Source organism: Scomber scombrus, chromosome 13, assembly GCF_963691925.1.
Source record: "Scomber scombrus chromosome 13, fScoSco1.1, whole genome shotgun sequence".
Classification (NCBI taxonomy): Eukaryota; Metazoa; Chordata; class Actinopteri; order Scombriformes; family Scombridae; genus Scomber; species Scomber scombrus.
In genome coordinates this window covers 4,548,410-4,620,498 of record NC_084982.1, presented here as the reverse complement: position 1 = coordinate 4,620,498, position 72,089 = coordinate 4,548,410, and the positions used below count along the sequence as shown (strand labels likewise).

Here is a 72,089-nt window from a genome sequence, read left to right as displayed (position 1 = left end):
ATGTCCTGACAAAAAGATTAGCATGTCTTCTTCTTTTCTTTTTTTCACCTTCTCTGACCTCATACAGTTTGTTCCACAATGTTTGCCGGTACGTGCGCAGAATGCTCTACTGTTCAGAACTGCCAAATGAAAGAGCAAAGAGCAAATGTTTGTGGCGCTATGACAACCAGACAGTCAGTATCATACACACTAGTTTGGATGCCATTGTTTGTGTACATTCTTTGGTCGGTCACTAGCGCCTCCTTCCGATGACATCGCGCAGATCGAGAAAGGCGGGCGCACCATGATTGGTCGGGTACCAAAGTGTAGACTGTCACGCTTCTCAACCAAGTCTAATAAAAACAATGTAATATAAGATAGAATACACAAATAGAAATAACAATACAAATAGTACATAGTAAAAGTAGCTGACAAAATAGAATAAAAACAATCAAATTAAGTAAAAATACAACTTTTAAAAGCAGTGCAGTAGCGACAGATAGAAAAGCTAGTTAGAAGCTAAAGTGAATAGATTTGTTTTTAGCTTTCTCTTCATCATATTTAGTGAACTGGCTTCCCTGATATCTATCAGTAGTTTGTTCCATAGTCTTGGGGTGCAATTGACAAAGGCTGCATCCCTGATTTTCTTTCTGCTGTTGCTGTGAACCTCCAATAAACCAGCACAAGATGATCGCAGTGTTCTTGAATGCAACATAGAAGTTAGCCATGTAGCTTGGTCCTAGTCCATTAAGGGCTTTGTATGTAAGGAGGAGGTCAGTTTCTGGTAGTTTGTTGCCAGGACAAACTTCAGTAGTTGTAAGAGTTGTATTAGTTTCTGCTGAGCTTCACAGCCAGTATTGAGAGGCTTGATGATGACAGCGACCCACGACTTGTCTGTAGCATGATGAATAATGACTGCTTATAAATGTATCATAGGGAAAAACAACAATTTCTTTTAAACCTCATCTAGATTATTATTTTATCACCAGTTAGAAAATATTTCTTTACACTCACTGGTTCATATTACTGTTTTTTTCAACACATTAAACTGGGATAAGCAGGGTAAAGGAACTCGTGCCATTGTATGTTTTGTCTGTTTTTATAGTAATTAGACCATCACTGTGTTCTTGTCCAGTTAATGATGCAGAGAACTTGGCCGCTGGCAGCCTGATGGGATGAGAAAAGGCCAAGTCTGAGTGACTCCATCCCATCTCCTCCCCATCTCTCATCTTCTCTGATCACTGAGCCTCGTCGCTGCCTTATTAGTAACGTCCATCTAACTTTCCCCTGACCTGTCATTTCAATCTCTGGCCACACACAGTCACTCTCTCCCTTATTTACACTCACACTAGGACGCACTCCCTCACACGCACACACTCTCACACACGCGGACCGACACACTCCCCTACTCACCAGCAATTTGTTGCCTGTGACATCACATTGTGTGTTAAAGCCGTACTGGCACCGGGCTGCAGCTTCGTTAACTTTCCTCTTTAATGAGCAGTTTAATTGAGCTGTCTAGCAGGCCACCTGTCGGCCCGCGGCCTCATTACCATACTAATGGACTGGGATTGTTGCTGCGCTGACAGCTCGGGCTGCACAGCATAACAGGCACTGAGGAGAGAGACAGAGAGCGAGAGGGAGGCCAAGAGGGAAAACGGGGACAGAGGGCCAGTCTGGAAGAGAGAGGGATTTCCAGAGAGCAGGAGGGCAGGAAGAGCAAGAGGATAATGAATTTGTTTTAAAGGATCAAGCTGGCAATATTTGATATTACTCTTATTGTCAGCAAATGCCATAAGAAGACCAAAACCAGCAATAAATGAATCCTGTGTAGCAAAGGGCTCATTTACCTTTCTACCTCATAGACCCCCATTGTTGTCCACATGGTTACACCGCGATATATGTTCATTACTACACACACACACACACACACACACACACACACACACACACACACACACACACACAAACTGTAGTCATCAGACGCACAGTACTAAAGAAGACAGAAGTCAGTGCCAATGTGCCGTGAAGTGAATGTTTCAGTGGTCAGTTGGAAGGACTTAACCCTTTAAAGAGCACTCATTGAAATACTTGGAAATTCCAAATTTCAACCCTATAGAGTTATTGGGGAATTTTGCATTTTTATGTTGTAAATCAAGATCAATGAAGTAACCATATATGGTTCCTCGCCAGTCTAGGGTAAAATATCTTCCATAAGGTCTATATATAAAAACTCCACATGGTTCTATAACCTCAGAGAGGCATAGGGAGGCTATTTTGGATGTTTTCTGAAATACCAAACTGTATTAGGCAAAAGCATTTTAGTTTAGTTTAGTTTAGTTTAGTTTAGTTTAGTTTAGTTTAGTTTAGTTTAGTTTAGTTTAGTTTAGTTTAGTCACCAAACTCAAGCACACATGTACAAACAAAGCAAACAATCAAATGTCCCCGTTCCTTGTCCTTCATCTCCACCAGAACTAGTGACAAACCAAAAGAGAAAGACAAAGGTTAAAAAAAATAAATAAAGCAGTTTCCGACTGAAAGATGTAGGCCGAAGAATTTTTTTTTTTATGATGGAAATAAAATTGTCTGCAAATTTCATTCCAAAAGTTCTCACAAATGTGATGCATTTGTATGTTGCTTTTCTTTGACTCTTAATGTCCAGTTTATAGAATAGAATAGAATAGAATAGTCTTTATTGTCATTGTACATGTAAAACAAAATTGAAAGCCATGCTCATGGTGCCATAAGTAAAAAAGAAAGATGGTGCTTATAAAAGAATGAAATAAATAAGTCATTAGTACTAAAACTTGATCACTATTACAGTGATGGATTATGGCTCATATTTGACTGTTGCTGGGCTACTACATTGACCTCCAGGCTGTAAAAAACTATCTGGAGGTTTGTTTTAGGTCATTATTTTGCTGTAGGATGAACACCTGACCAGTTAGATAGAGCTTTTTACTCTGGAGACCACTTGAACTTCTTAAATTTGAATACAAAACTGGAAAAATTGGTGTGTTGTCTAGTATTTATGTACACAAAATGGCTGAGTCAGCATTACTTTAATAAGTTACACATTCTAAAATGCTGTGGTTAATTACTACCACCACCAGCTGCTTATATTCAGCCCTGAATCGATTAATCATGATCCTTCATTTCTGCAAAATGTCCTTTTCTGTCACAAGAAAAACACAAAACTCCTGACTGAATTTCTACTGAGCAGAAAGAGTGAAACCCCAGAGAAGAAGAAACCTCCTTTCTGTGCCGGTTGCGTGTTGCTCAGTGTGTTGATGTGCACTAATGTGACAGGAGAAAGCTGCCGCGAGGAGATCTCCGCACAATGGAGGAAAAGGCACCACACTGAGCCTGCTACTTTGCTCTTTTCCAGGCTCATATAGCAGAGACAACAAGCTGAGGCAAAGTCAGCTCAAACAGAGGCTGCGTCAAAGCCTTCTGCGACGTCAAAGACGAGTGAATCGAGTCAAAATGAGTTTTTAATGTCTTTAAAGTCTTGGAAAAAAATGGAGTAACATCCATAGTTTTGCTCAGTCACTCTATAAACGTGGTATCGCATTTATATTTGGTTCTAATACAGGAAAGATTGGCTCACGCTGTTATTGGTGTTGAGCCTACCGACTATGTCTGACGTTTCGATTGTTCCAACATCTAATTATCCGGCTTAATTTGTTTTGATTCAGGGATTCCCGAGAATCTGTTCCAGTCAGCATGATGGAATAAAAAGATTGAAGGTGACAGAAAAGCTGCGGAGAGCGAATGAAAAAGGAGGCCAAATAGGGTGATTACAAGTGAAAGGTGGCCATTGGAATGATGGACAGACTGAGAAAGAAAAGAGAGGTGGGGGTATGGCCGCTGTAGTGAAGCAATATGCATTCAAGGATCCAGTGAATACGCCCCGACTCAGCCACATGCTAATGACGACCACCATTTAAAGTGTCAAATTCACAATTCCCTTCGTTCACATCTTTCTTCCCTCTTTCTTTCTCTTTCCTCTGCGGGGCTAATTGCTCCGTCCCCTCCTTTTTTTTGACAGAGAGGCTGTTGGTCTGAATTAAAGCCCATATTGTGCCGTGCGTGCCCAACCTGCGACTCCTAAAGCGGGCGCACATGCATTAGCAAACAGGAACACACAGTGCTAAACAATCGCTCCCATCAGCTTCCACTTGTCTTTGGTCATCTCAGCCTTAATGGGAGAACTTGAAGGTGGCTCAGATTTAAGAAAATGGTTTGGTCTGCTCTTCTTTCACATGTTTGGGTCCACGAAACAAAAACGGTTAGGGTTTGGCAGACAGATCATTTTGAAAAGGGTGGATTAATGTCTTTCTGTTTTAATTATCAGACGACTACTGAGGTATATAACAGTGATGGATCATGGCTCATAATTTACTGTTCCTGGGCTACTACTCTGATATCCTCCATCAAGTCACAGTTTTAGTTTTTCCACTGCAGGAACTTTATAAAACATAAAACCCCCTTCTAGCTGGTCAGTAACATCAGGGGTGATACTAGATACAGGTTCCAGGTACCATGACGGCAGCATGGCCAGATCTACTACAAGTACCTATAGGTTCCCTTGAGCAGAAAGGGGCCCTCAGTGAATTAATTTTTTTTGGCAGGCTCTACAGAAATACAACACAAATCTTGAGTTTGTGTTAGAATGTCTCCACCCAACAGCAGCGTTATCCAATCAGAATTTAAAAGTTGTTTGTGGGGACATGAGCTTCAGTGCCCAGGGGCCCCTGGGGGTACTAATGCAGCCTTGGCCAGCAGTGCTGACAATCCTGATTGGTCAAATTGATGACTAGATATCCAAAACGTTTTACAATGGGGAACACTTGTTGGACATACGACTATGACAAGGTTCTCATCAGGGTTCGGGGGGAGATGTAGCCATTCAGAGGATGCCGGAGTAAGATGTTTGAAACAAAAAGGTGGAACAGAAGAAGAAACCATTAAAAAGATGGAACACAATTGTAGAAAGAACAAAAGGATTGCAATCCATGGAGTGGAAAAAACTGAAAAACAACTAGGAGGTGGTTTGATGCTCAGGTACTGACCCAAGCAGATGTATTTGAGTCTCATGTTCAAGTAAATATACAAGAACATCTTAATAGTTGTCTGCCCCACAATTGCTTACCTAACCTACCAAAAAGCAACAAACAGTGACATAGTTACAGTAGGTCTCCTGTAATGAAGCCATTGTGATGAAGAACCTGGCACCAATGGCTCAGAGGGGTTTTAAAAGTTCAGGTATTGGGTTAGGGTTACAGAGGTTAGGAGGTTACATCTGAAGTCACACCTTTAAGATTTTACTCAGGAGGGGTTTTACCTCATTTTTAAATATTGAACATGTTACTGTTTTTAATTCTTTGAAATCAATATATTTTTTATATTTAGTAAATAAATCATGATGCGGGCTTATTTGGAACACACATGGGCTTCATGAACTACTGAATACATTTTCAAATGAGAGATAAATCTTGCTTTATAAGAAATGATCTCTCTTATAAATCATGTCAGTATCCATGAAAAACAGCTGAACTTAGATTTACACTAACAGCTGGAAACATTGGTTAGAAAATTAGAAAAGTCATCAAATGTAATAAGTTACATTACTTTGATGAAGTCATTGAAATAGTTACATTACTTATTACATTTTAAATAGAGTAACTAGTCATCTGTAACCTATTACATTTCCAAAGTAACCTTCCCAACTGTAGTCATATGACACCATAAACATGTCAGTGAGAATATACTGAGTTGTGAAATACAGTGAAATAAAGTTCAGGAAGTCCACTTGGAGTTACACATTAATTCATTTAAAAGCTTATCAGCATTCTGTAACAGTTGACTATGACGACCCTGCGTTGGTGTTCTATGCGTTGGTGCTCCCGCTATGTCAACACACTGCCCCCATTCAGATGAACGCAGAGCTAATGTCGGTCTGAACACCGCTTTATATCTGACAGACAAAATGAGTGAGGACAGGAGGGATGAAGTGTGGAGCACAGAGTGATAAAGCTTTTAATACAGCGCAACAATACTCCACACTGTTCAAATTCACTGTGGAAGAAAATAGTAATTACACATACAGTATCCACATTGGCTTACACTTGCGCTCCAAACCAGGAATATGCACATGGTTGACAACACAGACTCTGTTTTATGTGCTTTTTGTCCTGCTGCTTCCCTTTTAACTCACATAGAAGCCCCCCCATGACTGGCACTAGAAGAGCCAGCAGCCCCTTGCTGAGTTTAACAAGGTGTCCAATGAGAGAGAGAGAGAGAGAGAGAGAGAGAGAGAGAGAGAGAGAGAGAGAGAGAGAGAGAGAGAGAGAGAGAGAGAGAGAGAGAGAGAGTGTGTGTGTGTTTCAGGGGTGAGGAGGATCACAGAAAGGGTCACTGCTGGGGTACACTCAGGAAGAGGCCACGCTTTCTTGGCTTCACTTTAAAAGCAGAACTGTGTGAGCTGCTCTGCTGACCACCTGCCTCCTGATCGGTGGGCAGAACCAAACACACAAAAAACACAAGAAGCATGAATGGAGTGCAATTTGTGGGAGGGAGCATTTCTAATGACCCTGTTAAAAATTTGTAGAAACTCAGTGTGTGTGTGTGTGTGTGTGTGTGTGTGTGTGTGTGTGTGTGTGTGTGTGTGTGTGTGTGTGTGTGTGTGTGTGTGTGTGTGTGTGTGTGTGTGTGTGTGTGTGTGTGTGTGTGTGTGTTAGTTAGTTAGCGCTTCAGACAGAGGACATTTTGAAAAGTGAGAACATATTAGAAAAAGTCTACCCACACTCTGTCCCATAATTCAGAAACCAATGTTTTCTGTTAATAGTAATAATTATTAGTGTCCCCACAGTAAAAAGACAGAATATTTGTTGCTTTTCAATGGTCTATCTACAGTATATAACAAGGCAGGACATAAAACAGGACATTTTCTATTATTTAATGGTTTACCAACAGTTTAAAAAAAACAAAAGACAATTCATAAAATAATAGAAAACGTACTGGCAGCTCATTACTTGGATTTTTTGCTGTGTTAAAAATAATTAATATTTCTGTTTATTTAGTTTATATATGTGTTTACCTACAGTGAACAAAGAAAAAGACCATTTTTGTCAATATTTTGTCAATTAATAAACTTTTTGGTTAGTTGACAGTATACCTACAGCCATAATAACACTTGAAATTGAAACAAATCTTCTTTGATATTTTTTATTATTATATATATTACATATATATATAGACCTTTCATAATTCTGTAAAAATACCTAACTAAAATACAAAAGAAAAAACAAGTCTGCCAATTCACGATGCTCTCTCTTACCATCACAAACAGACAAAACATAGACATGGCAACAATTACACTCATTGATTAATGACTGGATTAATCTGCAAGGGAATGTATCATTTATCATTTTATATACTTTATTATTACTATATTTATATACTTAATTATTATAAAGTAGTTTGAGGTGTATTGATTGATGATAGATTGATTTTATTGATTTTATTTATGGATTATCAGACACAGAGACAACATGGTCTCAAAATGCAGGCAGGGTTCGTATAAGGTGCTATTTTAAAAAATATTGTTTGATCACGCACCCCAACAGTCAAAACTATGAGTGTGTCAAGTTGAATCTCAGGACACCTTGGTAAAAACTTACCCCATGCAAATGCAAATATGGAAATCACAGAGGTCAGGGGTTGTATAGCCTAGTTATACGAGACCTGCCTGCAGTGAAACTTCCCAAATTTAGACATATACATTAAATACATGCATTTAGGCAGAGAGGCTATCCCATTGTTTTATTTATTCTCATTAATAAAACAATACATGCATTTTTATGCTTTATTAATGAGACTAAATAAGTGTATTTAGGCAGATAGAGAGAGAGAGAGAGAGAGAGAGAGAGAGAGAGAGAGAGAGAGAGAGAGAGAGAGAGAGAGATTCAAAAGAGAGTACTCACTTTTTTTTAATCACCTAAAATCCAACCCCCTAGACACCCTCCATTTCAAAGCCCTCAAAACGCAAGACCTGAGCCTAGAAAAGACTCCCCTATGTAAGATGGTGCTAAGACTAACTGCCCCCTCTCACACTCACACCAACCCTGCTTTCCAAACACTAATCACACTAAACCAAATTGTAACCCAATGTATAGAAACCTAGGACAGAAGGCAGTAAATCAAATTGCAAAGGCAGTTCATTGCTGGGCTGGTATAGCGTTGAGACTGGGGTGGTAGGTGGAAACCTGGAGCAGAGGTTTAGGCATGAAGCAAAGAGCCGAGCTGAACTTGGAGAGAGATAGATGAAGCAGGAGAACTGAAGACAGGGGAGGGAGTTTTCTACAGGTACAGAGAAACAGGAATGCTGAATACTGACAGAAACGTAGCAAGAACAAGTTAGGCTGGAAGCGTGACTGACTGTATGAACAGAATCTATGATCTAAGAGGTGGGGGCTGAATAGGGGGGTTTATGCTAATCATGATGATTGACAGCTGCCTGACTCCCACACACCAGTCTTCACTCCCATAATTAAGCACACAAACACACAGAGGGGGGGAAATGGAGAGAGAGTATAGGAAGGGACAGAAGTGGAAGGCGTGACAGTAATCTTAACCTCAGTGTCTTTTGTTATAACTCCTCACTGTAGCATTCTGGAGGACATGGATCCATGATGGCTTAAGACCTTACTGAGTCCTGGACTGTTGGTTCACAGCAACTTGCTAATGAGTTCTGAACCAGTTAGAGCTGGGCTAACAACCTTAAAGAGGACATTTTCTGCACATTTCAAGGTCTATATTCATGGGACTTTAGTGGAATATCTTTGCATGGTGGACGATACAGTTCTATTCTATTCTATTCTACTGACCCTGTATGCAGCCCCTCTCTGAAACATGCCATATCACCTTAAGGTCCAATGAGCCCACTCTGTTCTGATTGGTTAGCTTTTGGAAGCTGCATCACAGCTGACTTCTGGTTGCTCGGTAGGCTACGTCAACCAACTATATCGTACGATTTCACAACGTCTATTCTTCTGTTCTTCTGTTCTTATCCTATCATTTTTCACTGATGCCAACAACACATGGAAAAACCTAAGCTATTATATTGGCAACCAAGACTTTGGATTGAACACTCGTTAGGCATGTGAGACAATCCGTCAATAGCTCAATGGCAAGGTGAAAAAAAATGTTGGAAATGGCTGAAGCCCTGGATTTTGATATGGGAGCATTTCTACATACATCAACCTCAAGTTTTGTGACTTTGGTTAGGTTTTAGCATAAATATCCAACATCAACAGTATATACATAACAGAAAATCATGGTGGTGCCCCCCAGTTTTGCATTATTTCGATTAAATACTGTTCTATGATGGTTGGAGTCCTTATTTTGATCAAGTCTTGAATGAAGCAATAACATGGCATCATATAGTTGACTATAGATGTCAACTAGGTGACTAGATGTACAAGGAGAAAAACATATTGGAATCCAGCCTCACGGACAGTGCCAACAGTGTTTTCTCTTTAAGCAGAAAGGCAGGGGACAAGACAGAAAAAGGCCACAAAGGTTGCTGGCCATTATGAGATGGTGGAAGTTGGATATTACGTTAATTCAAATATTGTAACTGAGTGTCTCAAATTTGTAGTTAAATCAGTAATTTTACTTTTACTTGAAAGATCCCCTCCAGACATGTTTTAATCAATACCTGATGTGTGATAATATGAAGATTTAAGGGATAGTGAATTTGACAAATTTAAATCAAGTTGTTACATTTACTGTTTTAAGAAATTATAATACTTCTGAATATTATTTATCATTTCTTATATTGTTTATTATTTTTTTCTAGTGCAAATGTTGTGTGGCGTCACTGTGGTGTCCTCTGCTGGCAAATTGATGCTGTTGCAGGCATGTGTGTGGATCTCATTATACATGTCTGCTTGCATTCATGTGTGGGTGTGGGTGCCTGTGAGACAGGTCGTGCATCTAATTTTCCCCTGCATGCCTTTCCCTTTCTCCAGTGTGCTCTTGACTTGACGCTGCATTTGGGGGCCACCTAATCCTCTGATCAGCATGCCAGGAGAGCACAGAGGGGCCTGGTTGGACCTGTGGAGGACAGGGGCCTGAGGTGACGCCTGGCTCCAGCCACTTTCTCAGATTGTCTCAGCCACTTGTACTGATGCAGTGTGGCCTCAGCTTATTGTTGACCAGGAGGTAGAGGTATAAGTAGGTATACAAATTCCACACACCCATCTGCTCCCTGTCCATCCTCTTATGTTGTCCCCAAATCCACTGAGCCGAGAGTATGGAAGAGATAATTGGGAGATGAAGTTGATGAAAAATCACATTTTATGCATGAACAACGAACTGGTTCGTCAAGTCAGAATGAAATTGTTAATTAGGGGTGGTGGTGGTGGGGGGGGGGGGCGGGGTACATTAATTCCACTTTCCCTGGTCCGATGTGTCAGGTTCAAGTTACTTACCAGACAAAGACTGGGGTGAATAGAGTGACTTGAGAGACCAGGGGATTGAGGGGAGTTGCTTGGCACACAAACAATTAGCACTCGTCCCTGCATAGCTTGCTGTGGCCCCAAATCCCCACATTTGTCCAGACAAATTGACTGGACCCCAGGTCTTGTTTGTCTAGCTCTGCTGGCCTGTTGGAGAGGGCTTGAGGGCAGCAGGGAATGCCCCCTCCAAATAGCACAACTCATGGGAACAGAGCAAATAACATGTTCTGGACAGACAATGAGCCTACCAAGATTTAAGACACCTTGTATTTATGCCTTCTGTGCCTGATAAAGTATCTAACCACTAGTTATTCTGTAGAACACTAAGCGTGACAGTGTGGTGTTTTTCTTTCCAGGTAAGTTATTTAAAAGTAGATTCAGCACAACAGTCCATCCACACGCTATGCCTCTATATGGTGTGTTAGTCAATACGTTGAAAACACATTACAGTGTATCATTTAAACAGCTGCCTGCTCAGACTATGCCTCATTAAATGTAACAGAAACAGACTTGGAGTTGGGGTTTTTTTTAAAGCAGGAGGCCTCTCGGATTCAGTGTGGATTGATACATTAAAAATAAAATGGAAGCATATCTGTACTGTAAGGAAACATTTTCTATGTGATTTGACCAAGGCCTTACTCTCTCTCTCTCTCTCTCTCTTTCACCATTCAACAGAGGTAGACAGCTGCTCTGATGACTGCCCCGTCCTGTGAATGAGAACAAACGCCCCCTGCTGACGGTCCAGAGTAGTATAGTGTAGGTTGCTCTGAGCCTCTGTGTATACATGCCCAATTACAGAGCAGTGTTGTGTATGGACACCAGTTTTTGTCCCCCCAACACACATAAAATGGACAGTTGACACATGAGGGGAAATTTGCTGAATTTGACAAAAAGTTTATAGAATTGGGAAAACCTTTAAACCCTAAGACTGGTGAACTCATACATAAAAGAAAAGGGGGGCTGTGTGGAGAGGGTCACAGGGTGTTCACATAGAGGATGACCTGACCTGGAGCATCAACACCACTGCTATCATCAAGAAGGCACAGCAGAGATTGCACTTCCTGATAGTACTCAGGAATAACCACCTCACACAAAAACTGCTTGTGTCCTTGTATCGTTGCTCCATAGAGAGCATTTTGACCTTCTGCATCTGTGTGTGGTTCTCCAGCTACACAGCTGCAGACCAGACAGGATAGCGCTCCAGAGGTTCATCACCACAGCCCAGAAGATTATCGGCTGCCGTCACCCCTCGCTGTTTCAGGAAAGCTCTCCATATCCTCAGGGACCCATCTCACTCGCTCTTTGAGCTGCTGCCCTAAGGCAAACGCTACAGGACATTGACAGTACGCACTAATAGGTTACAAAACAGCTTTTATGCTAAAGCCATGAATGCACTAAACTGCATTAAATAATGGCTTTCTTTTAGAAGTAATTATGTATTTATTATTGTTTCTGCACTTTTAAGGACGGCATCTCAATTCCATTGTGCTTTGTACAATGACAATAAAAACGTTCTATTCTATTGTAGTAACTTTATTGAGGCTAGAACTGCCTTGCTGTACTTTGCAAGATCATGAAGTGCTCAGTAACATATCACACAGGTAGCAGATCTGGTAGCACTGAGACCGAGTCGATTCGCCTATTAATGTGGTTTACAATGTTTATTTTGCAGGGGGTGATGCAGTTATTGATGTTATATTTATTTATTCAAAAACGAGATTTGAAGTCCAAGTTTTGATATTGAAATTTGAAAAATAAAAGAATGTATTTTAAAAAACTTAATTAATTATTTTATTTCAGACTAATTTTGAAGCCACATATCATGCTGGCAGGCCCCGCCCTTAAAACTGTATTTCAATGAGCACAGAAACACTTTTTTGTTTCACCTGCATTTTATATATAGATTAATATAACACTTGGACACCTGAGAATACTGAACATACAATACTGACTATATACTGTTGAACCATACTAGTGATTCTACATGTTGTATTTATACACCATTATTCATAATTGTATTACAGTGAAAACTCTTATTGCGGAAGAGTACATAGTTCAGTGCTGAAGTTCAATTCTATTTTATTCTATGATGGTGTGAGGCCTTTAAAACTCAAGTTAACATGATGTCATGTTGCTGTGACAACGTGATGTCATGTTGCTGTGACAACGTGATGTCACAAAATAACGTGATGTCATACTCGTGATGTCATACACAAACATGGTATGATGTCACAAAATAACATGATGTCACAATGGAAAAATGTGATGTCATACACACTGAAAACGTGGTATGATGTCACAAAATAACATGATGTCACAATGGAAAAATGTGATGTCATACACACTGAAAACGTGGTGTGATGCCTTGTCACTTTGTGACATCATAATGTATTTCTTCATATAGCCTTCATATAAGAAGACATCTGTGTGAAGCAGTTTAACAAACAACACTCAAATTAACAAGTAAGTGACCTAAAGAAGCAGATTGTAAATCAACTTCTGTGATACAGGTAAGTTATCGGTCTTTGTCTTTAATGTAGAAACATGTAGCAACATTTCTGAACTCCAGTTACACTTTAATTTACAACCAGAGGTGGACAGAAGACAGAAATGTACAATGTTAAGATCTGTTCAGTCATTTAAAGGAGCTGCCTAGTATGTATTTTACCTTTGACAGCAGCAATAGCTCAGACAGACAATCTATGTGTTCATGTGAAGTGAACCAAAGTGTAGCTCACATTTAATAATTTAATACTGAGCTTTAAGTTCTAACACCTGGTGGAAATGCCCACACAGACAGGTGAACACTGAGATGTGTAATGTTAGTTAGGAACATGTTAGTCTATGTAAAGGCCTAATGCAGTTTTTACATGTTCTTTAATTGATGGAAGCCAAGAGATGGTTGAAAACATACAAAGTATACACAAGCTGTAGTTGAATAAATTAAAATGTTGTCCTTTAAAGTGAATGAAATTAACATTTCCAATTTCTTTTTAGTTATCTGAGAGGTAAAAAAAAATGGCAGAAGGAGAAATTGGAATGAAACTCCCCCAAAATTATCAGTTCCTGAAGGTTCTGGGAGAGGGTTCGTTTGGTAAGGTGCTGCAGTGTTTACAAAAGGATACACAGGACATTGTGGCTGTCAAGATGCCCACAATCACCAACCCTGTCGATATCTACTGGGAGGTAAGAAATATGATTTTTATTATTTTAAAATACTTTTTTACTTTCTACAATAAGACACTGAGTACCCAGAATTAAGTTATATTTGGTAATAACAAGTAAAGGAAACTATTAGGCAATAATTGAATATGTAAAGACTTAGTGAATAATTATCTGTGGTGAGATTGAAGCACTACTGCTCTGCTTTTCTGTACAACTGTTTCTTCTGACTTTTAACATATTAACCACCTGTAAACTAATCCTGTTAAATTTGTCTACAGGCTAAAGTGCTCAAATTCCTGATGGCCAACGACTTAGATCAACACAACATCGTTAAGTTTTTTGATGCGTTTCACACGCATCGTGGAATAGCGCTGGTGTTGGAGAACCTGGACATGGACTTGCTTGATTATATACACCAAAGCCATCCACTAACTCTAAGTGAAATCAGAATTATCGTCCAACAGGTATGAGTACAGTTCCACAAGACAGCAAACAAAGCACTGAACACTTTGAAACTTTGCTACATGCTCATATGTTATATTATTGTCCTTTTTACTGACCTTGTAATTGACATTATTTCTACTTGCAGGTGGCCACAGCAATGACCGCACTGAAGGAGGTTGACTTCATCCATGCAGATATAAAACCGGACAACATAATGCTGGTGGATCATCGGATAAGACCACTTCGAGTCAAACTTATAGACTTTGGCTTGGCCATGCCCAAACACAAGATCAGGAAGGGCATGATAGTGCAGGCCCTTCATTATAGGTAAGATCTCTAGATATATTGAGAATTATTATATATTATACTGGAGTCAGTTTATGTATTTAGTGCTAGATTGTATTTTTAATCTTTAAAATATGACAGTGTTCCTCATTCTGTGTACTGCTTTTCTTCCACATTCAGGTCTCCAGAAATCCTTTTAGGCCTTCCATTTTCGGAGGCCATTGATGTGTGGGCATTGGGATGCGTAATGGCCCACATGATCCTGGGATTTTCACCGTTTCCAGGGCGTGATGAATATGAAACAGTAAGTCACTTCTATCCTATACTGTACTCTCTGCTTTCTGTCTACTCTGTTTTTAATAGATCAAGTATTGTTAAATGTACTCATCCTGAAAGTATAACCTTAGTTTGCTATTTAAAGAATGGTTAAAAGTAAAATTCTCTTTAGTTTTGTAAAACTGAGTGGTGTTTTTACCATCAGTACCACAGTAGTAAAGTGCTGTGATCAAGGTTATACATTACTCTGTACATTAGTAAAGTGAGTAGTTTTAGTAATACCATCTAAACAAAAATCTTACTGTGATGTTGTGCTTTATCTCCAGATGCAATACATGGTTGAACTCCTGGGTCAACCGTCAGACCGTCTTCTAAACAAGGGTCAAAAAGAAAATTCAACAATTTTCTTCGACAGGCTGGAAGACGGAAAGTGGATGTTCAAGGTACCATGATAACTAATTTTTACCTATCTCTTCTTTAATTAAGATGTCATGTTTCATATTTCCAACATTTAACAGTTAAGCAGTTAAACTTGATGTGATATATTGAACTCTCTTTTAGACACCTTTGGACTACTACGGCCCAGAACTTCTACCTGATCGTAAAAGGAAATACTCGGTTTTGTCATTGGATCACCTGAAATTGGTGCATGTGGCCAAGGGACACTTTAAGCAAAGAGAAAAAGACCACATGATAGAGCTGTTAAAGGCCATGCTCCAAATGGATGAGGCTGACAGGATCACCACCTGTCAAGTCCTCAGTCACCCCTTCATCTCCAGGGACGGCCTCAACTGTTGGTAAGTGTGTTTTTTTCGGTGTACTGATATATAAGTCATATAAGTCTTTCATAACACAAACAGGGATAATGTTCTAACTGTGTGTGTGTGTGTGTGTGTGTGTATGTGTGTGTGTGTGTTTGTGTGTGTGTGTGTGTGTGTGTGTGTGTGTGTGTGTGTGTGTGTGTGTGTGTGTGTGTGTGTGTTTAGCATAATAACTCAGGTGACATCGGTGGATGAGGCTTGCCCCAGTGAGGACTGCAAAGCTGAAGCTGAGGACGCCGCCAGTGACCCTCCTGCCTCTGTGAAGGAAGATGGAACCACCAACAGCCAGGAGCCAGACCGGCACACTCCAACACCAAAAATCCAGTCCAAGGCTGAGGACTCACCCAATGTGAAGGAAGACAACACCATGGACGTTGAAGGAGACCACCACAGTCCACTTACACCTCAACCAAGAAGATGTGTGATCATGGTTCGTCCTGCTGCGCCCGAAGACACAGCGACGTTGGAGTCTGAATCCAAGGCTGAGGACTCACCTGATGTGAAGGAGGACAACACCATGGACGTTGAAGGAGACCACCACAGTCCACTTACACCTCAACCAAGAAGACGTGTGATCATGGTTCGTCCTGCTGCGCCCGAAGACACAGCGACGTTGGAGTCTGAATCCAAGGCTGAGGACTCACCCGATGTGAAGGAGGACAACACCATGGACGTTGAAGGAGACCACCACAGTGCACTTACACCACAACCAAGAAGACTTGTGATCATGGTTCATCCTGCTGCACCCGAAGACACAGCGACGTTGGAGTCTGAATCCAAGGCTGAGGACTTACCCGATGTGAAGGAGGACAACACCATGGACATCGAAGGAGACCACCACAGGCCATCTACACCACCAGTCATCATGGTTCATCCTGCTGCGCCAGAAAACACTGTGGGACTAGGGAGTCAGGAGAATGAAGAGTCTTTACTACACAAAGTCTCTGAGAGTGACGCAACGGCTGGGACGCATGAGGATTCCACCAGGACAGGTAAGTCTGTTTATGATTTGTTCACTGCGACCTCAAGTAAGGACCAACAGCAGCAGTGGAAGGAGAAAAAGAAGAAGAAGAACTGCTTCCGGCGCTTCTGCTCTTGGATGAGGAGGAACATGTGCTCCTGCTGGACCGGTGTCGACGAGGAGGAGGAAAGTCAGAGATGAAGATCTTCACACACACACACACACACATGCACACACACACATATATACATACACACATATACACAGGGGTAGGACGGAGGCCCAGTGGTTAGCACTGTGTCCTCACAGCAGAAAGTCCTGGTTCTCAATCTAGGCTCTCTCTGTGTGGAGTTTGCATGTTCTCTCCGTGTTTGCGTGGGTTTCCTCCGGGTGCTCCGGTTCCCCCCACACACTCCAAAGATATGCAGGTTAGGTCAATTGGACATTCTAAATTGTCACCAAATTGTATCTAGGAAATATTTAATTAGTCAATATTATTTTAGTATTATTAAAGTATTATAGAGTATATAGAGTATTATAAAAAATAAAATAAACGTTTCAAAAATACTCAGCTGTGTTTGAACCTTATGTTATAATGGAAGTTTATTAGAAAGAACAGTCAAACCACTCATCTTCAGCATCTTCCAAATCATTCATTTGAACCTTAAATGGTACTTTCTCACATTCATTCAACATTTCATATCATTCAGACTTTTTAAACAATCACAGTTTCATGACATTTTCAGCTCTTCTCACATTTTCACAGTATTGTGTATTGTTTTAATTCTTCAGAACCTCAGAGAGTGATGGCACTCGTGAAATGAGGTCTTAATATTTTATTAAAAATCTTTAACACATTATCACCTCTGTCACCATCTTCTCTTCTTACCATAGCAACCTTTGACTCAGTCTCTGTTCTGACTGGTGGATTAATGCCTAAAAATTCAAAAAATTTGAATATCAAAATGCTGATTGTTAATATTTTGGTAGAATAGGCAGAGTCTCATGTGATATAACATTATGTTATATTTACAGTTGATTCATAGATCTATGAGCAGCTCTATCTAACACTTAAAAAGATGCAGTTTAGACATTAGTCTGAGTTAGCCAACTAAGTTAGCAATTAGCACCCATCCAATAATATTTATAGACAGCTTGAAATACAGTCTTGGTTTGGTTTAAGAGCACACCACTCTACAAAGTCTGCAAATTGCTATTTAGTTGAACAAATTAAATGTTTGTCAGATAAAGTAGATGTGGTTGAAACCATATTTAGAGATTTGAATAAAGCATTTGACACAATAAACCATTAGGTGCTATGATATCAATAATATAACACAATAAATAAAATAAAACAATAAAAATCTGTTCACAGCTGTTGTTCCTCTGCAGCACAAGTGACATTGAGACTGAAGATATACTGACTCTCAACAGTGATTGGTCAAGGCTGAACCACATGCACACATTACCTGATGTGCTGTGATGTATAAATAGAAAACAAAGTGCATACATACGGAAGAGTATTAGGGCCACTGGGAAAAAAATAGAATTCTGACATTTTCTCAGAATTCTGGCTTTTTTTCAAAACTTTTTTTTCTGAAAAAAAGTCAGAATTCTGACTTTAATCTCGGAATTCTGACTTGTTTCTCAGAATTCTGACTTCAATCTCAGAATTCTGAGAAAACCTTTTTTTTTTTAGGTTTTGGAAAAAAGAAAAGACTTTTTTCTCAGAATTCTATTTTTTATTTTTTTCAGTGGCCCTAATACTCTTCTGTATATACATAAAGTTTTATAAATCCAATTTTCTTTTTGACCCACACAATTTTTGGCTTTTGTACACATGTATATCTTTAGTATGGATCCTACCCACTGTTTTATGGATCCTACACACTGGTACAGGCACTAACAGTGGCTGGCATGGACCCACGTGGCTCTCTCCCTGCCCTTTACCACTGATGCTGTTGTCAGCCATACCTGGAATGGTCATTTTCATCAAGGAGCCCATTTTGGGAGTCAATTCAACCTTTTTCTGTGAGGGTGCTCTGATCAGGATTTCTGGGACCAATCACCAATTCCTTGTAACAGTATTGGCCGGTATAGATCACGCGGTCTATTTGAAGCCTTCTGTGTGGCATTATTTATTTATTTAGCTATTTAAACAACACAGTATATTACGCATTAACAGTAAGAGATGAGAATGTATCATTCATTAACAAGCATTTATTTATTGGCAGGCAAAACTATGAGTGGATTGTAGAATTTAAAATCCACAAGTCACTGTGGCCTGTGGACAAAAAATAATTTACAACACTGTATCCAAATCATCAACTAATGCATAATATGCATCATAATCCATCATATTTCAACAATAGATAACACTGCAGAAGAGTTAAAGGACAAACATCACCATTTTTTTAGTTTTCTATCTGTGTCACTCAAGGTTCCGTTATAGGACCTCTTTACCTTAGTATTTATATTAAAGATCCTCCATCTATCTGTTCAGAAGTTCGTCTAAATGTAAGCAGAGATCACAGCCATGTATGTACATGCTAATTCTAAACATCAGACTGCACTCTTACTTACAGTGCATAAGGAGAAGATAAAAGGTTGGTTGACCTCTTCATGCTTGACACTGAATGTATCCAGGTAGATTAGAATGTATTGTTTTCTATTAAAATAAGTGATACCTCTCCTCCTGAGATGATACTGTAAGAACAGGTGATGAAGATATTTAACATGTGGAATATTTCGTGTGATTGTTGAATCTCAAATACAATTAAGTGTAATACTACTTATTTTAAATTTGTAAAAAATCAAGTACAAATGCTGTGAAACTGTACATGCAAGCTTTTCCTTTTGTTTTATAACTTGGTGTCAGCCAGTGCAACAATATGATCAATATCAGAGGGACTAAAGTTAGTATAAGAGATCTCTGTTCTATTAAGTCTAGGCTTACGTTGTATTTTTTCATACCTTCATACTTCATGTCTTGATCAAGCCACTTTATTTTAAGGTGCAGGTTATTTTATTTCTAAATGAACCTTTAAATAGGCTTTCTGCAGCCTGTGGAATGGCTTACGGCCATACCACCCTGAACACGCCCGATCTCGTCTGATCTAGGAAGCTAAGCAGGGTCGGGACTGGTTAGTACTTGAAAAACAATAATGATAATAATACATTTTATTTAGATGGCGCCTTTCAAGTCACCCAAGGTCACATTACAAAGAATAAAACAAGAAATATAAAAAATAAAAAACATCAAACATTAATTAAAACCAGACACCGACCTTATAACAAGTGTAGTGCACAGTGTCAGAGTGAGTATGCCTGTTTGAACAGGTGTGTTTTGAGTTTGGATTTGAATGTTGTGATGGAGTCTGACTGTCTTATGTGTGGAGGGAGGGAGTTCCATAGTTTGGGTGCCGAGCAGCTGAAGGCTCGGGCACCCATGGTGCTGAGGCATGATGTGGGGATGGTAAGTAGACCAGCAGAGGTTGAGCGGAGGGGGCGGGAGGGGCTGTAGTCCTGGAGGAGGTCGCAGAGGTGGATGGGAGACCACCTGGAAATACCAGGTGCTGTAAGCTTTTTCTTCTCAGCTGTCACCAACAGAGGGCGCTGCTGCTCCATAAGAGAAATAAATCCTGCATGTATAAGATAAGATAAGATGTATCTTTATTGATCCCCCCCGAACAGATAATAGTCTCTCTCCTCTCCTACAAACACAACACCTATGTAAAACATCAATAGGTGTCTTAAAGTTTCTTTTATATTTATGTGTCACTACAATACGATTGAGAAGACAAAGGCTAGATTGCCAAAGAAAGAACATGTGACAAGGTGTTTGCTGAGCAGGATGATAAATAGGCTATAGGCCTATATATACAGACATACACATCTGTATATAAGTATCGGTTATTAACCACGGCGTATCCCAGGATCATTTCTTCCTTTCTATACACCTTATTACTTTTCATGTTTTTCTGCATCTCTGGAGCTGCAGCGCCCTCTGCCAACGTAAAATGAGAAGAAAAAGTTTACAGCACTGGCATTGTGTCCCATCCAAACACTAGCAGGTCCGACCCTAGTGTGTAGTTCAGACTTCTTAAACACAAGCAACAGCTACTTTTGTGTAGGATACCTGGACAGGTGATGTATATTTAATGTGTTAACCAAAAGGTCGCGCTGGGTTACAATTCCTTGATTAGGATGAACATTGGCGCTGTAATTTACATAATAATAATAATAACGACAGTAATAATAATACTTAGAATAATGCATTTATTTAGTGCAGCACCTTTTACAGTAAGAAGATTCACAAAATACTTCACAGAATACAACTTGAAAAGACCAAAATATGCAAAAACAATAAAAACATAATAGACCATAAAAATAGAAAAGCAAAAAAACAAAGGCAAACGGAGGACATAAAAAAGAGTCTTCAGTTGCTTTTTAAAAACACATCCACCTGAAGCACACCTGTGCTGCTAATTAAGTAGATGATGGTCCAGCTGGGCCGCTTCCAGTTTCCCAGTCTGCACACTTGCCCTTGAGGCACAGAGAAGCCGAGCGGATGGCGCACGCACAGATAGCTTGGGTTTGGATCATTTTAACACTAGCCCAGCTTAACAACGCAGAAAGCCACCGGGATGCACTCAGACGTTCGGCTGGACAGAACGAAGTTTATGAAGGCAACCCTCAAGCGACTGAGGCCGCACTGTTAAACTCGACCTACCGAATTTTCTCTGTGCCGGTGTGGAGCTTCCTCCAAGGTGAACCCTGCTGCTCATTTGCTTTCTTTGTCCAACCGGTTGATAACATCCAGCTGTGAAACAATTTTAAAGTACACACTAATGATTTAAGGGAAGAAAAAAAAACACGCTTCTCAGCTGCATACACCTGTTAATGTTCTGTGAGCAATATCTTTCAATATTAACATTTTTCAAGTGCCATTTTCCACCATCAATATGTCATTCAATATTTAATATTATTACTTTTATTTTAACATTTTACTTTGGCCTGATGATGATAATTGGACTAAGATCACTGTTTTTTAATCTGTGGGTTGAATTATCCTGCTCGTAGCAACTAATTATTTGTGTAATGAACAGGTATGCAGGTGGATCATTTGAGTCAAGAATTAAGCACAAAAACCCACAGGATGAAACTAAAAATGCCAGGGAACAACTATGGTAGCCATAGTACCACACAGCCAATGCAGCCTTATAAGAGTACCTACCTGACCCCTCTTTCTCTCACTAAATGCAACAGCTCCACCTGCTGCCTGATCTCATGAATTTCATGTCTTTTTAAACTACCTCCTTCGTGGTACTAGAAATAACGATAAAGCTTTCTCATCAATGCAAAAACTTTATCACATTGACATTGGTCTCAGAATGTCTTACTTATCCCCAGGCATTGCTTCCCATTTTTAATGTTTTTTTCTCCCCCTTATTCTAGAGAGCGGGAAAAATGCTGACAAATCAGATTACAACAGGCCACAGTATCGCTGCAGTAATGGAATACTTTCACTGCAATTTTCCCTCGTTCGATACACACATCTGCGTCTGGAAGGTGTGTTTGAGTCAGCCACTTACAGAATTTGTTCTAGACTTTATAAAATTGATTTACATTGTCAGAAGGCTAATGTTGCTCTAAAACTTTTTTCCACAGATGGGACACGATTGTTGTCGCTGCCTGACAGTTGTCAAAGTTCGAGTTATATTTATAGGTGGTGGTTGCTGGTGAAGCTCCCTTATACCAGCTGCCGCACAGCCATAAAGGTAAAATTATATTTTTCTGTAAAAACTAATGGGTGTTAATTCACAGGGTCCATCCGTAAATATGTGAAGTTGTTAAAATGTTTAGTTTTATTTGAAAATGTGTCATATTTTTGTCACAGGAAGATTCAGACTAACCTCAGGCAATGCATCACCGCTAAGCTTGTTTGGGGTCTGATTTTCAGTGTAGGTATTGAGAAGGATACGGGATACTCAGATGGCTCAGTAGTCAACTGACTTGAAATGGAGAGGTTAAAAAATGTTGGACTTTGTTTTTTTAATTTGTCACCATTGTAGGCATTATCCTCGAGGACTGTTTATTGAATGCCACTGTTCAGATTATCGTTTCTGCAAGCCATAATTGACTTTGATCATAATGTGAGGCTATCTCATTCATTGTCATTTTAGCTCCTAGTCTGCTGGCTAGTCCACTATTACTTGGTAACCATTTACAGGCATGATATCGTTGTTGGCTTCATTTGTCTGTTAAAAGTAATGACTTTAGAGACTAGCAAGACTAACGTTAAAAGATATCTACTTGATTTGACAAATTTGAACTTTAAAATAAACTTTTGCACAGGAGGAGGACTGTGGGTTTTGTCCTCAATCACTTACATTGTAAGTGTATCATGAAGGGATCTTCTGATGACGAGTATTAACAAGAGAAATGATTACAGCAAGAAAAACACATTTCAGTGTTCATTTGTGCTGTATGCTTGTCAACAAATCTCATAAACACCAAAACTAACAATGAACTGATCATACCATCACGTTTTGTTTTCCGTATTGATTATGCATGCATTACTTTAAGTGTTACAGTAAGGTGATTACTACAGTAACTAGTAGTGTAGGGATTACAATTTGAAATGGAGCCGTTATTAATCCTGGTAATGGTCCATTGGTGGGGTGTTTCAGTTTCAGTCTGTGTTCAGTGGACAGACTAGTCTGGTATGCAATAGCTTGGCGTGGCGCAATTAGCTGCCTGAACAAGGGCAGAAATGTGACTCCAGGTAACGTTGTCCTACCTGTAGTCAAGAAGTTGTTATGTAGCACAACAAACTAGCAAAGCTCTGTAAACCACATTCACACCACATAGACACCACATCCACATTCCCCACATTTGCAGTGGCAGGTTACTATCTTTTTTTTTATTTTATTTTTTGGAGTGATTTCTAAGCAAGCCGTTGGAACCAAACTAGTCTTGTACAAAGGAACATGTCACACATTGCAGCAGTGTGTATCACTGATATGTTTCAATGGGTCTAGAGCACACAGGAATAAGATTTGGATACATGTATAATGCATTGTTGGTTTGGCTCTGTACATGAGATTTGTTGACAATAGGAAAATGAGAATAATGCCAGACTTATCCTTTTTAATGACATTTGTTAATGTGAATCACTGACCCTCCTAATAAATGGTCTCATCAATGCTTGTGGTACTGTGGCCTCCCTGTTAAGGTTACAACTTGCAATCAAGACTTGTGCTGTGCTGTGCTGTGATAAGGAACTGTTAAATGTCCCTTTTACATAAAGGTCAGGAAGACAATCTCACTAAGAAACAACACATTTTGACAATTTTTTTTTTATCCCCAGGTTGAAAATCGAATCAAATTGCGCCCTCTGAAACTGCATTATTTTGACCGTCTGCTACAAAAGAACATGACAGGCATGGCTGTGTGCAACAATCCAGTAAGGTCACCACGAGTCGCATCCCCATTAGTGTCTTGTAAGACTCGCATCACTGTGAAGCTGCCTGGTGGGGCAAAACTAAAGAAGGTGAAAGAGATAGGTAAGCACTGGGTAATTTAAAGCAATGATCATCCTGCCACAACAGATTCACACTGACATTATCTGTAGTTATTAAAGAAAATACTGTAGGACATTAAAGAAAATTATTGGGGGAAACATGCATGTTATTTTTTTCCAATACATAGGTATTCAGCTCTAAATCTAAATTGCTTTACCCATTTTTATGGAAGACTATAGTGAACCTTGCACAATGAAGGCACAATCTTAACTGAATATGATTAAATATCAGATCATAAATGTGGTCAGGAGAGCCATACTTAGGGCACCTAGCCTGGGTATACCCATGCTCTCAGTCGATCGAGATTCTACTTCGCTCTGAAAGTTAGCATGGCCACCAAGACAAAATCTTCGCCTGAGATAGGGAACCAATCACAGAACGGGGAGGCGGGCTCAAGACAATGACGACCGTAGAGCAACTCTGTTTACATCCAGCATGGCGGCGACGGAGGTGCAGCAACCGTTCGAAGCAGCAGTAGATTGTGTGCTAAATAAATTGGAAGGCAAGTTTACTTTGAAATGGAGCAAAAACTTGCACTACATGATTTCCTTCATAAAAAGGATGTATTCGCGCTGCTCCCTACAGGCTCTGAATACGTCATTGTTTATCGTTGATATGATTGGCTGTAAGTTTGTCCAGTAGCGTACAGAAGCATTTGATCGACATTTGTTGATCCCACCTCAAATACGAGGAAATGAACGGCTCCTCGCCAGACCCTACCTCAATCTCACATGAGACTCTACCTCAATCTCACATGAGATTGAGGTAGAGTCTGGTGTTAGCCAGGCTAGAGGGCACCCGGAGTCAATGACTCTTTTGCACAGGTGACCATAGCCTGAATATTAATAACCAGGTTACATTCTGTATCATTCGAAATTTGAATGCTTGTAAAATACTACCTGAAAGATGTTGATATTGCACAGTATGTCAAGAATTGCTGTGACATTAGAATTTTAATGTATTAGAGGATGCTCTTTATTGCTTGAATAGTCATCAAAAGCTAATTTTCCGAGCTTTTGATTCAAGTCCTCGCTTTTTCTGCAGATTTTATCACCAATGAAGCTTTCTCTGTGAGACAACAGAGGACTCCTAGTGCATTATATGTGGAGATATCAAAGTTACCAGACATGGTAAGTCAAGTGCAAGACATTGTTCATATTGTTAAATAATTTGGTGTCAAAGCTAACCATTGAAATGTTCACAGGAATCTGGCTTTCAACTGGTTTATGTTGACTCTACTGGGAAATTTCGCACGATACTAGCAGCTTGTTCCCCTAAGTTGCAAAAAAAAGTTGTGAGGCATCATGTAAGGAGACAAGTGGAGGATCCAGATTTATTCAACCTGTGGGGCTTTGATGATGATGATCCTCCTACTGAACCCTTTGATCCGGATACCACACAGACAACGGCCAGCTCAACAACTGATCCAGACACAGACTCACTGTTGGAAAACAACAATGATGAGGACATTTATGATATGTGGACATTTGATGAAATTCCTGTAGAGCCATACGTTGGAATAGACACAGAGATTCCATCATCTACAACTTCCACAACAGTTTCCACCACAATTTCTTCAACTACTACTTCAGCCACAACAACAGCTGCCACAACAACAGCTGACACAGCAGCATCTGTCACAACCACCACCACCACCTCTGCTTCTCCTGCTACGACAAGCGCCGACACAGCGGCTCCGGTCACAACAACTACCACCACCACCGCTGCTCCTGCCACAACAGCTACAACTACCACCACCTCTGCTCCTGTCTTAACAACCACCACCACTGCTCCTTCTACCACCACGACCACCACCACTCCAACAACGACCACCACCACTACTACCACTACCACCACTCCTACAACAACAACAACAACAACAACAACGACCATTGCTGCTCCTGTCACAACTACCACATCATCAGTTGCTCCTGTCACAACGGCAACTACCACCACCACAACTACCACAACCACCACTGCTGCTCCTACCATGACCACAACCACAGCTGCTCCTGACACAGCCACCACTGCATCTGCTGCCACGACAGCCACTACTGAAACTTCTGCCACAACGTCCTCTACAACAACAGCCACCACCGTCTCTGCTGCCACAACGCCCTCCACAACAATGGCCACCACCATGTCTTCTGCCACAACGCCCTCCACAACAGCCACCACTGCGTCTTCTGCCTCTACATCCTCCACAACAACCGCCTCCACCATGGCTTCTCCCACTTCCACAATCCCCACAACAGCGGCCACTACTGTGCCTTCTACCACAACAACGCCCGCCTCCACAACTGCCACCACCGCATCTCCTGCCACAACAACACCCAGCACAACAGTGGCCACAGATGTGCCCTCCACAACAATGGCCACCACTGCATCTACTGCCACAGTGACGCCTGCCACCACTGTGTCTGCTGCCACGACGACGCCTTCGACCACAACGACAACATCCACCACCGTGTCTTCTTCCACAACGACAACCTCCACAACCCCAAGCAGCACCGTGTCTTCTTCCACAACGACAACCTCCACAACCCCAAGCAGCACCGTGTCTTCTTCCACAACGACAACCTCCACAACCCCAAGCAGCACCGTGTCTTCTTCCACAACGACAACCTCCACAACCCCAAGCAGCACCGTGTCTTCTTCCACAACGACAACCTCCACAACCCCAAGCAGCACTGTGTCTTCTTCCACAACGACCACCTCCACAACCCCAAGCCCCACCGTGTCTTCCTCATCAGTGCCGCCCTCCACAACCCCAAGCCCCAGCGTGTCTTCCTCATCAGTGCCGCCCTCCACAACACCTCCCAGCAGTTCCACATCAATCTCGACAACAACCAGCAGCCCTTCCCCACCATGACAAGCTCCGGCTCAACTATGACCAGCGGCGCCTCTTCCTCTTCCTAAAACAATGGGTAATAGCAGTGTTACTGTCACTACAGCAAGTCACCCCAACTCACCCTCAACCCAAAATAGACCAAAGCATTAGTATGAGTTATTTCATTTATTTTGCTTAGTAAGTGATTTTTAAAAAAAAGATTGTGTATTTAGAAGACAAAATGAGTTAATTGAAATTATTAAATAAATACATTTGACAAAGAAAGGTCTACTTCTACATTTCTCATTGTTCGAGTTACAGGAGAGTTCCCAATCTCTCAGCCCAAGGCATAAGCGAACTAAGCAGCTGCTTAGGGCACCATGACCACTAAGGGGCCCCCAAGAGCAATTAACTTAAAAAAGTAATTAATTAAAAAAATGTTCCATGTTTGAGTGATGATGATTCATATATTATCAAATGTACACTTGATAATATATCTTTTTGCATATTTTTGGGGAATTTTAGCAGTCAATAGCGTTAATATTATACACTGTATACTCACCAAAATCATGCTATACAACAAGGGTCACCAGATAATCGTACTACAACAGTTATTTCAGAAAAATGTGTTTTTGCATATTTTTGGGGAATTGTATTGTGAAAAATTGTCAATAGCGTTAATATTATACAGTGTAGGATGACCAAAATCATGCTACACAACAAGGGTCACCTGATAATCGTACTACAACAGTTATTTCGGAAAATTTTGTTTTTGCATATTTTTGGGGAATTTTATTGTGAAAAATCGTCAATAGCGTTAATATTATACAGTGTAGGATGACCAAAATCATGATACACAACAAGGGTCACCTGATAATCATACTACAACAGTCATTTCAGAAAAAAAACTTTTTGCATATTTTTGGGGAATTTTATTGTGAAAAATCGTCAATAGCGTTAATATTATACACTGTATACTCACCAAAATCATGCTACACAACAAGGGTCACCTGATAATCATACTACAACAGTTATTTCAGGGGAAAAAAATTGCATGTTTTTGGGGAATTTTATTTTGAAATATCGTCAATAGTGTTATTATTATACAGTGTAGGATGACCAAAATCATGCTACACAACAAGAGTCACCTGATAATTATACTACAACATATATTTTGGGGAAATTAGTTTTGATATAATTTTGGAGATTTTTTATATTCAAAAATCTTCAATATCGTCAATATTATACAGTGTAGGATGACCAAAATCATGCTACACAAGGGTCAGCTGTTCACCCTCTGTTCCATAGGAAAGGAGGCTCACACATCTTTCAAATTCATACTGCTGACTTCTTTCCCCAAAACAGATACGTCCTGTGATTTTCAGGCTGATATCACTACATTTGACCATTTAAAACAGGGGGAACGCATCCTGATAGCTTGGAATATTGCTATCAGATACTGTTCCCCCTCTGTTCCATAGGAAAGGAGGCTCACACATATTTCAAATTCATACTGCTGACCTATTTCCCCACAAAAGATACCTGTGATTTTCAGGCTGATATCACTAAATTTGACCATTTAAAACAGGGGGAACGCATCCTGACAGCTTGGAATAATACTGTCAGATACTGTTCCCCCTCTGTTCACTATGAGGGGAGGCTCATACATCTTTCAAATTCATACTGCTGACTTCTTTCCCCACAACAGATAAGTCCTGTGATTTTCAGGCTGATATCATTAAATTTGACCATTTAAAACAGGGGGAACGCATCCTGACAGCTTGGAATATTACTATCAGATACTGTTCCCCCTCTGTTCACTATGAAGGGAGGCTCACACATATTTCAAATTCATACTGCTGACCTATTTCCCCACAACAGATAAGTCCTGTGATTTTAAGTGGGCTGATCCACTTCTGAGATCTTCTATTGATAAGAAAAGACAATTGGTTTAGTTATTTAAAGAAACACAATGCAAACTCGAATAAGATATTTACTTAAAAATGTCAAAATCTAACAGTATTTTATGTTCCTCAGTAATGAACTAGTTGAACTTAGATAATCACTTCTGCTTTCTTTGTTTCAGAGCTAAATTAGGTTTGTTTGGAACATTTATTAACTGGTAAAATGTCTTTCCTGTGCTCTGTGGGTGTGTCATCATCATTCACACCTATAATTGTATAAATATATAAGGAAAATATATTCATGTATCAAATGAATATCAATATAAAAATCTTTTAAATCTCTCCGTCCTGCAACGGAGAGAGAGGATCCGTCCACTGCTGTTTTTTAGGTCCATAAAGGTGTTATGTAGCGGATGATCCGGGTATTTCAAGATGGCCTCGAACATCTTCACAGTGCATCTCTCCACCACCTCCTCCAGAGTGTCCAACCTGGCTCCAATCACAGAGCCAGCTCTTCTGACTAGTTTGTCCAGCCGCCTTGCATCTCTGTGTCTGATGCTGCCTCCCCAGCAGACTGCAGCATAAAACAACACACTTGCCACCACAGACTGATAAAACATCTGCAGCATCTTACTACAGATGTCAAAAGATCTGAGCTTCTTTAAGAAAAAGAGGCGGCTCTGCCCCTTTTTGTAGAGAGCGTCTGTGTTTAGGGACCAGTCCAACTTATTATCCAGGTATATACCTAGATACTTATAACTTGGCACCACCTCGATGTCCACCCCACAAGTATTTGCTGACTGAAGAGGGGGCTTGAACCTTCGGAAATCTATTATCATTTCCGTAGTCTTTGAGGTGTTCAGTAGGAGATAGTTCTTGTGACTCCAGTCGCTGAAGGCTTTTATCAGATCCCTATATTCAGATTCCTGTCCATTCCTGATACACGCCATAATAGCAGTGTCGTCCGAGTATTTCTGGATGTGCCAGGACTCAGAGTTGTATTTGAAGTCCGCTGTGTACAGTGTGAACAGGCCGCTCTATTGAATCTGTTGATGAACTGGTTGAGTTCATCAGTTCTTTCTACATCACCCACCACTGGCTGTCTTTTCTTGTTGTTGTAACCAGAGATGGTGTTGATTCCTCTCCACATTTCACGGATGTTGCTGTGCTGTAGATTCCTCTCCAATTTCTTTTTGTATTCCACCTTTGCCATCTTTAGTCTCTTATTCAACTCATATTGTACTTGTTTTAGCCGTGCTTTGTCACCATCTCTAAAAGCTCCCTTCTTCTTGTTGAGGATTGCCTTTAAATCACTAGTTATCCATGGTTTGTTATTGTGGAAACAACGTACAGTCTTTGTTGGTATGACTGTGTCTCTACAGAAGTTGATGTAATCAGTAAAGCAGTCAACCTGTCTGTCAATGTCCATACTGTTCTCCTCTGTTTCCAGCAACACATTCCAGTCTGTACATTCAAAGCAGTCCTTTAGAGCAGTGATTCCCAACCCGGGGGGTGCGACCCCCTCAGGGGGGCGCCAAAGAGCCACTGGGAGTCGCGAAGCCCTCTTGATTTTAAGGGTGTAATAATGGGCTGTTTTAATGTGTCGTTACGTTGCTGTAACTGCAATAAGATTTTCGTGAGTAAACCAAAGTTTACAATGGTAAAAATATGGGTCCTTCAAGAAAAAGGTTGGGAACCACTGCTTTAGAGCCTCGGTAGCCTCTGGTGTCCATTTACTGACTGTGAGTTTAGTTGCAGGCTGCCTCCACACACAGGGTTTGTAAGTCTCCAGAAGAGCAAAAGTTGTGATCTGACCTGCCAAGTGGTGGTAAGGCAGTGGTTCTGTAAGCTTCTTTGACATTGGCATACAGCAGATCAAGGGTTTTATTTTTCTCTGGTGGGATAATTAACAAACTGTGTAAATCCAGTCAGGTGGGAGGATAGGGAAACATGATTGAAGTCTCCTGATATTATCAAAAGTGCCTCAGGATGTTTAGTCTGTATCTTAGCAACGAGGTCATGGAGAACTTCACATCGAACTACAGTAGTTGCCTTGGGTGGGATGTAAACAAGTATTGATATAACTGAATTCTCTTGGTACATAATATGGTCTCTCATACTAACTGCCAATAATTCAATATCTGGACAACACAAATTCTCCTTGACAGTAACATGCGTAGGACTGCACCATTTCTGGTTCACAAATAAAGTCAAGCCCCCATCTTTTTTCTTGCCACTAGCTTTAGCATCTCTGTCCGATCGTATAAGAAAGAAGCCAGGTAGATCCACATTGGAGTCTGAGATGTTTTGATTATTATACTCCAGAACTGATGCTAGATCAGTCAGCAGGTGAATCACTATTCAGACAACACCACATTGAAGACTGAGATGCTCTGCAAACAGAAGAAAAGACATCATCAATACTGATCAATGGAAATGTCTCTTTAGTTTTGAATTGAAACTAGCCATGTTCATTTTTGTTATATAGGTTTCAATAGAGTACATTTATTTAGGTCTACAACTTCTAACAGCTGCCTGTCATCTCAATATTCCCTGTTTCTCTTACCACTTCCTGTATAGTGACACAGATCTCCAACACTGGGTGGGAAAATGTGACTGTGATTAATGCCCCCACATGGCACTGTCTCAAATGATGTATCTCCCAATACAAAAGCACCAAGCCAGCATACATGTGGACCAAATCAACTAATCAGCAGTACAATGACACCATGAGCCCTGATGCACCAAACAAACTTTCACTATACTAACCTTTATCCTTATGCATTATTTTATAAAATGTTATACATGGCACATTAGGGACAAAAATGTTAGTGTCAAAAGACTGCCATAAAAATGTTATGAATTACTAGTATTTAACCATCATCAGTCCTGATAATAAATATCAAATAGTCATTCATTTTCAGGATTTTAACCCTTTACATGCCAGTTTAAGTTATACAACTGTTTTTTTTAATGCTCAAAGCTCAATAACTAACTTACAGTAAATGTACAGCACCTTTGTGGTGTTACATATTTTATTCTATTGGGTTTGATGACCTGCGTGTACACATTCATGTGTGTGTGTGTGTGTGTGTGTGTGTGTGTGTGTGTGTGTGTGTGTGTGTGTGTGTGTGTGTGTGTGTGTGTGTGTGTGTGTGTGTGTGTGTGTGTGTGTGTGTGTGTGTGTGTGTGTGTGTGTGTGTGTGTGTGTGTGTGTGTGAGAGACTTAGACATAATACTATAAATGCCTGCAAGACAATACAAATTCTCCATTTGTATCGGCACATAAACACATTTATGTACACACACTCACACACAGATTTATATTTCAATACACACATACATACCACACTCTGATACCCATACCAACACATCCAGGTCATTCTGGACACACTCACATTTTTCACTGATCTGCTGTGCTTCATAATACATGACAAGCAGGACTGGGGGGCACTACATTGTATTCTCCCATAGGCAAAATATAGCTAAATGGCGCCATCTGTTGGGAAAAAAACAGCTACCACTTTGAAGCCAGGGCTTGAAAATGATTTCTTTACAGTTTAGTATAGAGCTATTATATGTGATGTGTTGAAATAATATTAAAAAATAATTGGTAAATTTGATGCCATATGCATGAACAGAGCCCAAGATTATCAAGAAAATAAAAATAAAAACCCAAAAATGGCATAACGGTTAAGACAAGCCCCCATTTGTTATGACCTGGCTCAAGTGGCCGTGTAGTGGTTAAAGTGAAGGCTGACTTTTGTCCAGTAGCTACTGATGCTACTGATGAAGTAAAAGTGTCACAACAGGAAATGCTACTATCGGAAGGTGGCAAAGGGGGGTTGCTGGGGCCACTGAAGGGGGATTCACCCAGGCTGCAATACAAGCTATAACCACCGCTGCTAAACATGTTTGTATAGGCTTGGTGTCTACTATTTTGGTCTGGAATATCAAAAATGTACACACCATTTTTTTTTATTATCAAATGTTTTGTATATTTTTATAATAAATACGACGTTTTTTCACGTCAGGTGAGTTAATAAATTTGATGGTTGATTTAAGTCCTTTCCAGCTACTGTTAATCACTGTCACTGACAAAAAAGTCATGTGACATCCAAAGTGTTAAAACGTGTTTAGAATAAAGATCTAACATCAACAAATGGTGAAAGGATATATTTTATAGGAACTTTACGATTCAAAGTTATCCTTACGAACAGAGAAAAGATTGTTGTCAGAAGTGGGATTCGAACCCACGCCTCCATTCGGAGACCAGAAGTCCCATTCTTAGGAAGGTTTGTCACCTTGAGTCTGGCGCCTTAGACCGCTCGGCCATCCTGACAACTGTACAAGACTATCGCCTACAAGTCTGTTTGATTACTGCTAATGTTAGACAGATGAACGCTTTCATGCCTATCGACATGACAACTATAAAGCTTTTATGGTGTAATATTAGCTGCTGCCTTATTTAACCAGAGGACGTGTAGGCTGAGAGATTGTTATTCACAACTGAAGGCATCAAGTAGGCTATTTTAAAATGAACGTTTGACGTGTCACAGACGGCTCTGGACGTTTAGTTAAGCCACAACTCAAAATATCAAGTTTTGGCCAATCGCTTGTTCGGAGGATCAATTCACTGTTAGACTGGGATTTTATGAAAACATAAAATATCACCAGACTCGTCTTTTGTAAAGAATAGAAAGGACGAACACGTGAATCCCAAACACGGCTTGAATAACGTCATCTTTAAATAGGCTTTCTGCAGCCTGTAAAATCGCTTACGGCCATACCACCCTGAACACGCCCGATCTCGTCTGATCTCGGAAGCTAAGCAGGGTCGGGCCTGGTTAGTACTTGGATGGGAGACCGCCTGGGAATACCAGGTGCTGTAAGCTTTTTCTTCTCAGCAAGATAAAATGTCCCTATAAAGGAGGAGATGAAATATCACTTTAGTTACATTACAGAATTCAATCCACTGGTCAATGAAAAACTGACAACAAAAAAACACACAAATACACACACACAAACACACACATAGGTCTACAAATATACTCTTATGATAGTGGCGAATATTATTATTGCTGAAAACTAAATGCAAAGTCAGATTTAAGCCCGTCAGATTTAAGTCCATAATATGATGAAAAAAATGTGTTAACATACAGAATATAACACTGAAACACTCATCAGCATTTTCTCTCCAGTGGTGGAAAAAATATTTACATCCTTTACAGTAACAATACTGCACACATGATGTAAATGTACTTTTCTTGTCAAAAGTAAAAGTATTCATAATTCAGAAAAGTGAACCGGCAACTACATCTTCTTGTCCCTCTGAATTATTGAAGAGACGTATAAAGTAATGACATGATTAAGTAATTACTGCAAGCTACCTGCTTGAGTAAATTAGTCCATCACTATGGGCTTTTTCAAAGACAGTTTCATTTTATGAATGTATATAATCCTCCCGATGTTGGAGATAAATAATTAGAAGATTCATAAAATGTGCAAAATAATTGAATTGTTATTTAATGTGTAAGCGGGTGTTACAGTTTATCCATAATGTGTCAAAAGGTTAATGTCAGAAGTGGGATTCGAACCCACGCCTCCATTCGGAGACCAGAAGTCCCTTTTCACAGGAAGGTGTTACCTTGAGTCTGGCGCCTTAGACCACTCGGCCATCCTGACAACTGCAAGTTTCCCGCCGAAACATTCATATTAATATTTACTATTTCAGTTGGCTTTACTGTTTGTTTTTTTTCTTTTTTTTTCTTTTTTCGTTTTACTCAAGCTAAAAGTCATTTGTTAAAATAAAAGAGTACTTCAATTTTATTTATTCGTGTTTACAGTACTGGTCCACCAGGGGCGCTACAATGTTTGTATAACGTAGCTACTTCCGGTGATCATACACGTGACTCCCCTTACTACATAACATACACACATAACCAGCAGCAGTCATTCTTGTGAAACTAACAGTGAACAAAGCTCAACAGGACAAGCTGAGCGGTTACTTTTTCGTTAAAAATGTCCATTTACAGGAATGCCGTTTGGTTAATGAAAGGACTCCAAGAATATACGAAGTAAGTGGAGAGATTATTATTTTACTGAGAGCTTCTAAAGTGAACATTTACCTGATCCTCCTCTTGTGGTATTATCCTTCAGACCTGCTGTCAGACAGGATTGTGAGGCTTAAAGTCACACATGTTGCTTTGTGAGTGATGGTATGTAGCTGCTATATGTGTGTCACAGGTAGTGGTAACTAGTAGGACTTATGCAATACTCAATACAAAGGCTGTACTATAGTCTAATAACATAATAAGTAGTACAAAGTCTTCATTGATTGTCATCAATGACTGCATTGATTCATCAATAAGTAAATGTGGGGTTGTTCCAGCAGTATGAATAATGATATATTTCTTCTCATCCATTTTTTTCTCATCATTAATGATATTTTTACTCTTGAGGAGGAAATAACTCATCTTACTCAACAAAACAAATCATCAACACTTATGAAACACAAGATAATGGTGATATAATACTGTCACATGTTACCTGCAATAATTATATCAGTTAGGAGACAATCATCTATGATTCTTTTTTTTTTTTCTCAAAGAGTTAAATGTACTTCCAATTAGGGGCCCGACTGATACTGTTTTTTGGGGCAGATGTTAGGACTGATATTAGCGACCAAAGAAATTCCAATATATTGGCTGTTTTCGACTTGAGCTAATTCTACTCGCTAAATCATACGCTATGTGTTAGCTCAGTCTGTGTGTTCGTTGAATGAAAGGATAGGAGAAGATGAGCGGTCTCACAGGCTATTTTATTTAGCAGTAAATGAATAAAACATACAGAGCTCTGGGTCGAGATTTCCTATCCCTGACTAACATTGTCTGTCGTCAGTTCACGAAGTCTGACTCCTATCTCTTCCTAACCCAGTCTTATATACAATCCAGAATGGTTATGCAATGTGAGGTTTGGTCTCCTGGTGGGCAGGTGATCGGACTCCCTCCTCCATCTTCTCATGTGTCCTTCCTGTGACCTCCTTAAGCAACGTCCAGGGTAGTGTGACAGTTCCTGTCTCTGAAACTTACAGAATCACAAGACATCCTGTATCCCTGAGTACAGAACAATAGCCCCTGAGTACAGAACAATAGCCCCTGAGTACAGAACAATAGCCCCTGAGATGATGATGATGACTTCCTAATCATTATTATTTGAGAGAAGCACTGTTCTGTCTTTACCCCTGCAATGTGATAATCATGTCTTTACCAAAGGTCAACTGTCTTCCAACTGGGATGCATTCTTATTACACAACAAGCTTACTGCTTTCAAATTGTTACACATAGGACCACATCTTTATATGAAACAAACAATAAAGTAATTAATCCCCTTATCTGATATTTTAGCAGTGGCCAATTCATAGCATATATCTACATGGCCTATAATCAGAATACATATATAGATAAACATTTTTGTAATGATCCCACAAATGTAATGAAGGTCTGATATTTTACAGTTTAACAATAAACTTTATGGTGTTAAATGACATCAGTGCACTGAAACAGTAAACTTCTCTGGGAATTAATATTTAGAATTACATTAAAAACAAGACAGCAACAACATGCATGTATTAAACATGGATTAAGAAAAATGGTCATATATACATAAAATGTTGACTATAGAACAAAAAAAATCAGCACATAGAAGACAATATATTCACTGATACGATATGTATATGTGATAGGTCAATATCGCCCAATATTATCGGCTGACTGATATATACCGTTCGGACTCTACTTCCAATAAATCTAATATTCTACATGTAAGATGAAGTGATCACAGATTGTAAGTAAATGATAATCAGCTTTCATGTCTTATAAACAGATTGTCAGCTTTTATTTTCACAGTAAGAATGAGATACGTGATGCATGAAAGCTGCAGGTGATATCAAAAACAACAACTACACTAAAGCAGACTGGATGTTGCAGAAAATATGGTGTGATACTGGTGCCAGTACTTACTGTGAATCTATACCATACTGCACTTTGCTCCTAACAGGTGTGGCTATGAAGCTGCAGCGAAGCATTTCGTTCCAGCAGACCTGGAGGTGAACCTGAGTGGGAGGTCCTTCCTGATAACAGGAGCCAACAGCGGCATAGGAAAAGCCACAGCGCAGGAAATAGCCAACAGAGGTGAGTGTTAGAGTGTCCACAGTTAACAACAGACAGAGTTTAGTTATAGTTTATAAAGTTCCACAAGATAAATACATTTGCATCCACTGAGCATCATGTGGGTTATGCATAGAAATGTAACTTTAGAACCTACATTTCTAGCCTGATTTGTTTTTTTTGTTTTTTTGACACCTCCACAACAGCAGTACAGCCTAGTTCTGACTTTTCAGATCATCTTTGAGGTGATGTGAGTCCACTGACATGTTTTTTATGTGCAGGGGGAACTGTTCACATGGTGTGTCGAAACAAAGGGCGAGCAGACGCAGCCAAAGATGAAATAGTAGAACGGAGTAAAAATGAGGTGAGATGCCACATGTCTGTCTCTCTCTCTCTGTCTGTCTGTCTGTCTGTCTGCTTTCCACTGTGACTTTGTTTATCTCTAACAGTGTAACAGTTTGTCCACTAGAGGGCTTACACTTCCAAAAACAGCCTTTTCTTTGTGTTTTGGCCCTCCTTCAACACTTAACAGGCATTTTTTTAAATTATATTGACTTTAACAGGAAAAAAGTATTTCAGAGCAGATAAATGCCAGCAGCGCATTTGAATGTGGATAAGAAAAACAGAGCTTTTGGAAAACAATGGACTCTAACCCTCTATAAATGTCTATATAGAAAACATATCTGGACATTTGAATATGCATCTTTTAATTCAGATTGAAATTGAGACTGTTACGTATTATTGCTGGCAGTGTACCATATATATTAAATGTGACACCATCAAAGATGTTTGGCTTTATTCATCACTGGTGTCTCTACTTACTGATTCCTCTTCTCTAATCTGTACTTCCAGTCAGAATTAGTCCAGTTATCTCGCATGAGACACAACAGTAATGAATACAACTGAATTTGTAACGTGCATTCAAGTGCATGGTGCTACTATAAAGATGAAGATCAGGATAGTACCAACAAAGACAGACAGGATAAATGTTTCACTGATTTAGTTTTATGTAATAATGTAATGTGTTTGTGTGTAACTTACTTTTACTAAGAAAAAATATTACTTAATGCTGAAATAATTCAACAATTGACAGACAAGTGAAAAAGTCCAAATTTAGTTTCAAATTACAAAATGTATAATTAAATAATTGATCATCAAGCAAAAAAAAAAAGTCAAACTCTGTCTGTTTCCTGTTTCAAAAATGTGAGAATTTGTTGCTTTTCTGTTTTTTGAATCTGTGACATCCATTTTTCACTATTTTATTTTATTTTTTTCCAAAAATGCAGCCCATTTAGGAATCATGTCTGGCATAAACAACAAACTGAGACCTTCTTCTGTCACAGTCTGAATAGCTTTTAAAGCAGCAACAGGTCCAAATCTAATAAAAGATGTATTACTAGTTATAGTGTATGAAACAGAAACATGAACAACACTGCAACTCCTGACAAAGTATTCATCACTGAGCCATTATTATTATTATTATTATAATTATTATGTTTTCTGTGTATTCAGAATGTCCACGTCCACATCGTTGACATGTCCAGCATCAGACAGGTGTGGGAGTTCGCCCAGAGCTTCTCACAAAACAACACTGTACATGTGCTGGTAGGTGGCACACACATACACACACACATATACACACACACACACACACACACACACACACACACACACACACGCTCAGACTATGTTGCAGTGTAATTTCATCACTTGTCATTTGTCACCAGATCAACAATGCAGGCTGTATGGTGAACCAGAGAGAGTTAACAGAGGAGAGTTTAGAGAAGAACTTTGCCACAAATACACTCGGTAAGGAACAAAGAAAAGTGTTTTTTTGAGAAATATTGATTATGATCTTTTCTACAATCTTCTTTTTTTCATGTAAGAAAAGGTGTCAAATTTGAGTGTAAATGTTTAAATAAAAGCAGCTGTACAACAAGAAATGTGCCTGAAAAAAACCCAGATCAGATTGGCTAAATTCAGATTTAAATGGTAAATTATCTGATCAAAGAATAAGTACAAATATGACCAGACATCTAATACCAATTTTCAATACTTTGTACTTTAGACGCATTTCGATTAATACCAAAAAAATGTGAAAATCCCTTTTTTTTCTACATCAATCCATTTCAGGTATGTACGTCCTCACCTCAGCTCTGATACCTGCTCTGAAGAAAGCTGAAGACCCCAGAGTGGTGAGTGAGCAACCTTGTATTAACTGTCACATCTCTATATGAACAGTCAGTCTTGTTCTCTCTTAAAAGTAAACATAAATATACTGTTCTCCGTCTCCTCTGCAGGTCACCGTGTCTTCAGGCGGCATGCTCACGCAGAAGCTGAACGTAGACGACCTCCAGGTAGAGAAGGGGACGTTCGACGGCACCATGGTCTACGCTCAGAACAAAGTAACCACAGCCGCGCACCCGACGGTCACTTAGAAAACTAACACTGCATGTATCTGCGTTTGTTGACGTGTTCTTTGTGTTTTTAATTTCGACAGAGACAGCAGGTGATTCTGACAGAGAGATGGGCTTCTCAGCACAAAGACGTCCACTTCTCCTCCATGCATCCCGGCTGGGCCGACACACCGGGTACATGAAACGGCTCTCTTTAATCTCACTGCTGTGTCTTTGAGAGTCCAACAGCAGCTGTGGTTCAGTGTAAACCCAGTTCAGCTGTAGCATCACATGTGGTTTAACTCAGGTTTAAGGTGAAGTGTAAAGATTAGGTCTGCCACGATAACTACATTTATTAGACGATATATTGTCTCAGAAATAATCGCGATAAACGATATTATTGTCATTTGAAGATCATTTCATACCACTGGTATAATAGTAATTTAATAGCATAATAATGCCTAGCCTAGTTAAGATAAGATATTTCTTTATTATTCTTATTAAAGTACAAATATTACTTAACATAAATATATTATATATACACTATTAATAAAATAGAATAAAATACCTTGTTCCCTTTCCAGCTAGGTCGCTTGATCACAGATATAACACTCATTTATCATAAATAATAACTTAATAACCTTTCCTTAACACCGTTAATTGAATGGCCCTTTGCGCTGTCAAGTCACCGTCTCCATGACAACCGTTGCATCAACTTCCTGTTTTGCTCACAAAGCCTTCAAAATAAAAGATCCAAAACAAAAGGGCAAAGGAAACGGATAAGGGAACTAAAAGAAAAATAAGCCACACATAAAATGACCATCAACCAATAATTTTCAGAGTCATTTACACTCCAATCCCACCCCTCTCCCCCCCCCCTAGCATTATTATGCTGTTATATTATCATTATATCAGTGGTATAAAATGACAATAATATCGTTTATTACGATTATTTCTGAGACAATATATCGTCCAATAAATGTAGTTATCATGACAGGCCTAGTGTGAAGAGTGAGATGAATAATTAGCCTTTTTTTTTTTTTTTTTTTTTTTTAATAATCATTTAGTCTAAGAAATGTCAGAAAAAATATCCATCACAAGTTTCTAGAAGGGCGTCTTCAGATTACTTGTTCAGTCCAAAACCCCCGAACATTTTCACTTTACAAATATTTGAAACAGAGAAAAGCAGCAAATGTGATTTTTATGTTGGTTTTTGCTTTGAGTACTTCTCTGAGAAACCAAATCAATGCATGTTAGCTGCAAAGTGTAATAAAGATCAGCATGTATAACGCCACATCTGTTGATCCTCACCTACATGTTGCTTTGTCTTCCTCTCTGCAGCCGTCCAGTCCTCCATGCCTTCCTTCCACGCTAAGATGCAGTCCAGACTGAGGACAGAGGCGATGGGTGCTGACACGGTGGTGTGGCTCGCTGCGTCTCTGCCCGCCTCCAAGCAGCCGAGCGGACTCTTCTTCCAGGGTCAGAAACAGAGCTCCTTCTCTCTTCTTAGCACTTCATAAAGCTTGATCGTGATATTTGCCCTGCATTTAGAGAGGTGGAAATCTAATCATAACTCCAACAACTAATAAGTGTCTGTAAAATTTCTTCCAGATCGCAAAGCGGTGGCGACGCACCTTCCTCTGGCCTCCTCCAGGTCCACAGCTCAGGAGGAGGAGAAGCTCGTGGCGGCGTTGGAGGAGCTCGCCCTCAAGTTCAAACCTTGATGATTTTGCAAATGTCTTTTTTTTAAAACCAGGCACTCCTCAATAATGAATTAATGTTTACATGATCTTGCTTTTGTACATTTTTACATTTTTGACCCCCCAAAAAAACAGGTTTCATTTTCGAACAATCTTGAAGTATGGTGAAATAGTTTTGAGGATAGAAGAATATTGTATACTCAGTGCTTTTATCAGTGAGGTTAAAGTAAATAAAAATATACTTCTTTAAATACACTATAATCTAACATGCTACTGAAGTTGTTATCATCAGGCTTGCAGGGGAGAAATGTATGAATAAGGTATGCTTTGATATTTATATTAATTTCTGTAAAAATGTATTGTTAAAGTAATAAAACACTTGTAATAAATGGCTTTCCTTTGTCACACAGTCGATAGTAGAGTCTTTTTCTACTCAGACAAAAATAAATGATAATAATAATAATGAGTATTTAACCTTCCTGTTTTCTTCCCATCAACCTTGCAACTTTTGTCCTGGTTTGGTTTGACTGTTTATAAAGCATAAGGTATAAATGATCACCTAACCTTTTTAAACAACTTCATTTCAACTTATTACCACAGTTTGTACACATATTGTTGGAAATGATGGTCACCAGGCCTCATTTAAATGAAATTATACCTCATTTTTTAGATAACACCTGTTGTCCTCCTGAGTGAAAGGACAACAGGAGGGATAAGTTAACTTTTGTTTGGGCAATTTTGGAACTTTTGGACATTTGGATGCCAGTAAAGAACATGTTTTGCTAAGTTCACAGCTACTGACATGCTGTTAATGGATGCATAACAGTTATAAAGAAATGATGTGTTAAATTCTTCTTGGAGAACAGCATCATTGTCTAATTGGGTTTTTTTTCTTACCTGTCTTTGAATTTTAGAAGTTGATGTAGAAGTTGCTATCCTGCTAAAATAAATGTGTATATGGTGTTTTTACAGCTGTCAAATGTTTTTTTTTTTTTTTAAAAAGGTCAAATTTGACCCTGAACAGTATGTAAGGGTTAAAAAAAAGAATGTGTTGCTAAGAAAGCATATAAATGTGTAAAAGGGAAAAAGACGTTGTCCTTCTATTCCTTAAAAACAAGCATGAATGATACTATTTAAGTTACTCCTAGACATTAACATCAGCACTGAGAGTCATCAAACACACCTCTGAGTCATAACTGTTGGAGTAGGTGAAAACCAGCTCTTTTAATACATCATTTATACAAACATGGTTACATTAATGGACACTGAAACACACACAACAACATTTTGTTACTTTTCCTGCAACAGAAAAATAGACCACTGGCCTCAGGTGAGTTTAACTTTGATGCCAAAAAAGGTTTAGATAATGTAGATCTCCTGCATTTAAAGGACTATACCAATGTCTTTAGCGTATTTAAACCACATACAACACCGCGACCTATTTTACTAATCATGCTTGAGTTTTAGACGCAAAGTTGTACAAGAAAACATCAAGTCTGCATTAATCTGTCATGTAATACAACATTTTATGCAACTGAATGGAAAGTGATGAGCAAAAATGGGAAGTAAACATAATTTGTAGTTACTGAGACATTAAAAAAAAAAAAAAACATTGGTATGGTCCTTTAAGTTGGTGGTGATGACAGGGTAACATTGATGAGGAAACAGCTGCAGGGAATGTACCTTATGAGTGGCTGTCAAAGTGCAGACAAGCAAAAACAAACTCTTCCTTGTTGGACGACGTCTTCAACACATTAACTTCAACCTATAAATCAAACAACTTTGGAAAACATTCACTAGAAGAGTTACACTTATTTGATCGATAAAGCACGGATGTAGAAAAAAAAATTGCAAACAAATGTCATTATTCTCTTCACAGCTGCGATTCGTGACGTATTTCTGCGTATTGATTCCAGTGCATTGACATGAAGGTAAGTCTACAGTATTGTGACAGTAACAATGGGAACTAAATCAAAGCACGTTCATTAGTTTCCTCACGCCTGATTCGTTTCTGTGCTGCCGCTGATTAGCTCGATGATACGTGCATTTGCAAGTCAAAGACATTTAATCCACACCTAGAATAATAAATAATTTCAATAAAGGACAAAAAAACACAAGATCAGCAAGCAATCTGATTGGTTAATTTAAAGATGAGGAAACATTATGTTGATCTAGGTAAACACTGTGTACTTACAATATCATGGCAAGAGTCTGCATTCACTATTTCCACTTCAAAATACGTACATTTATTCTGTATCTGCTTGTTCCAACATGATATTGAAGCTGTTTGATGCTGCCCACACATCAAATTGCATGATTTTAGTTGTCCTAAGCATCAGTTTTGACACTTTTTCCACAAATTCAACCTGATATATTTGGCTGTGTGGAAATAATAATATAATCCCAAGGAATTCTAATAAAGATATGTGAGATTGAACCATCTTCAGCTTCAAAACTTACATTAAATAGCTTATTTTATCACATGCAGGAAATTATTGATAGGTTTCCTCAGTGTAACACGGTTAGATTACTGTCATGCCCACTAACATGTCATTGATAACTGATTAGGAATATTTTTTACCTCTTGAACATGATAATAACAATACACAGTGAGAGTGATGCGAAGGACCAGCTGATACGTTCCAGCTGCAGCTGCTCCGACCTGCGCCACCTGCCAGCAGGAAAATGAACTGCGCACCATCTACCAGCATGGACCGATAGCTTTTTATAGTTTGGATACTAGTGCCACCTGCAGGCAATGAGAGTGTGTGAGTTGTTTGTTGTATTTTTACATTTTAAAGCCATGAATTGTAAAGTGGACTGTGATGAGTGGATTTTCTGTTGTGATACACTGCTGCTGTGCTTCATCTGTCCTTCAAGACTGTACTCAATGAATGACAGATGAGATGAACTCCAGAGGAAAGAGAGAGGGCAAATGACTACATTTCAGTCTCCCAACATGTGTTTAAAGGTTTATTATTGAGCTCCGAAACAAAAAATAAATAAATAAATTTTAAAAAAAATAAAAGCAGATGGTAAATGAATGAAATGAAGTAGAATAAACATATAGGGACAAACAAAGCAACAGAAGAAAACTGTGTGACCAAATTTGGTCCTGAATACTAACGCATCCTTATAATGAACATTCACGAAAATGTTTCTGTTTCGCTGTTTTATATATTGTTGATTGTTTGGGTCTTGAGAGAAACATTATAATTATAATTAAGACATGTTTTAGGGTTTTTTCACTTTTTTCTGTTATATTGTGAAATGTTAAAAATGTTTAGGTTTCTGCCTCTCCCTGCTCTGTATATTATCAGTTCTTTGTCATTTCTTGTGTATATTTTGACTCATGCAAAATAAAATAAACTAAACCTAAAAAATAAATCATTTAAACAACAATATTAAGTCCAAAACTCACCTGGAAAATAACAACTTATAGTTATGGTTATTGCATCTAGTGGCCATAGTGGTGCACTACAGGCGCGTAATATGCCACTTTCAAAAAACGTTACTGTTCATTACGTTTTTTGAAAAAGTGTCCTGATTGGCGGTTGGGAACGTGACACTCTGGGTTGGAATGGGAAGTGAACAGTCATCTCTTCAAGCAGAGTCCAACCCATCTCATCAAATCATCTGAACTGTGTCACTTCCCCAGGTCATAATTCCTACAGCTGCTAGATGATGTAAAAGTAACTATAGTTTGTTTTTTGGCCTGATTTTTAGATTTATACTGTTGTTATTCTTGTGAGGATGGGCTCTTTTTTAGGTTGCTTTTAACTGGTCACTATTTTTACAGACAGTTTAGGCAGAGGCTCGCTTCTCTTCTCTTTTTACTATTGACTTCTTTTACTTAAACACAAAGAAAACAGCGTATAGAATGAACACAAAATGCAGCGGAAGCATTCGTTGCCTGCAGGTGGCGCAAGTGTCAGATGGTACGCACTTGGGGTTCACATTGATAACTCTACATGTAAAGGTCTGAAGTGCTGCTTTACTGTAGGTGGCGCAGATTTTCAGAGACTCCCTCTTGTGGAGAATCTGCAGCTTGATAAATAGGAATGAGCGAGTTTAAGATTTTAAAACATAATACCAATGTTGGGTTTAACGGGACCCCTCGACCACGTTGTCGAAATGCTTCAGATAATGTAATGTGAGATTCCGGTATCAAATCAGCAGGGAATGCATGAAATTTAAGCAAAGAAAGGTGTGTCAATACCTTACAAAGTCAAATACCTCGACTCCCACTTCCCCCTCCACCCCTCCGTCCACCAGCACCCGTCACACAAACAAAACACCCACCATGACCGTCTGTAACCTTGTGTCAACCTGCGGCCCCGTCCTGATTCCAGACTTCTTTGGCCTGCCGTGTCCTCTCAGTGAACGTGCAGCAGCCGCAGCTTGTTGTTGAATGACTGTTAAACATTATCCAGATGACATCGACACAGTTCAGTTTCATTCTCTCTCTCTCTCTCTCTCTCTCTCTCTGTCTCGTCCAGGCGTAAACTGCCACCAGTGAAGCCGTCGCAGTTTGGCGAGCGGAGGTTCCTGCTGACTGCCGGTGGAGCGCAGACCCTCAGGACACCACGGGAGTCATGTCCCACAGCTGAGGACAAATGCAAGATATGATCAGTATGTTGTCAAAGAGAGAGAGAGTGACACTAATGATGTCACTGATATAAACATTTAAAGGATGAATGCAGAAATATTACAAAACAGAATTTAACGGATAACTGTCTATTTGGGTGCTGATAGAAACAACATTATATTTTTGCTTTCTGTATTTTTAAAATTGTATGTCAAATCTGTTGTAATAATGAAAGGGAAAGGTATTTTAAAAATTATTTTAAAAATTATAAAATTATAATAATTTTATGTTCCAAAAATGAAAGTTATTTAATTTCCATAGAAAACATAGAAAAGTCCAAATTCTTTCAGGTTAGCAGACACACATTAGTGATACATTATTTTTTGTTATATTATTATTATATCTTCTATTTATAATTTATATTATACACATTATTTTGTATTAATATATTCTTTTATATTTAGATTTTATATTATATAAGTTATTTTATATTATTATATAATTTTATGATAACATTTTATTATAGACATTATTTTGTTTTATTATATCATTTTATGATTACATTTTATATTATACACATTATTTTGTATTATTATATTCTTTTATATTTAGATTTTATATTATATACATTATTTTGTATTATTATATTATTTTAGATTTAGATTTTATATTATACACATTATTTTGTATTATTATATTCTTTTATATTTATATTTTATATTATATAGATTATTTTGTATTATTATATAATTGTATATTTATAATTTATATTATATACATTCTTTTGTATTAGTATTATTTTTATCTTGTTGTGCAAACCTGTTGTAAAGTAGCCAATATTCAACCAATAATTCACACAACAAGTAAATTAACTAAAGAGTGTTTAACTCCACAAAGACTCCACACTCCTCACCATTATTTTAGTGATATTTTAAAAAATCACTATTTTGGACCAAACAAACAGAGTCACAGCCCTGATGAACTATTTTAAGAAGCTACTATGGTTTGGGCACCAAGCAGAAACAGAGCTACAGTAACATGTTTTTCCATTGAACTGAGTTGCAGTGGGTCATGAGAAAAAGAGAGAAGAATGTCAACAAAGCTCTGTGTCATAAAGTTAAGACCTTAATTATTCAAAGATTCCTGGAGCTGTACTAAACGTTACTAAATCATTTGTCCCTGTCATTGTCTAATTTTCCACCAGATTTAACTGATATTGAAACTTGATATGATGTCATGCTTATGGGCGAATTATAAGCCAGGAAAAGTCAGTAATTGTCCCCAGACCTCAGAAACCTGAGGGGCCCTGAAGGCTAAGGTTATTCAAGTTCACTATGTTGCATTTAGCCTTAACTGCATTTTATTTGTCTATGTTTTCTTAGGTAATACACTAAAGTATAATATAAACAGAAATTAAGGGCCTTAAGTGGCTCTTTCTTTTTTTGTCCATTATTTCCAGATGTGTGTGAGACTGTGTTCAAATCTAGTTTTATACCTTTAATTTTAGTTGTAATTACATTGATGCATATATTTAGTTAAACCAGGCATGTCCAAACTATCCCATAAAGGGCCGTGTGACAGCAGGTTTTTTGTTCTAACCAATCAAGAGCACACGATTCAACCAATCAACTGCCTGAAGACTGAGATCAGTTGATTTAGATGAGTGAAGCCTGGTGTGCTCCTGCTTGGAGCCTGTCAAGATGCCAAAAAGGGGCAGAAAGTACTCCAGCTGAGCTAATAATGGAGTACTTAAAAACAAGAGGATACATAAATGATGCACAGAAGGGGTTAATAGGGTCCCACTAATTAATCCTTCCTTACTGATACTAAATAAGACCTCTAACCATGGCAGAGTTAAAAGACTCTCTACTAAATGTGTCTGTATGAGTCTTATCTGAAACTCATAAAAACAACAGATACTGTTTGTTCCCATCCAGACCTTGATAACCTTGTCCGTGCCAGAGGTGAGCAGACTTCCAGCGGTGGGCTCATAGTGCAGGTAAACAATGCTGTGCTTGCTGTCGTGGAAGGTGGCCGTGGGCGCTCGGCTAGAAGACACACAACAAAAAAAAAGAGAACGTCCGTTACTTTTGCCGCAAGAGCGCCGAGGGACGCTCGTCGGTTTGGCTACGGGAGGACAAAGGGTTCAGTATGTGACGGCAACAGAGGCGAATTGTTACTCACTCCTCGTCAGTGATGGACTCGTGGCAGCTGTCGCACACACGCACCTCAAACTCAAAGCCCATGAGGGGGATGGTGGAACGTTTGGATGAGCATTTGCCGCACACTGCCTGGCCACACTTCCTGCAGTGATGCTGAAGAAACACAAGAGGACTTCCAAATGTCAGCTTTGTATAGTCTCATTATTAACAGCAGAGTAATACAACCAATAGCTTGTAAGTAAGTCTCAGGTCTTGGCTATGAAATCCTGAGTCAATTCGAAGGCCAAGTCCTGAATCAAATCCAATCCTTCACCAAGTTTAATGCTATTTAACATTTTTAAGGTGATTTGCATTCTGCCATCTGTTTTTTAACTCCAGCAGAGTCTTTGCATCTGTATGTAATAATTTGAGGTATCATCTGATGCCTGTCTGCTGTTCTGAACTGACAAACTCCTGTGCAAACTTGTTCCTGCAAGCACATCCTGATAGGCTGCAGTCAGATTCATTTATAATATCAAGTTATTTCGCTGCACTTTTTTTTTTTCCTTTAACCATATTTTTACATTCTGGGGTTTGTAGATTTGATTTCAAGGCCAAGTCAGAGCTAAGTCATTGGTGTTAAAGTTATAATCCTTAAGATTTTCATGAAGCCAAATACCATTTTTTCTGCAATAGTCATTCAATGTATTTCACAATCAGGATATAACAAGCCCAGTTGCTGTCCATTTCAACATATCCACTCTCAGATACATCGGCACTGAAGCCATAAAATGCCCTCGTAGAGGAGGAGATATTGACTCTACTCCCGAGAAGAGAACTATTTTTAATCTTCACAATGGACACTCACACCTAGAGGTCTAAATGAAGGCTTTAACATTAGACCATTCCTGTGACTGTTAACTTACTGTTGTTGTGAAATAGACTGTGCTCCTGATCCACATCATCTTTCTCATCTATGACATGGTTCTGCCTTAAATTCTATGGCTCTGTTTGTTATGTGGCTTTATATATATATTTTGTTCTAAATATTTAAAGTAAAGGATATCTTTTTTATAATATATAGGCATCTTTTTTTAAAACATCTAGCCATATTGATGTTATGACCACTATATGGCTAGATGTTTTGCTGTTAAATGTCATGATACTGCTTCACATCAAAAAGCTAAATTCAAATATAAAAGTCGGGTATAAAATCATTGAATTCATGACTCAAGTCTTAGTCATGTGACCTGAAACCACACCTCTGCTGCATGTCACTACACGGCTACCACCACCAAACTCATCTCAACACCTGTGAATGGTTTTGTGATGTCATGTTTCTGCTAGCCAATCAACTGTTTACAGTGTTGCTTTTTTGAGTGCCATCAAAATCTGTGTTGTTGCAATGAAACGCTAAACATTACAGTGTGTTCTGATTGGTTCTTTGCTAGAGAACGTTCCAGAAGATTGCTCAGCAGTCGGGGACAAAAAGGGTTATTACTGAATCCATCAACACACACACTTGAAGAGAGTAACCACACCAGAAAGCTGTTCCTGAAAATGAGACAATAAAACAGTCGCAGGAAGTCTGCAGGTTATTTGCTCAGCAGGAGTGAAGAGTTTATGTGTGGATGTTTTCTGGAAAGTTGTTTGGGATGAATTAAGGGTGTAGTAGAGCTACAGATCACTGACTCTACTTCAGCAGAGTCCCTGACATCTAAACTGTGATGTTAAGGTTTTTGGGACTGAGGATTTATAATAGGAGTAACATAAATAACATGAGGAGCAGGTGTGTGCAGTACCTGTCGTAGGCCGATCTTTTTACTGTCCCACATTTGCTTGAAGTTCCAGAAGAAAGGCTGTTCACACTTCTGACAGGAGTCACTATCCAGCCACTCTGGAGTCTGTACAAACACACAACTCACAATCATAAGGACAGCTTGTTCCTTCTAGTATCAACTAGGTCTGTCACAATAACTATCGACTTCGTACAATAACGTAATAACCAACATCATCATGTCTATATATGGACTTATCATATGATACATGATCATGACCGTAATCATGTTTTTGACCTCAGTATTGTCACACTTCACATTAGCAGCTAAGAGACTATTCATGTCCCATTGACTAAACAAGTAGTGTCCTCCATTCCTCACTGTGTACGTCCTGAGTGGAGACTGTAGAAGAATTAAAGGTAAATAACTCTGTCCCCAACCATAATGACAGTCTGTGTTTTTATACAAGTGTAACACCCACTCTCCAATCATTATTATGCTATTATATTATCATTATATCAGTGGTATAAAATGATCTTCAAATGACAATAATTATCGTGACTATTTCTGAGACAATATATCATCCAATAAAAGTAGTTATCATGACAGGGCTTTCATCAACAATGATCAAATGGTAAGACGAATCTAGTTTTCATTTCTAAAGACTGGGTCAAAGTAATTTTGTGAAAGTTTGAACAAACTATAGGTGGGCAGTAGAGCTGGGTATCGTTTAAATTTCGAGTTCATTCGATACCCATCATGTGAATAGACGTTTAGGTGGCATCTTGGCTGAACTGTTAATTCACAGCAGCTTCACCACCACAGACGGGTTGTAGCTGCTGTGGCAGTGGGCCAATCAAATGTGAGCCAAGTCCATACAAATAGTCATGCTCTGGGTACAAAAAGGATCGATATCGGTATTGAGTAGCGATACCCAGCCCTAATGAGCAGAGACATTATATCTGCTTATTTGAATTTATTTTAACACAAACATAACAGGAAAATTACAATGAATAATTTAAGGTGTAGTTGCATGCTGTAATTATTTCTTGACGCTGTGGAGCGTTGCGTCATTTAATGAACATCAACTAGTGCCGTAGCAGACCCTGAACGCATCACAGATGGAAGAAGCAGTCTTTTTGTTGAGGTGACACACAGCTTCACAGGGGAAAAGGACAGAAATCAGTTTATGTGCATAGACACCATGACCTGTGCTTCCTGTTGAAAGGTGATTAACACAGCTGTGTTTATGGTGTTTAAAGGAACATTTCAAACATTTGTCAGGTTTTCTGATCCATTCTTTGCTGATCATTTGGATGTCTGTTTAGAGTTTCAGTGTGAGCTTTGGTGACAGCTGATAGAGGTGTTAGACTGATGATTTTAGATGGAAAATGAAACATAATTTTCACAAACAGGTGTGCAGAGTCCTGTGTGGCTGGGATTCTAAGTGGCAGTTTGAAGTTTCACACTGCATGTTTGGCTTTGCATACAAGCATACCTCTAAAAAAGTAATATTACTACTTCCCATCTGGTTGCTTTCTTTCCAAAAGCTGAGAATGTTTAATATAGAAGCTATCATGACATCGTGCCAAAGTGATTGTTTGTAAAAGGGAAAGCGGTCTATTGTCATCCAACCTTTCAACCCTGATTCACCACGAGGAATGAAATGAAAAACTCCTGATTCAGTGTTCCCCTCTTTCTAGTTTTTCTATTTTAAATCCCGCAGCTTTGATGAATTTGCCAGTTAGCAAATTTTTCGCTGAGTAACCAGCTGCCCCGGTGCAGTGTTTGGTATAACGGCTATGAGTGATTGCTTGGGGAGCAACGGCGACCTACTCGTGTTATTTTAAAGCTCGCCTTGAGGGATGTCGGGCTTGGACAAGAGCGGCGAAAGAGAAAATATAATTGAGAGGAGATTTTGGAATGAGTAACAGAGTGAGAGGCACGACTGAGTGATAGTGAGGCAGAGTGAAAGTGACTGGGTAAATAAAGATGCAATCAAGTCCCGACTACAGGGTGGAGACTGGCAGCAGTGAGGGGGAGGAGAGAATGATATAAGCCAGTCTGTGTGTGTGTGTGTGTGTGTGTGTGTGTGTGTGTGTGTGTGTGTGTGTGTGTGTGTGTGTGTGTGTGTGTGTGTGTGTGTGTGTGTGTGTTTGTGTGTTTCTAATCTCATGTCATGATCTCTTAAGAGAAACGATCCCAGAGAGGAGGGGTGGCAAACATGATTGGATTAACACACTGTAACCCACACAGAAAAACACACAGCACACACTTCAGAAATGTACATATTTTTTCATATTTTAATCATAAAGCGTTACAGCTCACAGAGCATGAGCGTGTGCTTGTGTGCCTCATCTCTCTCCCTCTCTCTCTCTCTCTTTCTCTCTGTCTCTCACCTCTTGTCGTGTTACATCCATGTTCCAGATGACGATGCCTCCATCTGAGCTGCAGGAGATGAGCTGGCGAGTGTGTGAGGCATAGCACAAACCCTGAACCCTGTCACTGTAGGGAACACACACACACAAACACACACACACACACACACACACAGGCGTTAGGCAACAGAGGCAGCATTGGGTAAATGACACAACATATTAACAACAACACAAGTGGATTAGATGAGTAATCAGATCAGTTTTTGAAGCATCTCTTTAAAATTTTAACTATGTTTCCACCTCGCTCTCTACAACAAAAGCATGTCATATAAAATAAACTTAATCTATTTTTTTTAAATGTCGGTTTCATGTCTGAATGAGCACCCAAGTTAATAACTAACAGTGTTTCCTTGTAGAACAAATATCAATCAATCAAGAAAAGTGTTTGGAATTCTCAGCTCATGCGGCAGTTAAAGGACTGTTTATCTCCGTGGTTTAAATGATGATCGTTGTGAGTCTAAGGGAGGCTCATCCACTTGTCTAATCAATCCACTTTGTCTAATAAATGTTCTAAAGGATGTCATCGTTCATCAGATAGGACGCACACTTCCTGCTGACTAATAACCTGCAATTTGAACACGCCCCGAGTAAACTAGAAATACTGTCTCTGCCAACCAGTCGAGGTGCAGTTTACATCTGTGTCTGTCCACGCTGACATATTGTCTGTAGTGGAGACGTTGAAGGAAATGAATACATGTTATAAAGTGTATTTTGTGGCAAAAGAAACTGCTTGATTAGAACATAAACAACAAACTGAAACTTAGTGATGATGGGGTATCTAATACCATTATAACCAACACAGGAGCACCACAGGGTACAGTGGTCAAGTTTGGTTTCTGACTGCCACCTACAGACATTTTCTGATGACTCTGCACTCGTTGGTTGCATCATTAGAGACAACCACATATCCTACTTAAAAGGAAATTGACAGCTTTCACTAGTGGTGTGATGAAAACCACTTCATTTTTGATCTAAATAAGAGTAAAGAATAATTATTGATTTTAGAAAGAAAAAAACAACCCGTTCTTATTAAAGATGTGGCTATTAAGGTGGTTCTCTACTACAGGTACCTTGGCATCCTTGTGGATAACACCCGTGCCAGACTGTTCTTTCTCAGGAAGCTTGTTATTTATTGTTTTTCCCCTCACCTCATCTTTGTTGTTCTTATTCTGCTGTATCTGTTAGTTTGAAAGTTCATTGAGACAGGCGAAAAACAGTTAAATTCCTTACATGTGTTCAAGTGCTTGGACAATAAAGCTGAACACAATGTTGCAGCCATGATGGCAGACAATGCTTCAGATGTGGATGTTGCTGCAAAGAAGCTACAAATTCTACAACATGGAGGCTTCAGTTTGAAGGTGGACACCCAAGATTAATGTCACCAATTCAGCGTGTGACCAAATGTGAAATATAGCCACAATCAAACAAAAAGGGTTCTGTTCCTGAGTTATGATGTTGAACAACGGCCAGAAACAGTGAAGTTGACCTTTCACCTTTTGGATATAAAATTAGACATTTGTGTGAAACGTTGTCGTAATTAGCGAATTAACTCTTGAGTTATGGCCAACTTGAGTTACTGGACGTGTTTTGTGAGGTCACACTGATCTTTGACCTTTGACCATCAAAATCTAAACAGTTCATCCTTTAGTCAAAGTGGACGTCTGTGCCAAATTTGGAAAAAATTCCCTCATGGTGTTCCTGAGATATCGCGAGAATGGGACGAACTTGAAAACATATTGAAATAAGTTCAGCTACCCTTCTGTCGTCTGTGTGCTTTATGAGGTGTCATCAGGGCAAACAGCAGTGAACTCAGGACACAGCTCTGAGGGGAACTGGTGCTCAGTGAGATGGTGTTTAGTCTTGTTACTGTCTGTGAGGAAGTCCAATAGCCTGTTACAGAGGGGGAAGCTCAGGTCCAGTATACCCAGTTTGCTTTAAATGTTGGGTGATGACTGTATTAATAGCTGACGTCAATAAACTGCATTTACACATGGGTTTTCTTTCCCTCTAAAGGTTCCAGGCTCAGGTGGAGTGCAGAGGATAAGGTGTCTTCAGTAGAGCAGTTAGGGCGGTATGTACACTAGAACGGGTCAAGTGTGGGGCGAGTCTGGATATTATGTAATACTTGACCGGCCTCTCAAAGCACTTCATCATGATGTGGGTGAGTGTTACTGGTTGGTAGCTGCTGAGACATGCAATAGTAGTTTTTTTGGCACTGGTATGTTGGTGTCTGTCTTGAAGCATGATGGGATGACAGCATGGTTCAGTGAGGACGTGGCGATTAGTCAGCACATTCTCTGTTGACCCCCCCTCAGGGTGCTTCTGACATCAGCTGGGTCAAGACCGAGTACCTGGTCATTATGATGAGGTGTGGCTTTCCTGGCAGGTGTGTCAGCGAGTGCCTCGAACCATCCGAAATACTTATTGAGCCCGTTAAGGAAGTCAGTGTGGTCACGACAGGGTGGAAGATTTGGATTCCCTGCCACATGCGCCTGGTGTCCCTAGAGTCATGGAAGTGACTCTGACCATGAGCGTGAGTTGCTACCCTGAAGGCTTGACTAATTAAGGACCACAATGTCAGCGGATTTGAAGGCAGCATATCGTGCTCTCTACATCGCGCACACACCTCCATGGTCATTCAAGGTTTCTGGTTGGCATGCTGAGTGATGTTCTTGCAATTTGTACCTGATTGACCAGTTGTGGTATTGTAGTGAATGCTTGTGATTCTTACTTGTGTCCCTGTAGTTCGATGGCGGTGCCTTTGCGCCCTCCGATGTCCCACATGATGATGGAGTGGTCTGAGCTGCCGGAGAACAGCACCCTCTGGACCGGGTCCCAACACAGTGCAGTCACATTACCTGGGGTGAAGCATAACACACACACACACACACACACACACACACACACACACACACACACACACACACACACACACACACACACACACACACACACACACACACACACACAAGGTCAAATAAAAGACCGAATTGCAGTTTATTCTCACATTGTAAAAAGGTTTTATACATTAGGGTTTTCTATTGAGAACCAGTGTATGATATATCATCTTCTCACAGTTATTCATCATCCACTCATCATTGTATCCAAATAAATACATTTAGGAACTGGGCTTATGTCCCTGGAGCTGTCATGCACTGACTCTCACAAGACTTGTTTCATTGAGTTTGAGAACTATATTTCTTCTGTCGCTGACTTTAAAAGCTCGTTTGTAGGCCTGACACACAGCGCAGCACATGACTCCATGGAAATACGGCAATAAATTAATACACACTTTTTTTTCGTTCCCGGCTCTGAACTCATCTCTATGTCATCTTGAGACTATAATTCTAGAAGACATTTTGCACTGCCTTCTTTGTTGAAGCATCACATTTAAAACCACCGGAGACCTGCAAGCTTTTTGAATTCACGAGTAACTGGTTCAATAATCTGAACTCTGCCTGAGGACAACACAATTTGACAAAGGAAATCGAGCGTCAACTATTATGTGAATTTAATGTAGTGACTGTCTGAACCTTGACGCTTTATGGGAGGTTACTCGAGGTATAAAAAGAAATAATTTATGCGTAAAGATGTAATTTTCTCTTCCTTTATCTCCTTCCCCTCCTGACAAAAGCTCCCGGCTGACATCTTCCTTCAAAGAGCTGTAACCGTTTCCCTGGGTTTTATTTTGTTTTGTTCTCAAGTGTAAAATGGTGTTGAAAAGCCAATTTTTGTGAAGATATATGATAATTACCAAAGCTATTATAAAATGGTAGTTTCTGTCATTTGTATTCAGCAGCAGCTCCGCTCTCTGATAGCAGAAGAATGAACAAGCCACGGCACACGGGGTAAAGATACTAATTCATTCAGCACAAACTAATATTTGGAAGAGGGAGCACTTCAAAGCAGAGCAGGAAGCAAAAACTATCGGGGGGCTTAGAAGCGTAACGCGGAGGCAATTTAGGTAACCAATTATTTATGTTTGTTCGCAGAGCTTCAGAACAAAAATCGATGCCAGTTTTTGTCGACGGTGCTGTAGCTCATGAGGCTGCAAGAATTCCCAGCTTCTCCATTGTGTGTAGTGTGTAGAGTGTGTAGTGTAGTGTGAATTTAGAGTACCGGTGTGTCCCTTGAAGGTGGTGACCAGGCTGCAGTTGTCCTGTTCCAGCTTCAGGATCGTCACCTGACCGGATTGGTCCCCTACAAAGGCATGTCGGGTCTCCACATCGAACCTGGGATAGATTAAGGTCAAGAAACTGTGTCCTGATGCATTAACTCATCTAGTAGTGGACCAAAATGCTGAATCTTTATTTTCAAAACAACTACAAGAAAATCCTGAGCCAGCATTGTTAAGAGTCGAATGTAAAAGCAGAAGAATCACAGCAAGTCAGTGGGCGACTCTCGGCTATTACGCAGGCCACTCAGTCAGTATCTCCCTCTGACCCGGTTAAGTCACCAAGGACCAAAATCATTACAACACTGTCAACATTGTAGCAGAGGAAAAACTGCACGAGGAATAACCCAATTATCCAATACCCTTGAAATCTTTCAGTCTAAAAGAAAACACAATGCAAATCGAATTACTGGAATTGTTTTTTTCAATTCCCCCCCCCTCCCTCTCTGGAAACCTTAAATGATTGTGCTTTTTAAAAATACATAAATCTCTGCTACTTCCCAGAAGCAGAGTTTTTTTTTTTTTTTTGTTAATCAAGGACAAAAACCTTGATTAACAAAATGTTGAATGTTATTTTGTTGGAATAATATCAGCGTGCATGTAAACTACGTTTCCTTTCAGCTTTACATGAATTACTATTGTGCAAATGAGCTGAACTTTGCCCAAACTGGTCGAGGACGGTTTACAACACACAAAAATTATAAAGACAAAATGGGCTTTGTCATATTTTTCTATTTTAGTTATTTTTGACGTGTTTGCTTGATGAGCATCAGCTGCTAAAATCAAATTTTTTAATGTTTAAACATAAATCTTGGTGAGCTTACTAGTAGGACCACTCTTGTTTGTTGTTTCCACATGAATCATATTTATTTAACCTTAGCACTGCTGTTTTTCTACTGCGTGACACAGGTTAAAATGAAGCTAGACCTACATAAAACAATGACTTTGAGGTTATATTTGACTGTTACAGTCACTAAAGTGTTGAAACAACCATAAACGATATAAACCTGCTCATGCAGCAGGTATGTAGCATGTAAAGCCTAACAGGATACTAGCGGTCTGATGACCTCATGGCAGCTCATTGGTATGGATCCACGGTGCTGCCGAGCGCTCACAGCCTTTCATCTGGCCATTGCAGAAACCTACTCAGACTGTTTCCTTGACAACAGCATGACTGATGCCTATTGTTAGGCCTTTCCCATTAGTACAAACTAACTGGAAGCTAACCTCAATTGCTCTGTCGTATGTTGCTGGGGGGGCCTTAAAATAGACTGTTGTCACAATAAAAAGGAAGAGTCCAAAGCACCAAAGATGGCTTATCATTTCCCCACTTGGTTATGTCCGCTCTGTTCCGTTTAGCAGGGAGTGTAGCTGTTGGGTTCATGGAGCACAGTCAAGGGCCAAGTAGCCCGCAAATGAAGACCAAGGGGGGGGTGAGGGGGGTTTAAAGGATACTGTAGTCCGGTGACCCAGGCTGCTGTGTGATAAGTCCCCAGCTGCTGGCCGCTCTCTGAGCAGTGCCAGGTAAAGTTCTTGTCCTGGCCGGTACTCAGAAGCCATTCCATCTCCAACACAAACAGCACCACTGTCACTTTACCCTGGTGGGCTGCAGGCATGCACACACACACACACACACACACATGAGATGCAATCAATTTCAAATCTCTGCACTACTAACATCATTCATACCGTGTGCTGAAATTGCAGGAGAATATGTAATGATCACCCTGTTTTGAAAGCAGAAGAATGGTAGCTTTCTTTAAGGGAAGACGAGCCACACAGTCACACATGACACAAAGACATGTGGTACAGATCTTCTCATAAGACCAGAGAAACATACATCATAAAAAGTCATCTGTAAATATCGCTTCATTTACGAATCGATTTTGCTCCGGTCCAGTTATTTGTGGGTGAGATATACTCAACAGAAAGAGATGAATTATGAATACCACCAGAAAGCAAACATTCCTCAGGCTGCAAAGTCTGCAAAGCCTTAAACACACAGAGCTGAGTAGACTTTATTAGCTATGAACTGTCCTAAAACTGCCAGCATGTGCTAATAAATCATATGCAAATTGCAGAAACTGAGCAGAGTTTCAGCTTTTATGAATAAGCTCTCTAAAAAGGTGCAGTGTCTAAGATTTAATGGCATCTAGCAGTGAGGTCGCAGATTGCAACCAACTGAATACCCCTCCCCTCACATCCCTCCCTTTCCAAGCATGTAGTAGAACCTAAGTTGGTTAAGAAAAAATGCAAAAAAAAGTGAGAGCTAGTGCTTGGTTTGTCCATTCTAGGCTACTGTAGAAAGATGGTGGTGAAAGATAGAGGAGGACCCGCTCCCTATGTAGATATATAGGTCTCATTCTAAGGTAACGAAACACAATGATTCTTATTTTCATGTGATCATACACTAATTAGAACATACTTATGAATGAAAAGCTAACTCACTAGATCCCACTAAATTTTACACACTGCACCTTTAAGTAAAGGAAGAGTAAAGGAATAAGTTAGTCACGCCTCATGTTACACATTAAGATATTATACCATTGTTGAAAAGCCTGCAAAATAGTGCAAATATTTGATGTCATTAGGGCCGTGTGCAGGTACCAGAGAGAGAAATGTGGATTTAGTATTTTTTTAAGATCACTTTTAAGGAAAACTGCAAGAGACTTTAGGATTAATGACACAAGGGAGGCAATTCTAGGTTTTATGGGTAAACTTAGTATATACTAATATACTAATGTTCTAAGTTAAGTGTATACTATAAGTTAAAGTATATCAGGTTTAGTGCTGATGTGAGCATAGGCTGGCTTTTGTTTTTATATCAATCTAAAGGACTAATCTAAGAACCTTTAAAAAATGTTGTGCATCTAGACCTCATAGTTCCAAATTCAAGACCATTTAAATACTTTAACATTTTGTTTAGGATTATGTACATTAGGACTATGTTAGAACAGTGTCAGAACTAACCAAATTGCAGACATATGTGATATTAACTTACTGACTCACACATACACAAACACAAACACACACAGACTTCTTCTCTCACCCTGGTAAGTCCGTGCTGGGGTCATCTTATTGTAATCTTCTGACAGGATGAACTCCTGAAAGACAGGAAATAGACAAAAATGTTTGACTAGGGTTTCCAAGTAAATACTTAACCAGCACAATACATGTATTTAAGTTACTGCATTGACATTCTGGTGTGTGGATAATAATTTAAAATGGGATAACTTTTAAAGCATAGGTCTTCCTCCTGCACAAAAGTAATTCCTTGTTCACCTTGCAAGCTGGTGTGTAAGCCTGTAAAAGCTTTTGACCTGACATTGCTATTTTCTCTGAGGCCTCCACCCATCATAAACTTGAAGGAACTTTGAGTATTAAGATTGTTGCTGAGTTGAAAATCCCAGAAAATGTTCTGTTATGTTCTTTCTTACTTTCTGTTGGGCCGACTTGTTCCAAAACAAATGACTCCCACTGAGAAATTCTCGAACAGAAAAACAATAGCTGGACTGTATTAAACTGCTGTATCTGAGAACAGACTGGCCTAAACTGCTCTGCTGTGGTGTGTCAGAGCTGTAAAACGTATAACAAACAAGACCAGCAGTTTAAAGTCACACTAGCGGCCACTAGAGGCTGTATTCTTCATTACACCTTAAGTTCTGTTGCAAGGAATGGGGGAAAAAATTGATCATGGTGTCCTAAAGGAAAGGTCATTAAATACATACAGTAAGGGTTCACCTCTGGGGAGCAAGAACAATCTCAGTAAATGTCATGTTTAATTTTATTAAGTGCAAATTTGATCTGTTGACCTGAGGGAGGAAAAGCTGCCAGTTAGATTTGAATATATCATGTGTACAAATGCAAATTGTGTAGGTAAGGTTAGGAAAAGGTTGTCTGCTGCATTTACACCTAGCATTAACATGTGATCTGTAACTGGAGACATTGTCTGGATAATGACATCTGATCCACAGGTCTTTGCAGGCCAACTGACACTGTGCACCTCAGGTCAAGAGAAGCACTGGCAACGACGGGCGTTCGCTTCTAAAGCACTTTTTTTTTTTTTTTATGAGAGAGAAGACTTGTAGCTGCCCAGACTGATAGAAGCTGTTGCGGGGCTCGCTTTGCCTGGCAGGTTCAGGAGGAGTTGGGTGACCTTTTAATTTGTTGGTAAATGAAAGTACTGTATTGCATTCACACCTGCCTGAGATCCAATCACAATGTAGTCTGTCTAATCAGATCACATTGCGACCACTATGTGTAGAGTATTCACATCTTTCACTAACAAGCATATTTCCTTGTCCAAATAATATATCCACATACAGATCACATTTTATTACCACATGTAAAGGGGGTAATTGTCTCATAACCTTAACCCTTTGAGGAAGTTGAATATTTACACCAAATGTCCTGGCAATCTGGCAATTATTACTGAGATACTTTGAAGTGTTGTTCAAGAGGAAAATATGGTGCAATATGACACCAAGTGTTGGTCAAAAGGAAATTCTGTTGTAGTATTACTGCAAGAAGAAAGGTCATGAAGCATCTCCTGTAGTCCATGTATACTAATAGTAAATGTCATGGTAGCCTGGCCAGCAGTAGTGTAGATAACTTGCTCTGGATTGAAGTGATGGACCAATGGATTGTAATTTTTTTGTCATATAATTATCTGCCTCAATAATATATAGTTTTAGCGAAATTAGGATTTAGATCAGGAAGTATCAAACCAAAAACAAAGTCAACAAAGTATCAAAGACTGGTGACGACTTTTAGAACTTAACATTTTTTCTTAGGTCAAAGACCTCTTTATGCAGTTCAGTTAAAATGTGACCATTTGTACACAGTATAAAGAGAAAAGAGAATATTTCCCCATAAGAGAGGTTTTCCCTTGTCCCAGTGACCTGACAAAAAACTCCTCCCACTTTCACCAAAACACACACAATTAGAGCCGCATTCCATTTTACGTGCCAAAGGGCAGATAGTGAATAGAGATCCTCCTGCCAACACACCGACAAAAACACAACCCGCGTCCTTCGGGTCATAACCTGTGAAAAATCTATAAAAACGTGGACAATAGAGGGTTTTGTTGGGAAGAGGAAGGACTTACACAAATACTTCCAGTGTCCATCCCCACTGACAGCCTCCTGGTCTCTGGGTTGAAGGACATACAGGAGCACGACGCTGGAAACAACAAAGACAGACATATGTCAACACTCTGCTTCTATGTGTCTATTATGTTGTGTTACATAATAGCACTTTTAGAGCTTAAACTGCATCTCATAGTCTTCCTCATAGGACAGAGTTTGCTCAGCTGACCAAAGTTTCTTACTTAGGTCACGTGATAACAAGTGAGTTTCCTGCATGACAAAACCGAGCAAAATCCATCAAATTAAAATGGCCATGACGTGCAACTGAAAGCCCTGGAAAATGCTAGAAAGGGGACGTTGATTGAAGATTTTCTTGTGCATTGTTGCCAAAAAGATACACTGAAAAATACTTAATAAACTGAGGGCTGATTTGGTCATCACTTGAGCTTGATATGCGTCTTCTGACTGATGCTATCAAAAAAAGAGCGATATGAACAAAATCAATCACACTTATCTTTGACTGAATACCTTGATATTGATATTGTGAAAATATTGTAGGAATGATATTGATGCTTTCACAAAGTATTTACATGAGATTCTTTATATATAATCATCAGTAATGTGGATTATACTGCAAATAATTGAACAGCTAGAACAGACTGCTAAGTTCATTTAATTACATTGCTTAACTGTAATGCAGTTTTTAAAACACAAATTTTATGCCATATCACAATATCACAACATCCAAAATCTAGGACGATATCTAGTCTCATATCACAATATTAATATAATATCAATATATTGCCCATCCCTACTAGGAACTTTGTCAAATCATGTCCTCCACCTATCTAACTAGTTGGTGGAGGTGTTACACTTACTTACGCCATATCACGATATCCAAAATCCAAGACGATATCTAGTCTTGTATCGCGATACCAATACAAAATCGATATATTACCCAGCCCTACTAGGAACATTGTTAAATCATGTCCTCTATCTATTTAACTAGTTGGTGGTGGTATTGCACTTATTAACACCATATCACGATATCCAAAACCTATGACAATATCTAGTCTCATATCGCGATATCAATATATCGGTATATTGCCCAGCCCTACTAGAAACATTGTTAAATTATGTTTTCCACCTATTTAACTAGTTGGTGGGGGTGTTACACCTATTCATACAATATCATGATATCACGATATCCAAAGTCTAAGACGACATCTAGTCTCATATTGCGATATCAATATATCGGTATATTGCCCAGCCCTACTAGAAACATTGTTAAATCATGTCGTCCACCTATTGAATTAGTTAGTGGTGGTGTTGTACTGGAATGACACATTCTCAGTGTGTTCTCAGCCTTCAAACTACCAAACAGTGGAATTAACACCTCTCTACAACAGTTTCACTTCAACTCTTTTTCTCAGCTTCGAAACAGTCTGCAGGTGTATTTTTGTTATTCTGTTCACCGTCTGTGGGACAATTTCTCAGCGAACAAACCAACTTGAACTGTTGTCCTCAGTCAGTGTTGACTTAGGTCTCTCAAGCAGAACGCGTGTTGTTCTCTGACAGCCTCTGGGACAATTTTATTTGGCATTTTCAGTGCTTCTTTGCTCATCTTGTTTATTTGAACACTTTGCAATTAAAAACAAAGTTAACTTTTATAATGTATTCTTGTTTGTACTATATTGCTGCATAGTAATTTTCATTTACATAGAAGCAAATAAGCAAATATCAATAGCCTTAGGTTAAAAAAAAGTTAGAATGTACATTTGTCTATAATAAGGGTGTTCAGAAAAGCAAGAAAACAGCTGAGTTCATCCAGCCGTAACAAATACAGCAGCAGTGTCTTATCACTTACTAACTGATTACATACCATTATTAACTTCTAATTTTTCCTATTAATCAAAAGCAACAATAATAGAATATTGTTATTTTAGGAAAGTTGAATCCATTCATTGTGAGACAGTTGACATCTTTAGAGAACTTCCTGTCAGTTCAAACCGTCTTTGGCTGATTGAGGGGGGGGGAATAACCCCAAAATGAACTGACTGCAGATAATTTAGACGTTTATGTCGACCGTTGAACTGCTTTGGATAACAGCGCGCTGTCGCAATTTCCTCACTGTGTTGGCTGAGGTTTAGGAGACAAAAATAATAATAATAAATGTGGTACCAAATTTTGATCTCATCTGAGAGTTTCCACATAACAAACTCATGGTGAGGCCATTCAGAAATGTGTGAAAAATGATACTCAGGAGATTAACTAGATCAAAACATCAGTCATGAATCAATCCCTTCAAACACATTTTGAGGTTTAACATTAAAAACAGAAAACATTTTAATGACTTCCTGTATTTATGGATTATGAGAGCTGTGATTACATACTTTTGTATCAGTAAACTAACATCTTAAACACATATACAGCCTCCAGCGCTGTTATTGTAAGCTACATATCTTGCTGATGGTAGCATGGGATTTCCTTCAGTTGCACAACTGGAGGGAAACGAGGGTTGTCACAGACGCGAAGATCAGGAGTACAGGAACTCAGACACGAGTCTTTGTGATTCATTATATCCATTGTGATGAAAAGAAACACTCACATAGAATGAAACCAAAAGCAGAGGAAGGGTGAAGACTGAGAAACCTGTTTCAAGAAGTACAGTATGTGCTAACTGACTGCTAAATGAAGTTACACACTACACTTTACATGTATTTTAATGATATATTTGATTACGCTGAACAAGCCAATCAATCAGCTTGCACAAAATACAATGCACAAATATACACACTGATACTTACATGGCATTGTGTGGTAGACACTGGGCCAGTACTGACCGCTGTCTCTCTTCAGCCATACTCGAATCGTCCTGTAGAGTCAAAAATCACAATTTAAGCTTCCACATTTCAAACATCCCTCATGGGATCACAGCTGTAACCCTGAATGATCGATGTGTAGAGTTATCCAGTCTCTCTGGATTTTTTGGCGATTTGCTGGCCGCAGTTAAATAAACACAGGAAGTCAGTAAACACACCCAACTTCGTGCCCTCTTGGTTCATATCAAAGTCTCCACTCTAATGTTTCTGTAGCAGGAATTTGCCACCACGTTCCCCCCATAACAACAGCTTGTAGGAACTGAATTATACACTGAGGTAAGGGGGCTGTAACGCTCACTACTAGAATTAAAGATGAGTGAGTGGGTATGAGCGCCTATACTAAGCTTAGATTTCGAGCTTCATTAAAGTGTTTCCCCATCAATGATTGATAATGATGAGGCGAGGTGTAGAGATTAAACATTTGGGGGAAAAGTGAGCACTAGTATCAAATTAATACTCAGTGTCAGGCTCAGCAGATATCCTGAGCTGAGGTATTGGATTTGGCATGGAGAGAGAAAAAGATGGATGTGAGCATGTCTATTTACAATAATACTTACATTGAAATGGTTATTATAAAAGAAAATAATAACTACTGGTATAACTATTTAGTATCAATGTCCAAAAATGACTTATTATTAATTTTTAACATACAAAATGTGCCATTATGGATCATAAACTATAAAGATGGACAGAGCATTACAGAACATATAACCTTTGTACACACAAGCTCAAGGCCACCCTGCGACACTAAAAGATGTACACACTTAATGGACATTCACAGCAACAAACACACACACAAGTTAAAAACTGGGAAAGTGAGGGGACTAATGACACCGTTTTTATTCTACATGGTGAAAGAAAATACATCAGAAAAAAAAAATGTTTGAATGTTAAAGCTTATTCCAAACACACCTGCAATCCCAAACTGCGCCTTCTTTATCACGCATTACTATTTTTAGCTGTTTTGAATGGGTTTATTTTTGGCAGATAGCTAGCTAAAGTTAGCCACTATTAAAAATGACCACAGCCTAATGGAAAACGTTTTTTTTACGGACATTATCTGACCAGCTGAATGATGTTTTCAGTGAGCAGAACGTCGTTAACCAGCTGCTCAAATGACTGTCAGCTGACACTTTATGGAAATGATAATAAGGGCTATATTTTATCTTGCTACACCGACTGCTTCTGCATAAAAATGGCTTTGCTATTAAGCCAAGTAAAGGCATTATTACTGGAGGCAAACGCAGGCAGGTGGCAGCTGCAAAGCGGGATTTTCGGGTTATTTTGAGGCTAGCCTACCTGTCTTCAGACACGCTGATAACGCCGTCCTCTTTAGGAATGATGACCGCCGTGCTAACAACATCTTGGAAAGCCTCAATCTTGCTCAGCAGACATGGCTTCCGAGCCTGAGGCTGGGGCTGAATTTCGGCCGCCATGTGTCGGCGGTTCTCTAACCTCCGCGGTCGGTGCTGACTCCGGGATACATAACCCAGCCCCGGCCCGAAAGGAGAGCTGCTGGCCGGCTGTCAGGAAGCACACATACACGGTGTTGTGACGGCTGTCAGAGACGCTGGCTTCCAGTCAGCTGACCCCCCCTCCACACACACACACACCTGACAGCAACAGAGCCAACCATAGCAAGCACTTCCTCCCAACAAAATAAAAGCTCCTCCCAAAATCCGCTCTTATACTTTCAGAATAAAAGCGTCATTTATTTTAAAACAAATGTTTATTTTCAGTCTAGTATTCCTGTCAGTGTACAGTTTAATACAAAACTGAGTAGATTACAACAAGCAATTTCAAAAGTGTAATACAAATAAAATCGTATATTATCTTTAGCACGAAATAAATCCTAAAACAGCTGTAGCCTATAAATAATCAAAATGTCACTGTCTAATGAGGAACTCCTTATGAAGAGTTTATGAGCTGCAAGTAATGGCTTTACTCAACGACATTTATTGCACTGGCATAATAAGTCAGGGGACTCACAAGAGACAGATTTTAATTGGTGAAGATTGATGCAGCAGAAACCAACATCCTGACTTTTAGTTCCAACAGGAACAAGCTTCAAATTTACCTGTCACGATCAGATAAAACCAATTATTTAGAACAGCTTTGGGGTTGCAAGGTTGTGGAAAATCCTCTTCTGGCAGGACACCGGCTTTGTCTTCTAGCCAGCTTGTTAATCAGAAAAATCCTCAAATGGACTGTCTCTGGGAAAGGCCTGCAACTAAGACATGGACCAAAATTAATTAATTAATAACTCATTAACATTAATAACTCATTAACATTCATAACGGCATACTTGATGGCCTATCACACCTTTATTAACATTTATGCTTACAAATCTTTATTTACACCCTTATTTATTCAGGACTACTAAAACTTTAAACTGCAGGCATAGCCACTTAAAGTGATTAACATGTTAGTCTTATTAACAAGCAGTTATAACAGCTGGAGAGTCAGATTATAATGACTTAATAACATTTAGAAGTTACAATCACATATGGTGTACCGACATTTAATAATCATAAAACAGAGAGAGTCTTTATTCAAACAGAAAGGGAGCTTCCCAAACTTGAAAATGTCAAACTTTATTAATCAATTATAGATTAGCAGTCAGGTGCACTTATGTTGAAGGGTTTAAAAAAAAGTATTATATTTTAGGTTTTTCCTGCTAACTTCCCATATTTGACTGATGAGAACAAGGATAGTCAAGTTGCTGCACAACAACACATCCATCATCCGATCACGACTTCCATAATAAAAGCCTTACTGACAATCAGGTGTTTTGGTTTTTGATTCAAAGAAGAAATTGTCGTGATACAGTCGTTAATCCGTAATAGCCATAAAGGTAACCAAGTTATATGTCAAAACCAACTGTACCCCTCAATTACAGGAAGTGGTGAAACATAGGTGAGGATATTCATTTCCGGTAACATTTTGTCTGGACTTCAGTATAAAGGTCTAAAACTATGAATGTGAGGTCTGATGAATTTTCAGATTTAGAATTTTGGATTAATAATGAGATTACAACTAGGGCTGGGTGATATAGATAAAATCATATATCACGATACTTTTTACCGAATACCTCGATATCGATATTGCAACAATATGGTAGGGATGAGTATTGGTGCACTGCTTTCACAAAATATTTGCAAAATAAGAGTTTTGAAAAATAATCATCAGTAGTTTGGATATAATGACAAAGTAGGTAAAGGCAAGTAACAGAACAGCTAGAACATCATTTTATTATAAAGCAGCCTTTAAAACCAGGAAAAGACAACATTTCTGCTGTATCATGATATTACGATATCCAAATTCTAAGACAAGATGTAATCTCATATCACAATATCGATATATTGCCCAGCCATAATTACAACACAGTAATAAACATATCAAGGGAGTGATAACAGAGCTATAAAACTGTTAAATTGATCTGACAAGTGAATTTAAAAAAATAAAAAATCTATATTTGTGCTGTTTTTAAAAGAGGAAAATGAAAAGATAAACAAATTCAAATGATAGCAAATAAATAATTGAGAAAAATACAGCTCCCACATATACTGATGAGGTGCAAAAGTATTATTGATAAAATATATTTGCATTATCAAAGTACCTGCAGAATGTCCCTTTTCAGAGTGTTATATAAAAGTCATCATCATTAGATTATCATATTGATTGATGCATTCAGGTATAGCAACATTTTATTGTTGTAGCTGGATGGGGCTATTTTAAGTACAACATATACTGTTGGTTGATAAATCTACATGTTTTGTATGTAAACCACCAATGACTCTTACTGTATACTGTTCAATTCACACAGATATTAAAAGTCAATATAAACACACCCCTCCAAGATCACCAGCAACCAAAGCAACTTTATTCTGAAAAACGTGTCATTTACACACAGGAAACTGAATTGTTGTGAGTATTTTGTATGTGTGTGTGTGTGTGTGTGTGTGTGTGTGTGTGTGTGTGTGTGTGTGTGTGTGTGTGTGTGTGTGTGTGTGTGTGTGTGTGTGTGTGTGTGTGTGTGTGTGTTGCTCCAGAGATCTCTCTGTCAAACAAGAGAAGAGGCAACAGACCTTCCTCCTCTTCTATCGGGATGGTTTCCTCTTCTTTCTGCGGAAGTGATGATATTTTCCAAGAAGCTATATTATGTAAATGCTATTGCACAATCATGTACGGCTTTGTGAGTGTCATGTGGCACAAAGAGTGGACCCAATCAATCAGGATGATGTGTGAAATGCCCAAAGTACACCTCAGACAGACAGCAATTATTAGTTATAAGAAGTCACTACTGTTTATAATACTCACTTAATAAACACGTATTGATGTCTTTTAGGTGCCAAACATTAATAATGCACACACATAGAAAAGAAAGACAAAGTATCTCCGAGCTGCAGGGTGTGTGAGTGCGTGCGTGCGCGTTCACGTCAATCCCTTGCAGCGACCGTTCAGCTAAACCTGTTTTCCCGCTGGTCGTTTCGCGGAAAAAAGGATGGTTTTATTTGGCCACCCTATTAAAAACCAAGTACTATATGTCCGCCACTACTTCCTGGAACATTCTCATGTTGATATGTCACTGTTTTTGTTTGATAGTGTCTTCAGTTCTCTCTTTGTAGTCTTGAAGGGTTTGTCAGTAGCCCACGCCCGTGCATAGGATGAAGTAAATGTTGATTATGTAATCTGCTCCGAGTGAAGACACAGGCCCAAACCCGAACAACAACTATTAAAACAAATAGCTACAGTTATAGTCATAGAAAAAAGTGCATCGTCACATATGTACTGCTCTTTAATAAACATCATGCATGTGCTGAATATTTCTCCTTACATTCCTGCCTGTGAGGCAAGCAGGCATGCGCATGAGCTGCCGTAGCTTCGGACCTTATGTGGGTATGTTAATGAGCGGCGTGAGACAGCCAATGAGGAAGCCGAGATGTCCGCACGTGACGGTGAAAGCCCGCTCGGGGGGCGGGGTCGGGAGCGGAGCTGAGGTTAAAAACGGTGGACAGGACACAGCGCTCTCAGTGCAGGCAGAAGCTGGGACTCTCTGTGAGGGGGAACTTTGTGACTATGAAACTTAGGAATAATTGCAAAATATAGTAAAAAATTACCAAAAATCCCTCGTGAATCATTAACCTGCCCCTTGGGTGTGAGGTTTTTAGTTTAGTTTGCCCGGAAAGGGCTTCTACACTCACTATTCTTACACTTTTTTTTGTAAAGAATGTGTGAGACAGACAGTTAGCCAGCTAGCCAGCCAGCTAGCTAGCTGAGAGAGGTGATACAGGCGGCAGGAGAACAAAAGATTTTTTTTTTTTTTTTTTGGCGTTTTGGCCGCTCGTACTGACACCAAGTCCATGCAGAACGTGTCGTTACCACCACAATGCCCGTTTTACTTTTTCTGATAGACACGTCCGCTTCAATGAACCAGCGCACCCATCTGGGCACTACCTATCTGGACGTAGCAAAAGGCGCTGTTGAGACTTTTATGAAGGTACTGTAACCGCGGGACACATTCGGTTCAACGTTGTGCTGCTGCAAGCTCGCCTGTCAACACCTCTCGATAACCGTGAATAATTGTCTCCTATCTTCCCCACAGCTCAGAGGCAGGGACCCGGCCAGCCGAGGGGACCGGTACATGTTGGTAAATTTTGAAGACGTTCCGCTCGGGATAAAGGTTAGAGTTTGTTTTCGGGTTCATATCCAGCTTTTAAAAACATTGCGCAGATAAGATTGACTTGACTGTCCTTCCATCGCTCCTCCACGCTTGTTGTGAGCGCTACATCAATTGTGTCGAGAGAGAGAGAAAGAAAAAAAATCTTCAGGAGGAGCTTTCATACCCCTTTTAAAACATGGCCGACATTTTGTTTCAATGTGAGCTGCAAGGAACTCTGGGTGTTATTTATACAGCGAGGTGATATCTGGGAGCAGGGGAGGGAGGGAGAGGGGAGAGAGAAGGAGGGGGGGTGGCTAGCCTACTTTACTTGTTTAGACCAAATTTCCACTTTAGTCATGCCACACATTGCCACTTAGTAATTTCTGGTCCCAGGCAGGTCACACCAGCCTGTTTAGAAACAGATCAGGACCACAGCTGCAGTGCTGTCATCTTACTTTCTGCAGACACACAGAGAGACAGAGAGGAAACGACCTATATAGATGTGTATCAGCTCAGATTCATAATAAAAACATGCACGTGAACTGCTGACTTCTGTAGAAGTTGTCTAGTGGATATATCTACGGCAGCAAGGGGTAGATCTCTTTTTAAGTTTCATGTTATCAACCGTGTGTTTTTGTTTCGCTTCTTTCCTTTTAAAGGCCGGATGGAAGGAGAGCCACGCCACTTTCATGACAGAGCTGAGGAACCTCCAAGCAACCGGGCTCACAGCTATTGGACACTCCTTGAGGACCGCTTTTGATTTACTCAATCTCAATAGATTAGTGACTGGGATAGACAACTATGGACAGGTATGTAGTAACTGAAGAGGCAGAGAGGAAATCAGAGGGTTTTTTTTTTGGGAAGTGCAATGACAAGGTTCTCTACGCCCCCCCCCCTCCCATCCCCCTATCTCCACAGACCCCCTTCACTCTCTCCCCCCTCTTACTCCCCTTTACCCTATCCCCCCCCACCAGTCTTACAAGCATCAACCACCTGCATACTGTGACCCCACACACCTTCAGAGTCACATGCTCTTGACACAAACATAAGTAAATAATAATAATCATATGTACAGGGGGCATGTATTTTTTTTCACCATTAATTTGGTGACTTTTTTTTGTCTGTGTTACATGCCGCCGCCGCCACTGTGCAAGTCACGGGTATCTTCACGCTAATATTTTTAGCTGCATAGAGATTAGAGCAATAAACTAGCTAACATAGAGGCCCGGAAGTGCATGATGTATTTATACAGCTAAGGAAGTTACACAGTTTGGCAGTCCAGCTGTTGTTAGTAGGTAATCTACTACGCCTGCGTTAAATTCTACATTCATTAAGGTTATAGTGTTCAGTTTTATTGAAGCTGCTATAGGGAAGTGTTGATTTAAAAATGATTTTGGAAGAGCTGTTGAATTATATTACATTATCCTGAGAGATGGTTGGAATATTAAATTAAATCATATCAATGACTGGGTGGGAATAATATTTAAGCAGTCATGTCAGCGTCAGAACAGCATCCAAAATGATCATATCAGCACACTTCTAAATAGTTTAAACAAAAACTGAACATTACAATAATTTAATGAAAGTAGGATTTATTGCTGCATTAGTTTAAGCAAAGTGCTCTTAATAAATTGGCAGCTACGTGTAGTTTGCAGCTTCCCATAAGACCACGATTCTGTTTGTACCAAGATTTTACTGAGATGTCTATTGTGTCGCTAATGTAACATCTGGACTGTCTAAAATCCTTTTTTTACTTTTTAATAATTTAATTATTCTCTTCAAAAGCTCATCAGTGTTCAGATATTTAAAGACAAGCTTTACAAGGTGAGACTGATGGTGCAGGTTAAAGAGGAGAAACATGCGTTAAACCAGAAGTCAGACATGTTATTTCCATTGTGTTGCTCTGCTCAGTTTCTCCTCCTGCTTCAGCAGAGCAGCTCTGATTCACAGCTAGTTTGGATGCATTATAGCAGCCAAATATTCATCGAGCCCAGAAAGTCTGTGACTAATTTACCGATTCAAAAAAAAAAAGTGCTGCCCAATGACATCACCAGTTTGTCTCGGGGCTCAAATCTACAGTTAAGGGAGGTAAAGAAAAAAATGGAAGTGAAGGCAGAGGAGAGGGGGATATGATGGAAAGAAATAATGAGATTGTGCTTAATGGCTTATCTGTAACATATGATAAAGTCTTCTTTCATCATGCTACTTATCTTGTAGTGTTTCACAAAATAACCAGTCGTTTTTATCTGACTTCTTCTCATTAGTCAGAAATCACCAAACAGCTCACAGGAGATGTAA

At 39.4% G+C, this 72,089-nt stretch overlaps 3 protein-coding genes and 3 non-coding genes across 7 annotated transcripts in view; 3 read left to right on the top strand and 3 right to left on the bottom strand.

Moving 5' to 3' along the window:
• Positions 1–33,009: 33,009 nt before the first annotated feature.
• trnal-caa (transfer RNA leucine (anticodon CAA)) lies at positions 33,010–33,119 on the bottom strand. The gene is made up of 2 exons: positions 33,082–33,119; positions 33,010–33,055 (listed from the first exon to the last, which is right to left on the bottom strand). It is a non-coding gene; the product is annotated as a tRNA-Leu (tRNA).
• Positions 33,120–33,553: 434 nt separating this feature from the next.
• On the top strand, positions 33,554–33,672 carry LOC133993476 (5S ribosomal RNA). The gene has a single exon (XR_009927061.1). It is a non-coding gene; the product is annotated as a 5S ribosomal RNA (ribosomal RNA).
• Positions 33,673–34,353: 681 nt separating this feature from the next.
• trnal-caa (transfer RNA leucine (anticodon CAA)) lies at positions 34,354–34,462 on the bottom strand. Its single transcript has 2 exons — positions 34,425–34,462; positions 34,354–34,399 (listed from the first exon to the last, which is right to left on the bottom strand). It is a non-coding gene; the product is annotated as a tRNA-Leu (tRNA).
• A 231-nt stretch (positions 34,463–34,693) lies between these two features.
• dhrs12 (dehydrogenase/reductase (SDR family) member 12) lies at positions 34,694–41,450 on the top strand. The gene is made up of 10 exons (XM_062431147.1): positions 34,694–34,854; positions 36,836–36,969; positions 37,227–37,309; positions 38,458–38,550; positions 38,673–38,754; positions 39,079–39,140; positions 39,246–39,350; positions 39,446–39,536; positions 40,683–40,820; positions 40,953–41,450. The coding sequence occupies exons 1-10, from the start codon at positions 34,799–34,801 to the stop codon at positions 41,063–41,065; spliced, it is 957 nt and encodes a 318-aa protein (XP_062287131.1). The 5' UTR covers positions 34,694–34,798; the 3' UTR covers positions 41,066–41,450.
• Positions 41,451–42,250: 800 nt separating this feature from the next.
• On the bottom strand, positions 42,251–65,736 carry wdfy2 (WD repeat and FYVE domain containing 2). Its single transcript, XM_062431146.1, has 12 exons — positions 65,429–65,736; positions 64,055–64,122; positions 61,268–61,341; positions 59,210–59,264; positions 57,616–57,766; positions 56,106–56,218; positions 54,718–54,844; positions 51,948–52,053; positions 49,573–49,674; positions 47,814–47,944; positions 47,569–47,677; positions 42,251–45,647 (listed from the first exon to the last, which is right to left on the bottom strand). The coding sequence occupies exons 1-12, from the start codon at positions 65,563–65,565 to the stop codon at positions 45,618–45,620; spliced, it is 1,203 nt and encodes a 400-aa protein (XP_062287130.1). The 5' UTR covers positions 65,566–65,736; the 3' UTR covers positions 42,251–45,617.
• A 3,457-nt stretch (positions 65,737–69,193) lies between these two features.
• ints6 (integrator complex subunit 6) overlaps positions 69,194–72,089 on the top strand; it is a 20,743-nt gene continuing 17,847 nt past the window's right edge. For both annotated transcript variants that reach the window (XR_009927051.1, XM_062431785.1), the window contains exons 1-3: positions 69,194–69,629; positions 69,735–69,812; positions 70,451–70,600. Coding sequence is in view for 1 of the 2 variants with exons in the window: in XM_062431785.1 (XP_062287769.1) it covers positions 69,519–69,629; positions 69,735–69,812; positions 70,451–70,600 (339 nt within the window). In the remaining variant the exon portion in view is untranslated. The remainder of the gene's footprint in view (positions 69,630–69,734; positions 69,813–70,450; positions 70,601–72,089) is intronic.

What these genes read in the sequence shown, in the direction of transcription:
- dhrs12 (XM_062431147.1), top strand. Translation starts at nt 34,799, where the DNA reads ATGTCCATTTACAGGAATGCCGTTTGGTTAATGAAAGGACTCCAAGAA. An exon ending in GCAGGAAATAGCCAACAGAG is followed by an intron (nt 36,970 to 37,226) that starts GTGAGTGTTAGA and finishes TTTTATGTGCAG; the next exon opens with GGGGAACTGTTCACATGGTG. An exon ending in ACAACACTGTACATGTGCTG is followed by an intron (nt 38,551 to 38,672) that starts GTAGGTGGCACA and finishes ATTTGTCACCAG; the next exon opens with ATCAACAATGCAGGCTGTAT.
- wdfy2 (XM_062431146.1), bottom strand. Translation starts at nt 65,565, where the DNA reads ATGGCGGCCGAAATTCAGCCCCAGCCTCAGGCTCGGAAGCCATGTCTG. An exon ending in AAAAGATCGGCCTACGACAG is followed by an intron (nt 47,945 to 49,572) that starts GTACTGCACACA and finishes GTGTTTCTTCAG; the next exon opens with CATCACTGCAGGAAGTGTGG. An exon ending in GCACGGACAAGGTTATCAAG is followed by an intron (nt 45,648 to 47,568) that starts GTCTGGATGGGA and finishes ATTTGTCCTCAG; the next exon opens with CTGTGGGACATGACTCCCGT.